This window comes from Salmo trutta, chromosome 16 (assembly GCF_901001165.1).
Source record: "Salmo trutta chromosome 16, fSalTru1.1, whole genome shotgun sequence".
NCBI lineage: Eukaryota > Metazoa > Chordata > Actinopteri > Salmoniformes > Salmonidae > Salmo > Salmo trutta.
The window spans coordinates 50,424,289-50,496,377 of record NC_042972.1 but is presented as its reverse complement, the minus strand read 5'-3'; the positions used below and the strand labels follow the sequence as shown (position 1 = coordinate 50,496,377).

Below are 72,089 nucleotides of genomic sequence, written 5' to 3'. Positions count from 1 at the left end.
GGACAGAGTAGCAGGACTTTATTTATTTATTTTATTTTTATTTCACCTTTATTTAACCAGGTAGCCCTGTTGAGAACAAGTTCTCATTTACAGCTGCGACCTGGCCAAGATAAAGCAAAGCAGTGCGACAAAAACAACAACAGAGTTACACAAAAACAGACGTACAGTCAATAACACAATAGAAAAATCTATGTACAGTGTGTGCTAATGTAGAATATTAGGGAGGTAAGGCAATAAATAGGCCATAGAGGCGAAATAATTACAATTTAGCATTAATACTGGAGTGATAGCTGTGCAGATGATGATGTGCAAGTAGAGATACTGGGGTGCAAAAGAGCAAAAATAAATAACAATATGGGGATGAGGTAGTTGGGTGTGCTATTTACAGATTGGCTGTGTACAGGTCCAGTGATCGGTAAGCTGTTCTGACAGCTGATGCTAAAGTTAGAGATAGAGATGTAAGTCTCCAGCTTCAGTGATTTTTGCAATTCGTTCCAGTCATTGGCAGCAGAGAACTGGAAGGAAAGGCAGCCAAAGCAGGTGTTGGCTTTGGGGATAAGTGAGCTATGGTGACCAGTGAGCTGAGATAAGGCGGGGCTTTACCTAGCAAAGACTTGTAGATGACCTGGAGCCAGTGGGTTTGGCGACGAGTATGAAGCGAGGGCCAGCCAACAAGTGCATGCAGGTCACAGTGGTGGGTAGTATATGGGGCTTTGGTGACAAAATGGATGGCACTGTGATAGACTGCATCCATTTTGTTGAGTAGAGTGTTGGAGGCTATTTTGTAAATGACATCGCAAAAGTCGAAGATCGGTAGGATAGTCAGTTTTACGAGGGTATGTTTGGCAGCATGAGTGAAGGAGGCTTTGTTGCGAAATAGGAAGCCGATTCTAGATTTCATTTTGGATTGGAGATGCTTAATGTGAGTCTGGAAGGAGAGTTTACAGTCTAACCAGACACCTAGGTATTTGGATTTGTCCACATATTCTAAGTCAGAACCATCCAGAGTGGTGATGCTAGTCGGGCGGGCGTGTGCAGGCAGCAATCGGTTGAAGAGCATGCATTTAGTTTTACTAGCATTTAAAAGCAGTTGCAGGCCACGGAAGGAGTGTTGTATGGCATTGAAGCTCGTTTGGAGGTTTGTTAGCACAGTGTCCAAAGAAGGGTCAGATGTATACAGAATGGTGTCGTCTGCATAGAGGTGGATCAGAGAATCACCAGCAGCAAGAGCGACCTCTTTGATATATATATAGAGAAAAGAGTCAGCCCGAGAATTGAACCCTGTGACACCCCTATAGAGACTGCCAGAGGTCCGGACAACAGGCCCTTCGATTTGACACACTAAACTCTATCTGAGAAGTAGTTGGTGAACCAGGCGAGGCAGTCCTTTGAGAGACCAAGGCTATTGAGTCTGCCGATAAGAATGCGATGATTGACAGAGTCGAAAGCCTTGGCCAGGTCGATGAAGACGGCTGCACAGTACTGTCTTTTATTGATGGTGGTTATGATATCGTTCAGGATCTTGAGCGTGGCTGAGGTGCACCCATGACCAGCTCAGAAACCAGATTGCATAGTGGAGAAGGTATGGTGGGATTCGAAATGGTCGTTGATCTGTTTGTTAACTTGGCTTTTGAAGATTTTTAGAAAGGCAGGGCAGGATGGATATAGGTCTATAACAGTTTGGGTCTAGAGTGTCTCCCCCTTTGAAGAGGGGGATGACCGCGACAGCTTTCCAATCTTTGGGGATCATAGACGATACGAAAGAAAGGTTGACAGGCTAGTAATAGGACTGACGAGAAGTCGAACTGGAGACAGGGACCAGAGTCAGAGCGGGCAGAACTGTAGCGGAGAGGAAAACAGCGTCATGCAAGGGAAACCAGGCACAACAGGAAAAAACGGCTAGAAACATGGACTGACTGGGCAGAGATTATGATCTGGCAGTGTGGAAGTGGCAGGACTGAGTATTTGTAGAGGTCTTGATTATGGAACAGGTTGCAGCTGGTGGGAATCTGCTCTGACTCCAGCACACCTGTCTCCGCCCACACAATCACACACACAGAGAGAGAGGGAGAGGGAGAGAGCACTGGGGGAGTGGCGGCAGGTCAAGGAGACACAGGATGAGCACTGGAGGGCGTGGCATTAGCAGATGTGACACAGCACATCCCAACCATCTCAATTGGGTTGAGGTCGGGTGATTGTGGAGGCCAGGTCATCTGATGCAGCACTCCATCACTCTCCTTCATGGTCAAATAGCTCTTACACAGCCTGGAGGTGTGTTGGGTCATTGTCCTGTTGAAAAACAAATGATGTCCCACTAAGCGCAAACCAGATGGGATGGCGTATCGCTGCAGAATGCTGTGGTAGCCGACAAAGACCAGGGAGGTTTTCCAATGTCTCGCAAAGAAGGGCACCTATTGGTGGATGGGTGAAAAAAGCAGACATTGAATATCCTTTTGAGCATGGTGAAGCTGTTAATTACACTTTGGATGGTGTATCAATACACCCAGTCACTACACAAATAGAGGCATTCTTCTTAACTCTGTTGACGGAGAGGAAGGAAACCGCTCAGGGATTTCACCATTCATCAGTAAAATGGCTGGGATAGGAGAAAACTGAGGATGAATCAACAACATTGTAGTTAAATCAAATCAAATCAAATCAAATGTATTTATATAGCCCTTCTTACATCAGCTGATATATCAAAGTGCTGTACAGAAACCCAGCCTAAAACCCCAAACAGCAAGCAATGCAGGTGTAGAAGCACAGTGGCTAGGAAAAACTCCCTAGAAAGGCCAAAACCTAGGAAGAAACCTAGAGAGGAACCAGGCTATGAGGGGTGGCCAGTCCTCTTCTGGCTGTGCCGGGTGGAGATTATAACAGCACATGGCCTAGATGTTCAAATGTTCATAAATGACCAGCATGGTCAAATAATAATAATCATAGTAGTTGTCGAGGGTGCAACAAGTCAGTAACACAAGAGTAAGTGTCAGTTGGCTTTTTCATAGCCGATCTTTGAGAGTATCTCTACCGCTCCTGCTGTCTCTAGAGAGTTGAAAACAGCAGGTCTGGGACAGGTAGAACGTCCGGTGAATAGGTCAGGGTTCCAGCAGGTCTGGGACAGCAGGTCTGGGACAGGTCTGGGACAGGTTACTCCACAATACTAATCTAACTGACAGAGTGAAAAGAAGGAAGTTTGTACGGAATACAAAACATGCACCCTGTTTGCAAAAAGTAATACTGCAAAACATGTGGCAAAGAAATTTACTTTTGGCCTTGAATACAAAGCATTATGTTTTTAGGGTAAATCCAACACCTCACTGAGTGTCAATCTACATATTTTCAAGCATGGTGGTTGCTGCATCATGTTATGGAGTTTTTTAGGATAAAAATAAATGCAAAAGAGCTAAGCACAGGCAAAATCTTAGAGGAAAACCTGGTTCAGTTTGATTTACAACAGACACTGGGAGACAAATCCTCCTTTCAGCAGGACAATAACCTAAAACGCAAGGCCAAATACACACTGAAGTTACTTACCAAGACGACATTGAATGTTCCCGAGTGGCCTAGTTACAATTTTGACTTTAAATCAGCTTGAAAATCGAAATCAGCTTAAAATCCTATAACAAGACTTGAAAATGGTTGCCTATCAATGATCAAAAAGTAACTTGACAGAGCTTGAAGAATTTGAAAAAGAATAATGGGGAAATATTGTACAATCCAGGTTTGCAAAGCACTTAGAGACTTAAACAGAAAAATTCACAGCTGTAATCGCTGCCAGAGGTGATTCAAAGATGTATTGACTCAGGGGTTGAATACTTATCTAATCAAAATATACAGTATTTGTGTTTTATTTTCCATTAATTAAAATAATGGCATTACAGAGTACTTTATGTAGATAGTTGATCAAATCCATTTTAATCCCACTTTGTAATACAACAAAATGTGGAAACAGTCAAGGGATGTGAATATATTTCAAATGATATTCCAAAGCTACCCACTGTCTAAAGCATTTTCTCAAGAGGTGCTATTTTCCCCTTCTCATAGGTCAAAGCTTCTCCATATGTGACTCACTACCTGGATTTGGTCTTATGCAGCACAATTTGAAATTGTGTTTTATACATTGGATAAAAGAAGAGACTCAGAACAAGAAAATGGTATATCATACACTGCCTTTTTGAGGAACACTGGGAAAGTAATTCTGCTTTGAATGTTGATAAACTTGTAAACTCACTTTTGAGAAATGGCCTTTGAATGTTTTGGTATCTAGTGAAGAGCTCTTTTTTGTCTACACCCATTCAGCATCGTTCACACCCATCTCCTTTCGCTCTCAGAGAGTTCACCGCGCACACTTGATACTCTGGCCGATGGTTTGTTTACCTCTGGATAACATGAAAAAATGCTAACCAGCTCTGCTGGCAACAAGGTTCAATGTTAGCTAGTTAACATTAGGCTCTAACTAGCAAAGCAAATGGTTCTGGGATACAAATAATAACGTCATACACGTAACGTTAGGAAGGGAGCCAGCCAGCTAACGTTAGATAGCTAACTAACAGTACACCTTAGCTTGAAATGAAACCACTTTCTGTCAAAATTAGAAACGTGTAATATATGAAAATGTAGCTAGCTAGACTATATTGCCTGTATACAACAACATGCATGATAGACGCATCCCCCTGTCATGGATGCCATGCCACGGTTGCCCTTAGTTTGAAGATGTGATCCAAAGACAGGTATTTTCTCCATCTCTTTAGCTATCATACTCTAATTCCACTGATTTCAAAACTCGATCCTCCAGAAAGTGGAGAGCAACACTTTTGCAGCTCCACTACACAATAGATTTTTTTAAAAGCCACGTTCGACAGGATTACCAACACAGACTGACCAGTTCAAATAGACAGAACCAATCCAAACTCCTCTCTCGGCATGTGCAGCCTACTCATTATCTCAGCCAATCATGGCTAGTGGGAAGGTTGCCCCTTTTTTCCGTGGCTTAACCAACAAGGCTCGTAATTTAACAATTGTTTTTGTATTTACAGATGGCATACAAGTTTTTGTTAAGGCACATGAAAGTTCACATGTCCCAGAAGGCATTTCTGACAAAAACACATTTTGATAAAAAATTTAAAGAAATGTTCAAATGGCTCCCCTGTGAAGTCGTGACTTGTGACATATGCCTAGTTTCCTAATAGTGGGGTTTGTTTTCATAAACTCAGCAAAAAAAACAAATGTCCTCTCATTGTCAACTGCGTCTATTTTCAGCAAACTTAACATGTGTAAATATTTGTATGAACATAACAAGATTAAACAACTGAGACATAAACTGAACAAGTTCCATAGATCTGTGACTAACAGAAATTGAATAATGTGTCTCTGAACAAAGGGGGTGGGTCAAAATCAAAAGTAACAGTCAGTATCTGGCGTGGCGATCAGCTGCATTAAATACTGCAGTGCATCTCCTCCTCATGGACTGCACCAGATTTGCCAGTTCTTGCTGTGAGATGTTACCCCACTCTTCCACCAAGGCATCTGCAAGTTCCCGGACATTTCTGGGGAGAATGGCCCTAGCCATCACCATCGGATCCAACAGATTCCCAGACGTGCTCAATGCGATTGATATCCGGGCTCTTCGCTGGCCATGGCAGAATACTGACATTCCTGTCTTGCAGGAAATCACACACAGAACGAGCAGTATGGCTGTGGCATTGTCATGCTGGAGGGTCATGTCAGGATGAGCCTGCAGGAAGGGTACCACATGAGGGAGGAGGATGTCTTCCCTGTAACGCACAGCGTTGAGATTGCCTGCAATGACAACAAGATCACTCTTGGCAATCTCTCAACCAGCTTCACCTGGAATGCTTTTCCAAAAGTCTTGAGGGAGTTCCCACATATGCTGAGCACTTGTTGGCTGCTTTTCCTTCACTCTGCAATCCAACATGTCACACGAAATGGAACGGGTGAACCCAAGAGCAGACTCAGATGAGGAGACTGGGATGAGGTAACCAACATATTTATTGAAACATGGGGGGAAGATTGAGTGCAGGCCAGGGGAAGCTCGGGCGGGTTGCCGGAAACCAGGTGCAGAGGCTGAGGCTGGAGCGAGAGGTGTTGGGAAAGGGTAAGCAGGTCCGGAGGGGAATCCAAGGGAGCGTAGAGTGGGGAATCCAGGACAGAGTAGCAGGACTTTATTTATTTATTTTATTTTTATTTCACCTTTATTTAACCAGGTAGCCCTGTTGAGAACAAGTTCTCATTTACAGCTGCGACCTGGCCAAGATAAAGCAAAGCAGTGCGACAAAAACAACAACAGAGTTACACAAAAACAGACGTACAGTCAATAACACAATAGAAAAATCTATGTACAGTGTGTGCTAATGTAGAATATTAGGGAGGTAAGGCAATAAATAGGCCATAGAGGCGAAATAATTACAATTTAGCATTAATACTGGAGTGATAGCTGTGCAGATGATGATGTGCAAGTAGAGATACTGGGGTGCAAAAGAGCAAAAATAAATAACAATATGGGGATGAGGTAGTTGGGTGTGCTATTTACAGATTGGCTGTGTACAGGTCCAGTGATCGGTAAGCTGTTCTGACAGCTGATGCTAAAGTTAGAGATAGAGATGTAAGTCTCCAGCTTCAGTGATTTTTGCAATTCGTTCCAGTCATTGGCAGCAGAGAACTGGAAGGAAAGGCAGCCAAAGCAGGTGTTGGCTTTGGGGATAAGTGAGCTATGGTGACCAGTGAGCTGAGATAAGGCGGGGCTTTACCTAGCAAAGACTTGTAGATGACCTGGAGCCAGTGGGTTTGGCGACGAGTATGAAGCGAGGGCCAGCCAACAAGTGCATACAGGTCACAGTGGTGGGTAGTATATGGGGCTTTGGTGACAAAATGGATGGCACTGTGATAGACTGCATCCATTTTGTTGAGTAGAGTGTTGGAGGCTATTTTGTAAATGACATCGCAAAAGTCGAAGATCGGTAGGATAGTCAGTTTTACGAGGGTATGTTTGGCAGCATGAGTGAAGGAGGCTTTGTTGCGAAATAGGAAGCCGATTCTAGATTTCATTTTGGATTGGAGATGCTTAATGTGAGTCTGGAAGGAGAGTTTACAGTCTAACCAGACACCTAGGTATTTGGATTTGTCCACATATTCTAAGTCAGAACCATCCAGAGTGGTGATGCTAGTCGGGCGGGCGTGTGCAGGCAGCAATCGGTTGAAGAGCATGCATTTAGTTTTACTAGCATTTAAAAGCAGTTGCAGGCCACGGAAGGAGTGTTGTATGGCATTGAAGCTCGTTTGGAGGTTTGTTAGCACAGTGTCCAAAGAAGGGTCAGATGTATACAGAATGGTGTCGTCTGCATAGAGGTGGATCAGAGAATCACCAGCAGCAAGAGCGACCTCTTTGATATATATAGAGAAAAGAGTCAGCCCGAGAATTGAACCCTGTGACACCCCTATAGAGACTGCCAGAGGTCCGGACAACAGGCCCTTCGATTTGACACACTAAACTCTATCTGAGAAGTAGTTGGTGAACCAGGCGAGGCAGTCCTTTGAGAGACCAAGGCTATTGAGTCTGCCGATAAGAATGCGATGATTGACAGAGTCGAAAGCCTTGGCCAGGTCGATGAAGACGGCTGCACAGTACTGTCTTTTATTGATGGTGGTTATGATATCGTTCAGGATCTTGAGCGTGGCTGAGGTGCACCCATGACCAGCTCAGAAACCAGATTGCATAGTGGAGAAGGTATGGTGGGATTCGAAATGGTCGTTGATCTGTTTGTTAACTTGGCTTTTGAAGATTTTTAGAAAGGCAGGGCAGGATGGATATAGGTCTATAACAGTTTGGGTCTAGAGTGTCTCCCCCTTTGAAGAGGGGGATGACCACGACAGCTTTCCAATCTTTGGGGATCATAGACGATACGAAAGAAAGGTTGACAGGCTAGTAATAGGACTGACGAGAAGTCGAACTGGAGACAGGGACCAGAGTCAGAGCGGGCAGAACTGTAGCGGAGAGGAAAACAGCGTCATGCAAGGGAAACCAGGCACAACAGGAAAAAACGGCTAGAAACATGGACTGACTGGGCAGAGATTATGATCTGGCAGTGTGGAAGTGGCAGGACTGAGTATTTGTAGAGGTCTTGATTATGGAACAGGTTGCAGCTGGTGGGAATCTGCTCTGACTCCAGCACACCTGTCTCCGCCCACACAATCACACACACAGAGAGAGAGGGAGAGGGAGAGAGCACTGGGGGAGTGGCGGCAGGTCAAGGAGACACAGGATGAGCACTGGAGGGCGTGGCATTAGCAGATGTGACACAGCACATCCCAACCATCTCAATTGGGTTGAGGTCGGGTGATTGTGGAGGCCAGGTCATCTGATGCAGCACTCCATCACTCTCCTTCATGGTCAAATAGCTCTTACACAGCCTGGAGGTGTGTTGGGTCATTGTCCTGTTGAAAAACAAATGATGTCCCACTAAGCGCAAACCAGATGGGATGGCGTATCGCTGCAGAATGCTGTGGTAGCCGACAAAGACCAGGGAGGTTTTCCAATGTCTCGCAAAGAAGGGCACCTATTGGTGGATGGGTGAAAAAAGCAGACATTGAATATCCTTTTGAGCATGGTGAAGCTGTTAATTACACTTTGGATGGTGTATCAATACACCCAGTCACTACACAAATAGAGGCATTCTTCTTAACTCTGTTGACGGAGAGGAAGGAAACCGCTCAGGGATTTCACCATTCATCAGTAAAATGGCTGGGATAGGAGAAAACTGAGGATGAATCAACAACATTGTAGTTAAATCAAATCAAATCAAATCAAATGTATTTATATAGCCCTTCTTACATCAGCTGATATATCAAAGTGCTGTACAGAAACCCAGCCTAAAACCCCAAACAGCAAGCAATGCAGGTGTAGAAGCACAGTGGCTAGGAAAAACTCCCTAGAAAGGCCAAAACCTAGGAAGAAACCTAGAGAGGAACCAGGCTATGAGGGGTGGCCAGTCCTCTTCTGGCTGTGCCGGGTGGAGATTATAACAGCACATGGCCTAGATGTTCAAATGTTCATAAATGACCAGCATGGTCAAATAATAATAATCATAGTAGTTGTCGAGGGTGCAACAAGTCAGTAACACAAGAGTAAGTGTCAGTTGGCTTTTTCATAGCCGATCTTTGAGAGTATCTCTACCGCTCCTGCTGTCTCTAGAGAGTTGAAAACAGCAGGTCTGGGACAGGTAGAACGTCCGGTGAATAGGTCAGGGTTCCAGCAGGTCTGGGACAGCAGGTCTGGGACAGGTCTGGGACAGGTTACTCCACAATACTAATCTAACTGACAGAGTGAAAAGAAGGAAGTTTGTACGGAATACAAAACATGCACCCTGTTTGCAAAAAGTAATACTGCAAAACATGTGGCAAAGAAATTTACTTTTGGCCTTGAATAGAAAGCATTATGTTTTTAGGGCAAATCCAACACCTCACTGAGTGTCAATCTACATATTTTCAAGCATGGTGGTTGCTGCATCATGTTATGGAGTTTTTTAGGATAAAAATAAATGCAAAAGAGCTAAGCACAGGCAAAATCTTAGAGGAAAACCTGGTTCAGTTTGATTTACAACAGACACTGGGAGACAAATCCTCCTTTCAGCAGGACAATAACCTAAAACGCAAGGCCAAATACACACTGAAGTTACTTACCAAGACGACATTGAATGTTCCCGAGTGGCCTAGTTACAATTTTGACTTTAAATCAGCTTGAAAATCGAAATCAGCTTAAAATCCTATAACAAGACTTGAAAATGGTTGCCTATCAATGATCAAAAAGTAACTTGACAGAGCTTGAAGAATTTGAAAAAGAATAATGGGGAAATATTGTACAATCCAGGTTTGCAAAGCACTTAGAGACTTAAACAGAAAAATTCACAGCTGTAATCGCTGCCAGAGGTGATTCAAAGATGTATTGACTCAGGGGTTGAATACTTATCTAATCAAAATATACAGTATTTGTGTTTTATTTTCCATTAATTAAAATAATGGCATTACAGAGTACTTTATGTAGATAGTTGATCAAATCCATTTTAATCCCACTTTGTAATACAACAAAATGTGGAAACAGTCAAGGGATGTGAATATATTTCAAATGATATTCCAAAGCTACCCACTGTCTAAAGCATTTTCTCAAGAGGTGCTATTTTCCCCTTCTCATAGGTCAAAGCTTCTCCATATGTGACTCACTACCTGGATTTGGTCTTATGCAGCACAATTTGAAATTGTGTTTTATACATTGGATAAAAGAAGAGACTCAGAACAAGAAAATGGTATATCATACACTGCCTTTTTGAGGAACACTGGGAAAGTAATTCTGCTTTGAATGTTGATAAACTTGTAAACTCACTTTTGAGAAATGGCCTTTGAATGTTTTGGTATCTAGTGAAGAGCTCTTTTTTGTCTACACCCATTCAGCATCGTTCACACCCATCTCCTTTCGCTCTCAGAGAGTTCACCGCGCACACTTGATACTCTGGCCGATGGTTTGTTTACCTCTGGATAACATGAAAAAATGCTAACCAGCTCTGCTGGCAACAAGGTTCAATGTTAGCTAGTTAACATTAGGCTCTAACTAGCAAAGCAAATGGTTCTGGGATACAAATAATAACGTCATACACGTAACGTTAGGAAGGGAGCCAGCCAGCTAACGTTAGATAGCTAACTAACAGTACACCTTAGCTTGAAATGAAACCACTTTCTGTCAAAATTAGAAACGTGTAATATATGAAAATGTAGCTAGCTAGACTATATTGCCTGTATACAACAACATGCATGATAGACGCATCCCCCTGTCATGGATGCCATGCCACGGTTGCCCTTAGTTTGAAGATGTGATCCAAAGACAGGTATTTTCTCCATCTCTTTAGCTATCATACTCTAATTCCACTGATTTCAAAACTCGATCCTCCAGAAAGTGGAGAGCAACACTTTTGCAGCTCCACTACACAATAGATTTTTTTAAAAGCCACGTTCGACAGGATTACCAACACAGACTGACCAGTTCAAATAGACAGAACCAATCCAAACTCCTCTCTCGGCATGTGCAGCCTACTCATTATCTCAGCCAATCATGGCTAGTGGGAAGGTTGCCCCTTTTTTCCGTGGCTTAACCAACAAGGCTCGTAATTTAACAATTGTTTTTGTATTTACAGATGGCATACAAGTTTTTGTTAAGGCACATGAAAGTTCACATGTCCCAGAAGGCATTTCTGACAAAAACACATTTTGATAAAAAATTTAAAGAAATGTTCAAATGGCTCCCCTGTGAAGTCGTGACTTGTGACATATGCCTAGTTTCCTAATAGTGGGGTTTGTTTTCATAAACTCAGCAAAAAAAACAAATGTCCTCTCATTGTCAACTGCGTCTATTTTCAGCAAACTTAACATGTGTAAATATTTGTATGAACATAACAAGATTAAACAACTGAGACATAAACTGAACAAGTTCCATAGATCTGTGACTAACAGAAATTGAATAATGTGTCTCTGAACAAAGGGGGTGGGTCAAAATCAAAAGTAACAGTCAGTATCTGGTGTGGCGATCAGCTGCATTAAATACTGCAGTGCATCTCCTCCTCATGGACTGCACCAGATTTGCCAGTTCTTGCTGTGAGATGTTACCCCACTCTTCCACCAAGGCATCTGCAAGTTCCCGGACATTTCTGGGGAGAATGGCCCTAGCCATCACCATCGGATCCAACAGATTCCCAGACGTGCTCAATGCGATTGATATCCGGGCTCTTCGCTGGCCATGGCAGAATACTGACATTCCTGTCTTGCAGGAAATCACACACAGAATGAGCAGTATGGCTGTGGCATTGTCATGCTGGAGGGTCATGTCAGGATGAGCCTGCAGGAAGGGTACCACATGAGGGAGGAGGATGTCTTCCCTGTAACGCACAGCGTTGAGATTGCCTGCAATGACAACAAGATCAGTCCGATGATGCTGTGACACACCGCCCCAGACCATGACGGAACCTCCACCTCCAAATCGGTCCCGCTCCAGAGTACAGGCCTCGGTGTAACGCTCATTCCTTCGAAGATAAACGCAAATCCTATCATCACCCCTGGTGAGAGAAAACCATGACTCGTAAGTGAAGAGCACTTTTTTCCAGTCCTGTCTGGTCCAGCGATGGTGGGTTTGTGCCCATAGGCGACGTGGTTGCCAGTGATGTCTGGTGAGGACCTGCCTTACAACAGGCCTACAAGTCCTCAGTCCAGCCTCTCTCAGCCTATTGCGGACAGTCTGAGCACTGATGGAGGGATTGTGCATTCCTAGTGTAACTCGGGGAGTTGTTGTTGCCATCCTGTACCTGTCCCGCAGGTGTGATGTTCGGATGTACCGATCCTGTGCAGGTGTTGTTACACGTGGTCTGCCACTGCGAGGACGATCAGCTGTCTGTTCTGTCTCCCTGTAGCGCTGTCTTAGGCGTCTCACAGTACAGACATTGCAATTTATTGCCCTGGCCACATCTGCAGTCCTCATGCCTCCTTGCAGCATGCCTAAGGCACGCTCACGCAGATGAGCAGGGACCCTGGGCATCTTTCTTTTGTTGTTTTTCAGAGTCAGTAGAAAGGCCTCTTTAGTGTCCTACGTTTTCATAACTGTGACCTTAATTGCCTACTGTCTGTAAGCTGTTAGTGTCTTAACGACCGTTCCACAGGTGCATGTTCATTAATTGTTTATGGTTAATTGATCAAGCATGGGAAACAGTGTTTACAATGAAGATCTGTGAAGTTATTTGGATTTTTACGAATTATCTTTGAAAGACAGGGTCCTGAAAAAGGGACATTTCATTTTTTGCTGAATTTATATTGTTGATATCTTCCATGGAGCTTAATTTGCATGTGTGTTTCTGTTATTTTGGGCTGTTCTTTAGAGCCAGTCCCTGATAGAGAGGACCATGTTTGGGTTTCTATTGTTGTTCTGAGGCTGCACGTAGTAAACATTCCAGCTCGACAGAACATGGGACAGTGTCCCAATCTGACATGCATTTGGTCATACATGGTGAAATTTCTGTGGAGCAAGGTGCGCTGCAGCACATTTCAATGAGTATCCTAAATGCCATTAGAAAGTGATGGTTGTTTTCAGTGATGGATGTCTCCATTGCTTGTTTTGTTTACATTTTGAGGGCTTGTGACATCATCACTGTTGATGATGCATCTGAATCAGTTCTAATTCAGATTTTTTTTATTGCCCATTTATACCCTTTGCAGGTAAATCAATTAAGAACACATTCTTATTTGCAATTATTTACATTGACGGCAAAGCACAGCAATATCGAAACAAACACACCCGATTCCACCTGTGCACCCTACTTTAAAGAGCAGAATTGGTTTCCTTAATAACATATTTTTTTGCTGACTCTCGCTCATTAGCACACTTACTGTATAAAGGAGATTGTAACCCCAGGACGATACTGTGCTGTACGGCGGTAGTTAGAGTCATTGGAATTGTCTCTGCTTTCATACTGTAAAAAGGTGGCAAAGTACCATATTACCTGAGGTGAAGCAATGGCATAGTGTGTTGTAGGGGAGCTAACGTACTGCTGTATCTCTTGTTCACAAGGTGTCCTGTCACTTCTCGACTTTTCTGTCTACTGTCCACTGTCTCACCATGTCTTGTTTCTGTTCTTTAACTAAACTCCTCTACTCTGCCTCCAGGAGTGGAGTGGCCCAAATAAAACCCTTTCCTGCAGTCAAAACACCAACTCATCCTCTAGTGGCCTCATGGGTGGAATGTTATTAATATTTCTCAGATATAAAAACTTATATTTTTTACTGCAGAAAATTTCAGTCTTCTGTGATGTATATGAAGTGTAATATTGGGATGCAAACTCAAAATCAAATACATTTCAACTCTATATCTGACATAGTACAGGTGTCTTCTTTTTAAGCCCATAACCATGTGTGTGAGGTGTATACCTTTGATTCAAAGTAGATGTAAGACTACCAAGAAACACTCTGTGCGACCCTGATTTAGCCCACTGAGTAAAAGGATGACGTCTCAGTCAGACCCCCAGTGCCACAAGCCCACCCATCAACGTCGAACCTAATCAAACACACACCGTTCATTTCACCTCCATGGAACTGGAACAGTTCCTACTTCCTGGAACTCAGCACTGCATCAATGTCAAAGGTTCTAAAATGGAACCGGGTGTGTGGGTTCATTCTTTCATGGAATGATGGGGGGAAGGGGTATGAATCTCTTGCCTCAGAGTTATCAAAGTACAACGGCCAGAGAAGGAATTAAACGCACTGTTGATAGCATGGATTCGTCGTCCAACCACTGCTTGGAGCTTGATCTGAAATGGACTCTCTGTACCCCATTCAAATTTAAAATGCAAGTTTCCTACAGGCCCCAGTCTCACTGGCCTCTGATGACGTACAATTTGCACTACATCATTCAGCATTATTCATTCATTTACTTTGCAAAGAGAATTGATAAGTGTGAGTTTCTTTAGATAAACTCAGGGAAGTCAAAGAAGTTTTAAAATAGAATCCTTGAGAAAAAGGTTACGTTGATGTAAGCTTTTATTTCCCACATCGTTTATCTGTTGTCAAATACACTTAGGGGCCATTTTATTAGGTACACCCCCCCATTCACGAAAATGGTTTGCTCCTACAGTGAGTCACGTGGCCGTGGCTTGCTATATAAAGCAGGCTGACGGGCATCGTGGCATTCACTTACTGTTCAATATAATGTTACAATGGGCACAATGAGTGACCGAAGCGACTTTGAGCGGGGTATGATCGCGGTGCCAGGCGCTCCGGTTCCAGTATATATGAAATGGCTGGCCTCCTAGGCTTTTCACCCACGACAGGGTCTAGGGTTTATTGAGAATGGTGCGACAAACAACAAGCATACAGTCAGTCGTAATCCTGTGGTCGAAAACAGCTCGTTGATGAGAGGTCGAAGGAGAATGGCATGAATCGTGCAAGCTAACAGGTGGGCCACAAATAGGCAAATAACAGTACAGTACATCAGTGGTGTGCAGCACGGCATCGCTAAACACACAAAGTGTCATTCTCACGGATGGGCTATTGCATCAGACGACCACACCGGGTTCCATTCTTATCAGCTAAAAACAAGAAGAAGCGACACCAGTTGGCACGCGATCACCAACACTGGCCAATTGAGGAGTGGAAAAACATTGCCTGATCTGACAAATCCAGGTTCCTGTCGCATCATGCTGATGGCAGAGTCAGGATTTGGCGTAAACACCATGAGTCCATGGCCCCATCCTGCCTGGTGTCAATGGTACAGGCTGGTGGCAGTGGTGTAATGGTGTGGGGAATGTCACAAATAATTCAGGCTGTTCTGGAGGCAGAGGGGGGGTCCGACCCAGTACTAGATGGGTGTACCTAATAAACTATAACAAAAGTTGTAGAGTGTAACGCCCTGGCCATAGAGAGGGGTTTTTGTTCTTTATTTTGGTTAGGCCAGGGTGTTACATTGGGTGGGCATTCTATGTTCTGTTTCTATGTTTTTGTATTTCTTTGTTTTGGGCCGTGTGTGGCTCCCAATCAGGCACAGCTGAAGTTCGTTGTTGTTGATTGGGAGTCACACATAAGTGCATGCTTTTCCGTTGGGGTTTTGTGGGTAATTGTTTCTGTCATTGTGTTTCACCTGACAGGACTTTTTGGCTGTCAGTTTCTTATTTTGTAGTTGTATAGTGTTCCGGTTAATAATTAAATATGATGAACACTAACTCCGCTGCGTTTTGGTCCACTCTCTCTTCAGACAGCCGTTACATAGAGTAATATTTGATGCACAAACTCAACTGTTACAGATATCAGGAATAATTTATTAGACAAGAAAGAAGTGCTGCTAACATTCTTTGTCTAATGATTCATGAACTGTTTGTCTTCCAGTGTCAGAGCGAGGGTGGACATACAGTATCAGTCAAAAGTTTGGACACCTACTCATTCAAGGGTTTTTCTTTATTTTTACTATTTTCTACAATGTTGAATAATAGTGAAGGCATCAAAACTATGAAATAACACATATGGAATCCTGTAGTAACCAAAAAAGTGTTGAACAAATCCGAATACATTTCATTTGATAGATTCTTCAAAGTAGCCACCCTTTGCCTTGACAACAGCTTTGCACACTCTTGGCATTGTCTAAGACAGCTTCAACTGAAATGCTTTTCTAACAGTCTTGAAGTAGTTCCCACATATGCTGAGTACTTGTTGGCTGCTTTTCCTTCACTTGGCAGTCTAACTCATCCCAAACCATCTTAATTAGGTTGAGGTCGGGTGATTGTGAAGGCCACGTCATCTGATGCAGCACTCCATCACTTTCCTTCTTGGTCATATGGCCCTTACACAGCCTGGTGGTGTCCTGTTGGTGTCCTGAGGTCATTGTCCTGTTGAAAAATAAAAGATAGTCCCACTAAGCGCAAACCAGATGGGATGGCATATCGCTGCATAATGCTGTGGTAGCCATGCTGGTTTAGTGTGACTTGAATTCTAAATAAATCACACAGTGTCACCAGCAAAGCACACCCACACGATCACACCTTCTCCTCCATGCTTCACTGTGGGAACCACATATGCGGAGATCATCCATTCACCAACTCTGCGTCTCACAAAGACACAGCAGCTGGAACCAAAAATCTCAAATTTGGACTCATCAGACCAAAGGGCATATTTCCACCGGTCTAATGTCGACTGCTGGTGTTTCTAGGCCCTAGCAAGTCTCTTCTTATTGGTATCCTTTAGTAGTGGTTTCTTTGCAGCAATTCGACCATAAAGACCTGATTCATGCAGTCTCCTCTGAACAGTTGATGTTGTTACTTGAACTCTGTGAAGCATTTATTTGGGCTGCAATTTCTGAGGCTGGTAACTCTAATGAACTTATCCTCTGCAGCAGAGGTAACTCTGGGTCTTCCTTTCCTGTGGTGGTCCTCATGAGAGCCAGTTTCATCATTTTGCGACTGCACTTGAAGAAACTTTCACAGTTCTTGACATTTTCCGGATTGACTGACCTTCATGAATTAAAGTAGTGATGGACTGTTGTTTCTCTTTGCTTATTTCAGTTGTTCTTGCCTTAATATGGACTTGGTCTTTTACAAATAGGTCTATCTTCTGTATACCACCCCTACCTTGTCACAACACAACTGATTGGCTCAAATGCATTAAGAAGGAAATGCCCATCCCACCTATGTCTGCTGGCCACCCTCTTCAGATTTCTATGCTCCATATATCTTTCAACTATGCTGTGATGTTTAACATACAATTTCAATATATGTAATCAAATAGAATCCACAGATTGCAAGTTGAAGACAAATACTTTTACTAAGAGTATTAGTATATTAGTAATTGACTGACCCGGTCTCTCCAGATCTGCTAACAGTACTATTTCTAGGGTCAATTTTAGATCCCTGTTATGCATTTTCAGCCAATCCTGAACTTGAGACCAGAAACAGGCTACCTGAGGGCGACTGTTTCATAGTTTTAAAGTCTTCACTACTATTCTACAATGTGGAAAATAGTCAAATAAAGAAAACCCTTGAATGTGTAGGTGTGTCCAAACGTTGACTGGTACTGTACGTGCATAGGATGCGTGATTACAAAGTTAGTTGTCACTGTTGTTGTCATTGCAGTACATGCTAGATTAGCAGTATTCTATGTAGTTCTCATTCCTGTTATTATTATGTTTATTCTGTTGTTGTCTGCAATGATTATTCACTGTTTACTTCTTCCTATCTCCTATATACACTGAGTGTACAAAGCATGACAGAGACTGACCAGCCGAATCCAGGTGAAATCTAGGATCCCTTGTTGATGACAATTGTTAAATCCACGTCAATCAGTGTAGATGAAGGGGAGGAGACAGGTTAAAGGAGGATTTTTAAGCCTTGAGACAATTGAGACATGGATTGTGTATGTGTGCCATTCAGAGGGTGAATAGGCAAGACAAAATATTTAAGTGCCTTTGAACGGGGTCTGGTAGTAGGTGCCAGGCGCACCGGTTAGAGTGTGTCAAGAACAGCAACACTACTGGGTTTTTCAAGCTCAACAGTTTCCCGTATCAACAATGGTCAACCACCCAAAGGACATCCAGCCAACTTGTTACAACTGTGGGAAGCATTGGAGTCAACAAGGCCAGCATCCCTGTCGAACGCTTTTGACACCTTGTAGAGCATGCCCCAACAAGTTGAAGTTGTTCTGAGTGCGAAAGGGGGTGCAACTCAATATTAGGCAGTAGTGTAAGGTTCTTAAGTAAAAATATTTTAAAGTACTATTTAAGTAGTTTTTGGGGTATCTGTACTTTACTTTACTATTTATATTTTTGCCAACTTTTACTTTTACTTCACTACATTCCTAAAGAAAATAAAATACTTTTTACTCCATACATTTTCCCTGACACCCAAAAGTACATGTTACATTTTAACCGGGAAATGGTCTAAATCACACACTTATCATGTCACGCCCTGATCTGTTTCACCAGTCCAAGTGCTTGTCTTCACCCCACTCCAGGTGTCACCCATCTTCCCTATTATCCCCTGTGTATTTATACCTGTGTTTTCTGTCTGTTTGTTGTTCGTTCAAGCTAACTAGCGTTTTTCCTGTCCGCTCCTATCGTTTCCCAGCCCCTCTTTCCTCGTCCTCCTGGTTTTTGACTTTTGCCTATCCTGAGCCTGACCTTTCTGCCTGTCCCTGACCCTGAGTTGCCTGCCGTCCTGTACCTTTGCCTTACCCTGGATTTTCAACCCTTGCCGGCCTTGACCTGTCTTTGCCTGCCCCTTTTGCCACAATAAACTTTGTTACTTCGACAGTCTGCATCTGGGTCTTACCTTGATCCCTGATATATCAAGAGAACATCCCTATGCATCCCTATCTGAAGGACTCACTAAAAACAAATTCTTCATTTGTAAATTATGTCTGAGTGGTGGAGTGTGCCCCTGGCTATCCATCAATAAAAAAAAAAAAAAAAATTGTGCCGTTTGCTTAATATAAGGAATTTGAATTATATTTTAGCAATTCCATTTACTTTTGATACGTAAGTATTTTTTTAAACCAAATATCTTCAGACTTTTAATCAAGTAGTACTTTACTGGGTGACTTTCACTTTTACCTAAGTCATTTTCTATTCAGGTATCTTTACTTTTACTCAAGTATGACAATTGAGTACTGTTTCCACCACTGATATTAGGAAGGTGTTCCTAATGTTTTGTACACTCAGTGTATAATATATATTATTTAAATACAGTTTTTACTTGTGTGTTGCTGTGCAATAGCTGACTATTTGTATAATATTCTTACTGACATTATTCTTACTGTACTATTGCCATGCTGGTCATTAATCTCTTGTTACTACATGGTTATTAGGTCATTATTAGATACAGTCCTTGTAGTTCTATCCCATATTCCATTCTATCATACTCCGCGTATATCTATTTAGGCCAGTGTATTTATCTCATGTATAGCATATTCATTATCTCTGTTTCTGTCCATTACAGAACCACCCCCATGTATATCTTCATCTTCTCCTGTGGGTGAATAAAGTTTCCTGTGTGTGTGTGTGTGTGTGTGTGTGTGTGTGTGTGTGTGTGTGTGTGTGTGTGTGTCTGTGTGTGTGTGTGTGTGTGTTAACTCTTCAGCTGCCTTACTCCCCTTAAACAGGGGTGGTGTCAGTGGGTCACAGGTCAGTAAATACAGCTTCACCTGACCCAGACATAGCCCTGGGTCCCGTTTGGGCTGTCCAGGATTCCCCTGCCCATGGTACACCACCTGATCCACCACTAATCCTGGATCTGCTGCTGCTGGACTCAACCCACCGCCGTGACTGTGGGGGACACACCAGACCTCACCGCCCAGGGACACTACCTATTCCTGCTCCTAGGGTTCGAGCTGATCCACCATCTGCCCTGGACTCACCAGTATTACCTCCTGATCTGGCCCTGATCTTGGGTCTACCGTTGGGGCCTGCTCCGGGTCCTGCCCTGGGCCCTCTTCTGGTCCCTGCACTGGGGGACTTGAATTCCTCAGTTGGTGAATCGCCGCCACCATGCCTGCTATCCTTTGCTGGGGCACGGCTCCCCTCAGTTGGAGAGCTTATGCTGCCAGGCCTTTTCACCTCTGCTGGGGCACAGCCCGCCTCTGTGGGGGAACCACCGCCACGCCTACTCTGAATATTTCTACTCAGGCCATTATATTTATCTCATATATAGCATATTCATTATCTCTGTTTCTGTCCATTACAGAACCATCCCTAAGCCAAGGCTTTCGACTCTGTCAATCACCACATTCTTATCGGCAGACTCGATAGCCTTGATTTCTGAAATGATTGCCTCGCCTGATTTACCAACTACTTCTCTGATAGAGTTCAGTGTGTCAAATCGGAGGGCCTGTTGTCCGGACCTCTGGCAGTCTCTATGGGTGTGCCACAGGGTTCAATTCTCGGGCCGACTCTCTTCTCTGTATACATCAATGATGTCGCTCTTGCTGCTGGTGATTCTCTGATCCACCTCTATGCAGACAACACCATTCTGTATACTTCTGGCCCCTCTTTGGACACTTTGTTAACTAACCTCCAGACGTGCTTCAATGCCATACAAAAAACTGACCATCCTACCGATCCTCGACTTCGGTGATGTCATCTATAAAATAGCCTCCAACACTCTACTCAACAAACTGGATGCAGTCTATCACAGTGCCATCCGTTTTGTCACCAAAGCCCCATACACTACCCACCATTGCGACCTGTACGCTCTCGTTGGTTGGCCCTAGCTTCATACTCGTCGCCAAACCCACTGGCTACAGGTTATCTACAAGTCTCTGCTAGTTAAAGCCCCACCTTATCTCAGCTCACTGGTCACCATAGCAACACCCACTCGTAGCATGCGCTCCAGCAGGTATATCTCACTGGTCACCCCCAGCCAATTCCTCCTTTGGCCGCCTTTCCTTCCAGTTCTCTGCTGCCAATGACTGGAACGAACTGCAAAAATCTCTGAAGCTGGAGACTCATATCTCCCTCACTAGGTTTAAGCACCAGATGTCAGAGCAGCTCACAGATCACTGCACCTGTACATAGCCCATCTGTAAACAGCCCATCTATCTACCTACCTCATCCCCATACTGTATTTATTTGCACCCCAGTAGCTCTACTTGCACATTCATCTTCTGCACATCTACCATTCCAGTGTTTAATTGCTATATTGTAATTACTTCGCCACCATGGCCTATTTATTGCCTTAACTTACCTCATTTGCACTCACTGTATATAAACCTTTTGTTTTCTTTTGTTGTGCTGTATTATTGACTGTTTGTTTTGTTTATTCCATGTGTAACTCTGTGTTGTTGTATGTGTCGAATTGCTACGCTTCATCTTGGCCAGGTCGCAGTTGCAAATGAGAACTTGTTCTCAACTAGCCTACCTAGTTAAATAAAGGTGACATTAAAAAATGTACATATCCATGTTCATCTTCTCCTGTGTGTGAATGAAGTTCCCTGTGTGTATTAACTCTTGGGCTGCCTTACTCCCCTCTAAACTGGGGCGGTGTCAGTGGGTCACAGGTCAGCAAATAAGTAGAGCAGGGTTGCTCTCTTTCAAATGTCATAATGGATGGGGTCATTTATGCTGTTCTCCAAATAGTATTTTAGAGTTTTATTAATTCTATAGAAATGCAGCAAATTTGCTTTAACTTTCTTAAAATGTCTTGGGACCTCACTAAAACTCAGACCCTGGCTACGGCCCTGAGGGGACTATCTGTGAGTAAGGTCCTGTCAATATACAGTGCATTCGGAAAGTATTCAGCCACCTTACATTTACATTTACATTTATGTCATTTAGCAGACGCTCTTATCCAGAGCGACTTACAAATTGGTGCATTCACCTTATGATATCCAGTGGAACAACCACTTTACAATAGTACATCTATATCTTTTTTTTGGGGGGGGGGGTTAGAAGGATTACTTTATCCTATCCCAGGTATTCCTTAAAGAGGTGGGGTTTCAGGTGTCTCCGGAAGGTGGTGATTGACTCCGCTGTCCTGGCGTCGTGAGGGAGCTTGTTCCACCATTGGGGTGCCAGAGCAGCGAACAGTTTGGACTGGGCTGAGCGGGAACTGTGCTTCTGCAGAGGTAGGGAGGCGAGCAGGCCAGAGGTGGATGAACGCAGTGCCCTTCTTTGGGTGTAGGGCCTGATCAGAGCCTGAAGGTACGGAGGTACCGTTCCCCTCACAGCTCCGTAGGCAAGCACCATGGTCTTGTAGCAGATGCGAGCTTCAATTGGAAGCCAGTGGAGTGTGCGGAGGAGCGGGGTGACGTGAGAGAACTTGGGAAGGTTGAACACCAGACGGGCTGCGGCGTTCTGGATGAGTTGTAGGGGTTTAATGGCACAGGCAGGGAGCCCCGCCAGCAGCGAGTAGGAGTAATCCAGATGGGAGATGACAAGTGCCTGGATTAGGACCTACGCCGCTTCCTGTGAGAGGCAGGGTCGTACTCTGCGAATATTGTAGAGCATGAACCTACAGGATCGGGTCACCGCCTTGATGTTAGCGGAGAACGACAGGGTGTTGTCCAGGGTCACGCCAAGGCTCTTAGCACTCTGGGAGGAGGACACAATGGAGTTGTCAACCGTGATGGTGAGACCTTGAGTTTTTCCACAAATTGTTACGTTACAGCCTTTTTCTAAAATTAATTCAAATGTTTTTTTTTTCATCAATTTACACACAATACCACATAATGTGTCACGGTTGTCGTAGGAATGAGCGGACCAAAGTGCAGCTTGTGTGTCATTCCACATTTTATTTATACAGTGAAACTATGCAATACATAAATAAACTGAATGACAAAAACAACAAACCGTGACGCAGAGGTGAAACATACACTATGCAAAATAATTCTCCCACAAACCCAGGTGGGACAAACACCAACTTAAATATGACCTCCAATTAGAGACAACGATGACCAGCTGCCTCTAATTGGAGATCATCCCAAACACAGGCCAACATAGAAATACAAAACTAGAACAACCCAACATAGAAATACAAAACTAGAACATAACAACATAGAAAAACTAAACTAGAAAAAAAACCTGTCACGCCCTGACCTACTCTACCATAGAAAATAACAGCTTACTATTGTCAGGACGTGACATAATGACAAAGCAAAAACATGTTTTTGGAAAATTTTGCACAGAAACATTTTTAATACACCTGAAATATCACATTTACATTCAGACCCTTAACTCACTACTTTGTTGAAGCGATTGCAGCCTCGAGTCGCTACTTTCACGTCTCTCCAGAGATGTTCGATTGGGTTCAAGTCAGGGTTCTGGCTGGGCCACTCAAAGACATTCAGAGACCTGTCACAAAGCCACTCCTGCGTTGTCTTATCTGTGTGCTTAGGTTCGTTGTTCTGTTGGAGGTCCTTAGGGTCGTTGTTCTGTCTGAGGTCCTGAGCACTGGAGCAGGTTTTCATCAAGGATCTCTCTGTACTTTGCTCCGTTCATCTTTCTTCGATCCTGACTAGTCTCCCAGTCCCTGCCGCTGAAAAACATCCCCACAGCATGATGCTGCAACCACCAAGATTCACCGTAGGAATGGTGTCACGTTTTTCCAGACGTGATGCTTGGCATTCAGGCCACAGAGTTCAATCTTGGTTTCATCAGACCAGAGAATCTTGTTTAGGTGGCTTTTGGAAAACTCCAAGTTGGGCTGTCATGTGCCTTTTACTGAGGAGTGGCTTCCGCCTGGCCACTCTACCATAAAGGCATGATTGGTGGAGTACTGAAGAGATGGTTTTCCTTCTGGAAGGTTCTCCCATCTCCAAAGAGGAACTCTGGAGCACTGTCAGAGTGACCACTGCGTTCTTGATCACCTCCCTGGCCGATGCCCTTCTCCCCCCGATCTTTCAGTTTGGCCGGGTGGCCACCTCTAGGAAGAATCTTGGTGGTCCAAACTTCTTCCATTTAAGAAAGATGGAGGCCACTGTGTTCTTCGTGCCCTTCCCAAGATCTGTGCCTCGACACAGTCCTGTCTGGGAGCTCTACGGACAATTCCTTTGACCTCATGGCTTGGTTTTTGCTCTGACATGCATTGTCAACTGTGGGACCTTATTTAGACAGGTGTGTGCCATTCCAAATCATGTCCAATCAATTGAATTTACCACAGGGGGACTTCAAGTTGTAGAAACATCTCAAGGATGATCAATGTAAACAGGGTGCTCCTGAGCTCTATTTTGAATCCCATAGCAAATGGTCTGAATACTTATGTAAATAAGGTATTTCTGTTTTGGTTTTTTTGCAACGTGTCTAAAAACCTGTTTTCGCTTTTTCATTAAGGGTATTGTGTGTAGGCAGAGGCTAAAGACTGCTTAATCTAAATTCATCTATGGTGGCCTGGATATACTATGGCATTGCTAAAGTAGGTAATTGTTTAGAAGGAAACAACTTTGCCATCATTATCATTTTGTCAATGTACTTTAGACCGATAATGTTGTCATTAGCTAACAAAGGTAATCAAAAACAGCTTGCCTCCCTTTGAAATGTAATTGTATTTCCAAGCCACTGTAATGCACTTTTGATGAATTCAGTGCTCATTGACAATGCACTGAGTAGAATGCTCGATCAGTCATGCTTCTCAGATAGGGTCTTGCTTGTTCTTGATATGAGTATAGCCATAGCTAACAACTATTGTGATCCCCTCGACATTAGCTAATTTCAGTGCATCACTCATATAGCTTGCTAGCTAGCAAGCTAGCTAGTTGGCTGTGCTATAAATTATATAATCATGCTAGCTAATTGTTTCAATTCACCTCTCAGATGTGAAATTACAAGACAAAAGGACACTTACCTAAGGCTGTTCCTCTATGACCTCTTGGTTGTGAAGGTAAGGTAGCTAGCTAATCTCGTTCCCAGAGACTTCCATCAAAATGCGCTGTGTGCAATAGCCTGGGGATGAGGTTACCAGCTAGCTAACTTTTTGCTAGGGAACACAAAATAATTTGCTTTTTTCCTTTTCTACGTGTCCCTTCAGGGGTTCCATAACATAGGCTACCATTAGCCTTGATAAATGAATGCTTTCGAGGGGATCACCTTTGTCAAGTGTCACCGCTTTTCAAGGTGTTGCATTATAGGGATAAAAATAGTCAGACTTGCGCCAACATGTGATCAAAGGTCATGAAGTTTTGACTTCAGTCAACTACAAGTTTCTGCAGTTGCTCTTCACCAACTTCATCCTGCAGCCATCAACCTGCATTGTTGGAGGCTCTATTGTCAACCAATCATTTGGGTGTTTCTGTTTGACCCACACGAACGTGACCAAAGACATGACTTGAAACAGGAACCAACTTTGCCACGATTCTTACAGTGGATAAAAACTAATGTGATATTTAAGAAGGCTCTCTCTCACTAATTGATTATATAATGTACACAAATATGATCTCAGTTTGTGAGTGTGCGATATTGGGGTTGGGGACATGTTTATTTTGACATTATAAAGAAAAACGTTTATAAACAATGGCAACACCGCCAAGTTGATCTGATCCTTGCTGTTGGAAAACCACATTAGTATCCGACTTTCGGCTGTTGCAGATCCACCTCCCCCGACTTCACACCTTGACTTTCATCTAGTCAGTTGTGATCGTCAGGGGTCCCATTGTGACATAGCTACACGGCTCTGAGACCACCATCAGACATACAGCCCAAACGCGCATCTCCCCACTATGCCCAACCAACGCGGCTCCGCTACCCGTCCTCTATTCATTTCAATGTGTTGACAGAAAATGTGAAAAGTCTGAAAGCCAACAGACCAATTTTCTACCACGCTGCTGTGCATACAGGTACACGTTTTGGACTATGATAAACACTTTAGCCTTACCCACTCAAACGCGCTCAATATATTTGCACACTCATATGCGCATACTCCACACCTTCCTTGCCTGGATGTTGTTGATGGTATTTAGAGCAGCCTACTATCGATGCACATCCTTCCTCCTCTGTGTTGCTCTCTTTAAGAAGCTTTGACGGAGCAGATGAGCGAGGATCTATCTCTTTTATCTCACAGGGAATAAGTCTCCACTGCTAACCAACCCAGGAAAACCAAGCTCTTATCACGTTCTTTCTGCATCAAAGCACGCGTAGGCTAAAGCAAGAAAGAACTGGGGAAAAAACGGACACAATTTTTACAGAGCTAATTTCAGGTGAGTGAGCAGCATGCAATTTGCAAATTGGACTTAAAATCCCACACATTTTCTGGGGGCCTTCTGTTTTGGAAAAGATATAAGACAGGGTATCACTAAATGCAATGGTTGAAAATGTACCCAATTGTTATACTTGAGTAAAAGTAAAGATACCTTAATAGAAAATGACTTAAGTAAGAGTGTAAATCATCCAGTAAAAAGTAAAGTAGGAATTCTTTAGGAATGTAGTGAAGTAAAAGTTGTCAAAAATATAAATAGTAAAGTACAGTTACCCCCAAAAATGACTTAAGTAGTACTTGAAAGTATTTTTACTTAAGTACTTTACACCACTGACCATATGTGAATACCTTTCTTAATGGACATTCTTCACGTTGCAGGTTTCGGAAACTGTGGGCCTGTTGTACCCCCTTCGAAGGTTAACTGGCTTTACATTACAAAAATTGTTAATTTCAGAAAGTATTGTAACAATTCCATTTACTGTAAACACCTGATGGCAAACGTTTTTCATATGGCTTTGCCCAAAATTGTCTGAGATGTTTCCAATCATTGTATAACATAATAAAATAGAATTTTAAAATAAGTCAGGAAGTGGTGGGAAATGTACTTAATTTCATTAAAATATCGTAAAATTTGATTGCAGATTAACTATTGAAAAATACATGTGATGCTAAATCCATTAACAATGTATGACAATTGGAAATTACATTGTTTATCATGTTACCATGTTACTTGCATTGTGCACGCTTTCCTTCCCCGAGTCATAGTAGGATGGCAGCTACTACAACCCTCTCACCTTATCTTGTGGTGCAGCTAATTACGTTGTTCCACTCTCAAGTGATTTTACTGTCTAAAAAGAGTCAAATTGCGTTTGTTATAGCGATACCTCCCTTTTGGGTATCAGGCAGCACCCTCAGACCCAGGAGGATTAGTCTGGTAAGTGATATGGGTCTCAGGGTAGATTTACATGAGTAAAATATGTATATTAGTCTGGGTCTTAGCCCAGCGATCATGCCCTGCTCCCTCTGTGTGAAGCTGGGCACGGCATGCATTCTTTAGGGCTGATAATGGGCCCTGATATGCCTGACAGGCTGTGAAAGCTAATGGTCTTGGCAGAGCCTTTCTTGCAGTAACACTTGCACTTGTCTTTTCTAACTAGCACTGAGTTTGCTGATTGCTTGCTGACTGTGGCTTGGATGGAACCATTGCTTATCACTAACCCTGTTTAAAAGAGTTTCTAGTGTTGTTGCGGCTGTATGGAAAGACTGAAGTGCAGAAGCACCTGGCATGTAGGAGAATGGTATTTTTATCCAGGTTTACAGACTTCATAACACTCTGGCCTGTCAGTGGAGGATATTTCATGTTTATGTAGCATGTTTTGCGTTGGTTTCCATGACACCTGTGTCGGGGTCGTGGTGTGTTTTTATTTTGCATCCAACCGACATTATGAAACATTAAATTCTTAATTGAAGCCTGGAGAGCTTCATGTATCAGACACGAGAAGAGAGGAGAGAGGCTGTTGTTGTTTTCTGATAAAAATCCAATGTAAAAGCTGTATCTCTGAAAGTTAACGTACTGCCAAAATCTGCGGTAGCAGCCTATAGCAGTCACAGGTGTGAATTACCACCGCTCTATTTAATGATGTCGAAACCCTACCTCCACAATTACCCAATTGAAAGCAGTGTATGCGTTGTAGTTTTGTGGCACGGGTAGTTAGGCACCCGCCTTTGATTCGCAAGTTCCAAGGATGGACTCTCGCATCAGCTGTTCACTCTCTTTACATATGTCAGCTATATTTTCAACCGCAAAACATCTACATTTTACATTACACATTCTCTCTCTGCCCAACTAAGTGGAGCCCTGTGTTTGTAAATCATCTTGGGATAACACAATGTCCTAAATTAGGATTAAGGAAAGAAGTCATTTAGGATGCTGTTGGTGGTCCTGCAAGGACACCTGCCTCTCTACTTGGCTCTACTTGAATTGATGGCTGTCAAAGGGTGTAAATATTGTCTGAAACAGAGGACACCGACTGGACAAATGACCTTTGTGTTGGCTCACATTCAAATTGACCGTATAGAATGACTGGATGTGGGTTGGCATGTCCTTCTTTGTGACATATGATGGGCAACAGACCTTGTTCTGAGAGAGGTGGAGCCACATCAGGTAAAATTAAGGAATGCTTTACCTCAGGTTAAGCGCTCTTGGGGATGCAGATCTTTTCAAGAGGGACAGAAATCACAAAATACAGAATAATTGTTAAATATGTACAGTCTGGACATGTCTTTACAGTCATATAAGCCATTGCTTTTATTTATGAAAGTATTACCAGTGTCACGTCCTGACCAGTAAAGGGGTTATTTGTTATTGTAGTTTGGTCAGGACGTGGTAGGGGGTGTTTGTTTTATGTGTTTCGGGGTTTTTTGGTTAATGTTCTATGTTAGTATATTTCTATGTTCATTCTAGTTTTTCTATTTCTATGTTTAGTTTTTGGGTTGACCTTCAATTGGAGGCAGCTGTTCCTCGTTGCCTCTAATTGAAGGTCCTATTTAGTAGGGGTGTTTTTCCATGGGTTTTTGTGGGTAGTTGTTCCGTGTGTAGCTGTGTGCCTCACAGGACTGTTTTTCGTTGTTGTTTTGTATTAAGTGTTTATTTTGGTTTTCTTCATAATAAAGAAGATGTGTATTCACATTCCCGCTGCGCTTTGGTCCACTCAGTACGACGAACGTGACAACCAGAAAGAAACTGATTTGTATATCCCCGTATATCTGGCCTCCTTCTACATATTTTTTCTGTTGCATCTCCCATGAGATGGCAGATTAAGTGAATAATTACTTCAGCAGAAAAGCTGCTCTTGATGGGGTCAAAGGTGAAGGAAATAGCCCAGCAAATCAGACCATACTAGCTATGTCTCCATTAACTTGTCCAGTGATTTTTTGTTGTTGTTGTCAACATGTAGAAAGTTCACATTGAAAATGGATGTGACAATTGCCTGCTATGGTACGCTTCTATTGAATTGTCTTGTGTCGATAAAAACTGCTGGCCATATTGATGTCACAACCCCCCCCCCCCCCAAAAAAAAGAAACAGTGTTGTTTTTGTTGCTTGACTGCACTGTTTGTTGTCCATAGCTTATGCCTGCCCATACCATAACCCCACCGCCACCATGGGGCACTCTGTTGACACATCGTTGACATCAGCAAACCGATCGCCCACAAGATACCACACACGCTGTCTGCCATCAGCCTGGTAGAGGAGTTGAAACCGGGATTCATCCATAAAGAGCACACTTCTCCAGCATGCCAGTGTCCATCGAAGGTGAGCATTGGCCCACTGAAGTCGGTTACGACGCCAAACTGCAGTTAGGTCAAGACCCTGGTGAGGATGACGTGCACGCAGATGAGCTTCCCTGAGACGGTTTCTGACAGTTTGTGCAAAAATTCTTTGGTTATACATGCCCACAGTTTCATCAACTGTCCGGGTGGCTGGTCTCAGATGATACTGCAGGTGAAGAACCCAGATATGGATGTCCTGGGCTGGCGTGGTTACACATGGTCTTCGGTTGTGAGGCTGGTTGAACGGAATTCTCTATAACAACATTGGAGGCGGCTTATGGTAGAGAAATGAACATACATTTATCTGACAACAGCTCTGGTGGACATTCCTGCAGTCAGCATTCCAATTATATGCTCCCTCAAAACTTGAGACATCTGTGGCATTGTGTTGTGTGACAAAACTGCACATTTTAAAGTTACGTTTTTTATTGTCCCCAGCACAAGGTGCATCAGTGTAATGATCATGCTGTTTAATCAGCTTATTGATATGCCACACCTGTCAGGTGGATGGATTATCTTGGCTAAGGAGAAATGCTCACCAACAGGGATGTAAACAAATTTGTTAAAACATTTGAGAGAATAAGCTTTCTGTGCATATGGAAAATGTCTGGGATCTTTTATTTCAGCTTATGAAACATGGGACCAACACTTTACATGTTGTATTTATATTTTTGTTCAGTGTAAATAGTTTGTGATTACTGGCTAGTGGCTACTGTGATATTTACGGTCAATTTGAGCTGCGGACCAAGAATGTAGCATTGCCAGCCACAACGAAGGTTAAAGAAAGGATGTAGCCTAATGTGAATTGCAAAGTAGAAATCTCTTTCACCCCTCCACTCTGGCTTAACAAATAGACAGTCCTCTGAGGAAAACCAAGAGAGGGAGGGAAAGTATGGTTTCATTAGGGTTTAGTCAGTCTACTAATGCAGCATCTACATACAGCATGCCGCTGCACAGACTCAAGCAGAGAAAATGAAAGGAAGCAATCCATTTGTAAGGGAAAGGGAAATTCACATCTCCCCACTGAGTATAATGAAACCACTGCAAAGGTCAGTAAGAACCATATTCCCATGGGTGACAATTAATAAAGCCATGGAAATCATAATGTATTATTTAAGTAATGTTGCCAAACGCCTGTAATAACAACTTCTTCTGGGAAGCACATTTTGGGTTATTAGTGTGTGTGTGTGTGTGTGTGTGTGTGTGTGTGCCTGCGTGTGTGTGTGTGTGTGCCTGCGTGTGTGCCTGCGTGTGTGTGTGCGTGCCTGCGTGTGTGTGTGTGTGAAAATAATATTTACTTAGAAGAGATGTCAGTACATTCAAATGTCAGTACATTGCTTTACCTGAGGGGAAAATCCGGAAAAACAAGGGATCCGCGTAAAGCAATGGGATTAGTTTATAGAAGTCCCATTCACACAGTGAAGAGGCCGGAGAGCACTCAAATACCATTTTGAGAAAATAGGTCATTCGCCAATCAAAGAACACAAGAGTAAAGCCCATTTTTTTACAAGCAATAAAATGTGAGTAAGCACTGCTGTCAAAGAAAATCCTCACATCCTACTGAAAGTGTTGCAGAGATCCGAGTAGATCCGAGTACATGACTGCATCTACAAAAAGCTCAACTTGAAGGAGAACTTTAAATTAGAGCATGAATTAATATTTCACTCCCGCTTGATCCATCATGTAATTTTGCTAGATATGGTATGTCAATCTTCAACTAGTCATTGATTGGATGACTACAGAGAGATGTGACAGATGATTACAGAACCCTATCCGTTTGCCTTCCATAGAACCTAGTCTGATAAGGTTAAACCACACTAACTAATTAGTGTCCTTGTTGTATATATTTTACGGGTATTGCGTGTTTACAGTAATGTGAAAAACAGTCAACAAGAAAAAAGTGTAAATGAGTGAAGAAAAAGTGGTCACGTCATGCTTCACGTGCACGCAGATGAAAACCCCTTTTCTACTGGGTTGTAGGCCGACGGGTACTGTTCTCATTACAAACACAGTCTATTTGAAAGTACTAAGATCATTCCATGAAGGATCTTCTATATTGATTTTTTGATGCAAGACGAAACATCCGTTTGTTTTGCGTCAATAAACCCAGTGAGGTGAGCATGACCCTAGCCAGCCACTAAATTTAGCTCTGTTCCTGCACAACACAGTGTGGATGGGGAATGCGTCTATACCCCCCCCCCATCCCCTCGCATGTGATGCTGCTGGGTGCGTTCTAAAGGCACAGCACTGTACCATGACGCTTATGTAGGACTTGGTATCCAAGGCAACAAACAACAGAACATAATGGTCAGATTAGGCAGTGAAGCGTGAAGAAGAAGAATAGGAAAAAATATGTCCAACTCATAACCAAATAAGTCAGAAGCTGGAACACAAGGTGAAGAGGGACCTACGTCTTTCCTCTTCAATCCTATCAACAGCCAGATAAAACAGGTAAGAAGAGCCGAGCTATCTCAGCTGTTCTCACCAGTGATTTCATGTAGTTTTCCGATTCCCTTGCAGTTCTGTTGTGGAATCTGTTGTCCTAGGTGCTGATGGTAACGATCAGTATGGCTGGGAATTGGACCTCACGATATGATATTATCACGATACTTAGGTAATTTTTGCGATTCCCACGATTCTATATGTATTGCGATTTAATACTGGGATTTTATTGCGATTTGATGTTCCAAACATATTACTCACCATATGTCTGCTGCAGAGGGACAAGAGAGAGCCATGAGAAAATTAGTTTTGATCAGTCATGGAAATAAAATATCTGGAAACAAATTGTCTCCTTATTTAAAAAGAAGATGGAGAAAAATATGTAAAGGAAAAATACTGGAGTTTTGGTGCAGGTACAGCCAACTACAGGGAAAATAAGATTGCAATATATATAATCAAAAAGAATATCCCGATATGTAACTGTATCAATTTTTCCCCCGTCACTAAAATTCAGGGGTGAAAGTAGATTTAATTTCTTACCGGTATGGGACTCCCTATGTGTCACATAGATAAAAACAATTATAGCGTATAGATGTAATCATCGAATTACATATAGAATCCCTATTCATTTCATATGATCTCTGTGTGCCTAGTAGACCTAGTAAAGATTTGTCATAGGACTTCTGACATGTGTTATCTTTTAATGTGGCATAAACACAACCAGTCGTGATGTTTTCATCTGATTGTCAATCATTTCAAAAAAAGCGCTCCTGTAGGCTACCTGCGCACGTTCGTCCGCTCATCAAATAATTCCAGCATCCAAACAGTGCACTGTGCACCCACAATTTGATGAATAGAAAGAGACATCTGTTACAAAACCTAAAAGTGTATTGTAATGATACTTGTAGCCTGAATTGATGATTCCACTGCTGTCCGCACGCATCTCGGTATCAGCCACTCATCTCCACCTTGTCAAAATGTAATTGTTCTCATAGAACCACACTGCAATTTGGAGCGTACTTATACCATCCAGGTTCAAGTCAATTCGCTCATTTTTTATGCGGCTGAAATGCGGTAAAGTTAAATAATGGTGTAATAGCCAACGGTTTTCTTGGCATTTTGTGTTATTGTGATAGGCTCACGTTTTGCCGGTACAGCGTAACGCCACTATTTATTTTTCCAGGATGCTGTACCAGACCGTACTGGCTTACTTTCACCTCTGGCAACGATATATGTTTGTGTTTTATCTGTTTTACACAAAATCTAGTCTGTATTGAGGTTGATTTAATCAAATTCCTCTAAGCGGGGATAATACACAGTGATGGTCTTACCGTTCCAAAAGGCAACATCTGTTTCCTAGCTTGAGGTTGTGCATGACCATCTCCCCCCTGTCACTAGTGCTTCATAAGCCTTAACCTTCGTGGGCCCCAGACTCGTGCCAGGGATCAGGCATCAGGGCCATGCCTGCGTCAGACGGCAGGTACCCTAGTGGTTAGAGCGTTGGACCAGTAACCAAAAGGTTGCAAGATTGAATCCCCGAGCTGACAAGGTGAAAATCTGTTGTTCTGCCCCTAAACAAGGCAGTTAACCCACTGTTCCTAGGCCGTCATTGAAAATAAGAATTTGTTCTTAACTGACTTGCCTAGTTAAATAAAGGTTAAAAAAAGACTGAGGAGAATAATTTTCCTGGTTATTGTATGGTACTTACAGTATTATGAGAGAGTATGAAATGAGCTACTGAAACAGCTAGTCAAGGATCACCCAACTGTACAGTTCATGACACCTTATTACTCCATCACGATATCTGCGGTAAAGATTTGAAGTCTCTGTAGCTCCCAAGCCATTACTCTCAGATAAAGACTGGCTGTGTCCAAATACCCATACCAGCGAACTACATACTTAAACTGCGTACTATGTACTCATCGTCACATATTATTTAGCACGAACCGTTTAGTAAAAAGTATGCAGTATGCTACGGCCACAACGCAGTAGCAGCTCTTGACTGGCTGAGTAGGTGGGGCGGGGCCGAGTGCAGGTGGATATTTCCAAATTCAACAGACAAACATCGCATTAACCAGCCTGATAATAGTTCATTTCCAATTTGATGGATTTCTCTAAACTCTGAATTGAATATGAATGGAGTTATAGGCCTACATAGGCTGTTTATAGCCAGACTACCACATTCTACCTGTACTGTAGGCCATGGAATCTACCTATCCTATTTCAAAAGTACTAAAGAAAGAAACAGATTATTTAGTTTCATTTCAACATATTTAGTGAAACCAAAGTTCTGTAACATATATAAATTAAAATAGCCAGAAGTGTTCAAATGTTCAAATCAAAAGGCTACATACAAATCAGAAACGCTGGACAGCAACATAATACACTAAAGCACTGATCATTGGGAACAAGATCAGAATGACTGCTAATGCTTGATCCATAGATTAAATAGGTATCCTAGCCTACAAAAGTAAAACAATCCATGTGTTAAAATCAAAAAGCCTGATTAACATGACATCAATAAAGCAGCCACATTTCGTGTCCCCGGTGCCGACACAATTAGAAATCAAAAGATGGTTTAGTATTTAGTTTAAAAGCTCTGACAAAGGGCAAGAGAACAAGAAACACTTGTCAATGAGAACTTTTTTTTAAGACTTCTGCTGCGATGCAATAGGCCTACTAGTGATAATTTTAAGTAGAACAAAAACAATTTAGCCTACATTTGAATAACACCGCAGAAGCTTTGCTTTTAGGTATCTTCCCAATTCAGTAGCCACGTTTTGTTGTTTGGCTACCTGAAGAGAACTAGGTCCTATCACTCACAGCCCACCCCTTCCAATCTACTAGAGGAAGAGCCAAAATGAGTATAACATCCTGGCATTTAACCCATACTTGATTTTTCTAAAATGTGAATACTATAAAACATTGTATTTTCGCATACTGAGAATGTGTCATGCCGCAATTGCGTTGTTTCCCGCTATTCCTTGCGCATCCCCATATCTAATTGACCAGCTGTTGTCAAAGCCGAAATTAGTGACACATCAAGGCATTTAAAGTATACTCAAAAGAATTTGAATCAGAGTAAGGAGATTGCATGTAAACCCATGCTAAAAAAAACATGGACTACTATACAGCATGTGTATTGCAAGTTATGTTCATTATTTGATGATACATCTCAATATACTGGAGCAGGCTCAAGGGTGTGGGGTTTCCACGTCACCAAGTTCAGTAACAAAACTTGCACCAGTAGCACAAATAGAACGCAAATGGGAAGTTTATTAGGGGTTTTTGTACACTGGGGAAAAAGGGGGAATTCGCCAATTACTTCACAGTCCACAAGCTGTTCTCTTTGTCCGTTCTGTTTTCTTGGGGTAATCCTTACTCGGGTCCTCAGCCAATCAGGTCCGGTACACATGGCGGGTAGTCCGACAGTCCAGGTCACAACGGGTAATCTCACACATATTGCTCTTGCTTCTCACTCTCTAGGTTCGCTCCTCTGCTGCCCCTTTCTGCAGGGTGCTCCCTCCTTTATCCCCAAGCATTCCTGGTTTAACGAGCTACAGCCTCGCCGGGGAAGGAAGTCCATATAAGGCTCGGGGGTGGAGCCAGCGACCTGCAAGATATTTCCCCCCAATAACCACTCCCCTCACCTCTCCCTGCCATCTGCCACAATACATATACATTTAGCGTTTGTTTATGGTGTAGTTTACTGATTGTTGCACCCTGAATTATAGTCCTAAACAGACCCTGAACCAGACAGTTGATATTACTGTAACGCAGATTCTTTGAAGAACTATAGGTTTCCATCCAATTGGTGACAGATTTTCATGCGAATATTCTAAAGTCTTCATAAAAACAACATGGGCATTTTCCCACCAGAGATATATTTCCATCAAATTGACTTGTTGCGGATAAAAAGCTGTGTGTGATGACGTAGTTCACATAAAAATAACTCGCATACAGCCCCGAATTGATTATCCCTTTTATACCATGGCTATAATTTAACATAACTGCCACTTGAAATGTGTTAATTTGCCAGTAGAAATTAGTTCAACATTCACTGAAGTAGCTAGCAAGTTTACTAGAAAGCTTCAGTAGTTACCTTGGTAACCAAACAAACAGACTTGCTAGTTTAGCTAACCGAATCATCAGTCCTAGCTTGCTATTATGAAAATCGAATTCAACAACGTCAATAAGGTTTTCAATTTGTGTTTTGCTTTCAAAAGAAGCTCGAACATAGAACTATAGTCATTGTTATTCTACTGTGCTGATATACCGTGCATTATAGGGAACTAATGCACACGCTAGAATGCCCTTCAAGCCAATCAGAAACGAGTATTCGACAATGCCATAGTCCAATTGTATTTGTCAAATGGCAGCCAAGCATCAACCATCATGTCACCAGAATAAGACCATTAATATTTATTGAAAAGGAGAATCAAACTCATCACAGTGCACTTTCGCCACCCTGTGAAGTTCATCATAACTTATTTCATGTGTAGCCTAATAAACAGCATGCTTTCCCAAGTCGTAGTGGGAGGACCACAAAACAAATCCTACTTCGTTATTTTCTCTATTATTTGCTCATAAAGATGTTTCCACCGCCATTTCTCACATAATACATTTTACAGACACAAAAAGATCCAACCTTGTATAGCGTATTTTGTTTTGTCGTCATTTGGAAAGTTTACAGACAAATTTGCTGTTTCCATCAGGCCTGTCGTGACATTTTTTATCCAACATGTACTTTACTCGCATAAAAAGGTTGGATGGAAACCTGGTAAGTGTGTAACAGTGTTGTGACGAGGCTTTTTGCATATTCATGATTAGCACAGAGGCTCAGACAATACAGCGAAGAATGACGAATGTTTATGCATTATGCTAAGCAGTATTTCTATTAGCTATATCAGTATCACCACTGATTGATGCTGTGTCTCGCACTTGTTATGTTTGCTGAAACTGAATTAGATGAATGCTTCGCTTAGAAAACAAAATAATAGAATAAAAAATGAACAAGGGTTATTGTTACTGTCCTCTTATTCAGACATGAAACCATTTTTAAAAGTGACCCCTGAGCCAACACTTCACTATTGGAACAAGAGCTGCGTAGCAAAACCATAATGGGATTGTAGAACAAGGGGGAATGTCATTATGAAGCAGTTATATAAGCTAATTTGGTGTGTGTGTGTGTGGGTGTGTGTGTGTGTGTGTGTGTGTGTGTGTGTGTGTGTGTGTGTGTGTGTGTGTGTGTGTGTGTGTGTGTGTGTCTCTCTATAAGAGTACGCTTTTGTTACACCCCCAGCGCCCCCCCCCTGCCGGCGCTCCCCACAGTTTAGGGACCACTGGGTTAGAGACAGCCAGGCAGGCAGCCTTTGTGAGGATCGTTCCCCTAGGATCCATGCTTGAGAAGGGGTCTAAGCATGTGGAGAGTGGCAGGCTGTACTTTGGACTTGAAACTACTAACAAATCTCTGTTTTAACATACAGTACCAGGGAGTGATGCTGAGCTCTGCAGCTTTCAGACGGAAGAGAAAGGAGGTGTGCATACTGTATACAGGCTGTATACTGTAGGCTGTTTATGCACATAACATGTTTAGCTACGAAATACATATGTTTCAAATGTATATCTGCATTATTCCATATTGTTCATATGTGAGCGTGTGTCTTTGGCTATATTCTCTTACACCTGACTGTCTCTTCCCTTGATTTCTAGAAGTCTTCAAAAATGGCTCCTCAGATAGTGGATTGTGAACATGAACATTCTCCTTTCCCCCTTATGTTCCCCCTATAGTATCCTATAAAGTGTTAATAATGCAGTTAATGAAATATTCATTCGGTTAGGCGCTACACATATCGATAGATAATCCTACACTGGAAGGGGAGTGATAAAATCCAACCTTTTTATGCAAGTAAAGTACATGTCGGATGAAAAATGTCATGACAGGCCTGATGGATACAGCTCATTTGTCGGTAAACTTTCCAAATCAAAAGATAGGATCTTTGTGTCTGTAAAAAATAATTATGCGAGCAATGACAGTGGAAACATCTTTATGCGCAAATATTGATACAATAACCATCATATCGAAGTAAACTTGGAGTCACGCGATGATATGTTGTGTGGCCCTCCCACTATGACTCGAGAAAGCACGCAGTTTATTAGGCTACAGATGAAATAAGTTATGATGAACATTCCAGGGTGGTGAAAGTGCACGGTGATGAGCTTGATGCTCCTTTCCAATAAATATCGAGGGTCTTATTCTGGTGACATGCTTAGCTGCCGTTTGACAAATAGAAATAATCTTGCTCTTTTTGTTCATAATAATCTCATCATGTAAACTATACCCACACTGTATCTGCGAGATGTTGGCTAGAACGCACATGTCAAGATCAGAGTGGGCACATTCACTATATAACGCAACATTTTTTGTGGCAAAACCATCAGTAGAGTTCAATGCGATGAAAACCCATTTAACCTTTTTATTATGTGTATGGGAATTTAACCGCAAAAGTTATTTTTATGTGCACTACGTCATCACACACTGCCTTTTATCCGCAATAATGGGAAAACATCTGTGGTGGGAAAATGCAAATATTGGAATATTCATATGAAAATCTGTTGCCTATTGGATGGAAACGGAGCTACTGATACATACTACATAGGCTACAGTTTAAGGCTAGGCTACATTTGCATTCTCCATATGCCAGTGCCAATACATCCAATGTAGCCTACAGTTGACAATACTGGCCTCATGCCCTCATCATTCATACGACAGAGCAAACAGAAACACATTTGCAGAGGCTTATTTTAGGGTATGTATGGAAGGTCAAAACAAAAATGAATGTATTCACACACAAGCAGCTTATGAAAATGTGCTGGCAAACCTGCTGGCACCGCTCTTTCATTATCTCTTTACAACCACGTAGAATATCGAATATGAAGGCTAGGATCAATGTGCTGCTAGGTGACAGCAGATTACAGGTCTCGTGTGGCTCAGTTGGTAAAGCATGGTGCTTGCAATGCCAGGGTTGTAGGTTCGATTCCAATGGGGGAAGAAGTATGCACCTGTAAGTCGCTCTGCATAAGAGTGTCTGCTAAATGACTAAGATATTAAACAGTCAGAAACATACCCCTGCATGTGTTGCTACTAATGGATTTCCAGAGAGTACAAAGCTAATATGTCTATAACAAACATTTGGGGAGTGATGTTGTTGATCTAATCTCAAACTGAGAAAGGTCTTGACTAACTTAAAGACCTAGAGTGTCCCCCATGTCAGAACTGACTCACTGTCAAATTTACAGGTAAAATCAAGACAGATATGAAAACCCTTGTATGTCATTGTCCCTTTGTTTTTGACTTCTGAACTCTTTTGTTGTACATTTTACAGTAGATACATTTACTCCAGGTACTGTAGAAGCAGTGTTATGTAGAAGTCTGTGGCAACTGTGATGGAAGTCTAACTGTAAGGTACAGTTAGACTGATGTGTGTGAGGTTATCAGGAAGGCGGGGTAAGGTAAGGGCGAATGCCTGTATGGATATTACTACACATCATTGAAACTGATAATCTTGAGGGGAGAAAATACAACAGGCGGTATTCACTGTAAGGAAAGCTGTCAAATGTCACAGCAATATGCGACAGCCTATATTTCATGTATAGCCTAGCTGAGGCTTCCCAACCCCTAAAGGTCAATTAGCTTGACGGAGCATGAAAGAATTTAACGAAGGGACAGGCCAATGTAGCATGTCCATTCTTCTGTCGTGGAATGGGTTTGTGTCTCTTGTGGAGTGGGTCCGGATTAGCATACACAATGGACTAGTACCACTATACTTATCTAAATATTAATGATATTAGTAAAGTTGCAGAACATATGACAACACAGAACAAATGGCCCGTGTACTAAAGATTAAGATCGAATCCAACTACGCCGGCTCTGATGCTCATCAGATTTGGCAGGGCTTGCAAACTATCCTGTATTTAAATGCGAAACCCAGCTGCGAGATGCCCAATGACGCGAGCCTACCAGACGAGCTAAATGCCTTCTATGCTCTCAACACTATGCAAGCAACACTGAACCATGCATGAGAGCACCAGCTTTTCCGGACAGTCAATGTGAGTAAGACCAGGACTACCAGGACACAGACGGATTACCAGGACGCGTACTAGGAGCATTTGCTGACTCAATTGTCTTGACTGATATTTTCAACCTCTCCCTGATCCAGTCTGTAATACCTTCATGTTTCAAGCAGACCACCATAGTCCCTGTGCCCAAGAACGCCAGGTAACCTGTCTAAATGACTATTGCCCCGTAACACAAAACATGAAATGCTTTGACATCAACACCATCATCCCAGACACCCTGGACCTACACCAATTCGCATACCACCCCAACAGATCCACAGGTGATGTAATCTCTATTGCACTCCATACTGTCCTCTCAGAACTGGACAAGAGGAAGACCTGTGTGAGAATGCTGTTTATTGACCACAGCTCAGCGTGGTCAATGAGTCCTCCAAGCTCATCACTAAACTAAGGACCCTGGGACTGAACACATTTACATTTACATTTAAGTCATTTAGCAGACGCTCTTATCCAGAGCGACTTACAAATTGGTGCATTCACCTTATGATATCCAGTGGAACAACCACTTTACAATAGTACATCTATATCTTTTTTGGGGGGGGGAGGGTAGGGGGGGCTAGAAGGATTACTTAATCCTATCCCAGGTATTCCTTAAAGAGGTGGGGTTTCAGGTGTCTCCGGAAGGTGGTGATTGACTCCGCTGTCCTGGCGTCGTGAGGGAGCTTGTTCCACCATAGGGGTGCCAGAGCAGCGAACAGTTTTGACTGGGCTGAGCGGGAACTGTGCTTCCTCAGAGGTAGGGGGTCCAGCAGGCCAGTGGTGGATGAACGCAGTGCCCTTGTTTGGGTGTGCCTTGTTAAAAGTTAATTTGTGGAATTTCGTTCCTTCTTAATTTATTTTAGCCAATCAGTTGTGTTGTGACAAGGTAGGGGTGGTATACATAAGATAGCCCTATTTGGTAAAAGACCAAGTCCATATGATGGCAAGAACAGCTCAAATAAGCAAAGATAAAGACCTGAAATTCAGTCAATCCATAAAGTGCAGTCGCAAAAACCATCTGGTTTGCGCTTAGTGGGACTATTATTTGTTTTTCAACAAGACAATGACCCAACACGCCTCCAGGATGTGTAAGGGCTATTTTGCCAAAAAGGAGAGTGATGGAGTGCTGCATCAGATGACCTGGCCATTACAATCACCCGACCTCAACCCAATTGAGATGGTTTGGGATGAGTTGGACCGCAGAGTGAAGGAAAAGCAGCCAACAATCAATCAATCAATCAAATGTATTCATAAAGCCCTTCTTACATCAGCTGATGTCACAAAGTGCTGTACACAAACCCAGCCAAAAACCCCAAACAGCAAGCAATGCAGGTGTAGAAGCACGGTGGCTAGGAAAAACACCCTAGAAAGGACAGAACCTAGGAAGAAACCTAGAGAGGAACCAGGCTATGAGGGGTGGCCAGTCCTCTTCTGGCTGTGCCGGGTGGAGATTATAACAGAACCTGGCTAAGATGTTCAAATGTTCATAGATGACCAGCAGGGTCAAATAATAATAATCACAGTGGTTGTAGAGGGTGCAACAGGTGTTCGCTTTTCACAGCCGATCATTCAGAGTATCTCTACCGCTCCTGCTGTCTCTAGCAGTTGAAAACAGCAGGTCTGGGACAAGGTAGTACAGTCAGGGTTCCATAGAGGTCAGGGTTCCATAGCCGCAGGCAGAACAGTTGAACCAGGAGCAGCAGCATGATCAGGTGGACTGGGGACAGCAAGGAGTCATCAGTCCAGGTGGTCCTGGGGCATGGTCCTAGGGCTCAGGTTCTCAGAGAGAGAGAGAGAGAGAGAGAGAGAGAGAGAGAGAGAGAGAGAGAGACAGAGAGAGATAACTTAAATTCACACAGGACACCGGAGCCCCCTGACACCGGAGCCCCCTGACACATAACTATAGCAGCATAAATACTGGAGGCTGAGACAGGAGGGGTTGGGAGACACTGTGGCCCCGTCCGACGATACCCCCGGACAGGTCCTAACATACGGGATATGACCCCACCTACTTTGCCAAAGCATAGCCCCCACACCACTAGAGGGATATCTTCAACCACCAACTTACTATCCTGAGACAAGCCCGAGTATAGCCCACAAAGATCTCACCCACGGCACGGACCCAAGGGGGGGCGCCAACCCAGACGGGAAGATCGCGTCAGTGTCTCAACCCACTCAAGTGGCGCACCCCTCCTAGGGACGGCATGGAAGAGCACCAGTAAGCCATTGACTCAGCCCCTGTAATAGGGTTTGAGGCAGAGAATCCCAGTGGAAATAGGGGAACCGGCCAGGCAGACAGGCACTTCGGGTCGTTGCTCCAGTGCCTTTCCATTCACCTTCACACTCCTGGGCCAGACTACACTCAATCATAGGACCTACTGAAGAGATGAGTCTTCAATAAAGACTTAAAGGTTGAGACCAAGTCTGGATAGGCAGACCACATGGATAGGCAGACCATTCCATAAAAATTTAACTATATTGGAGAAAGCCCTGCCTCCAGCTGTTTGCTTAGAAATTCTGGGGACAGTAAGGAGGCCTGCGTCTTGTGACCGTAGCGTACGTGTATTTATGTACGGCAGGACCAAATCGGAAAGATAGTTAGGAGCAAGCCCATGTAATGCTTTGTAGGTTAGCAGTAAAACCTTTTAATCAGCCCTATCCTTAACAGGAAGCCAGTGTAGAGAGGCTAGCACTGGAGTAATATGATCACATTTTTTGGTTCTAGTCAGGATTCTAGCAGCTGTGTTTAGCACTAACTGAAGTTTATTCAGTGATTTATCTGGGTAGCCGGAAAGTAGAGCATTGCAGTAGTCTAACCTAGAAGTGACAAAAGCATGGATACATTTTTCTGCATAATTTTTGGACAGAAAGTTTCAGATTTTTGCAATGTTACATAGATGGAAAAAAGCTGTCCTTGAAACAGTCTTGATATGTTCGTTGAAAGAGAGATCAGGGTCCAGAGGAACACAGAGGTCCTTCTCAGTTGTATTCGAGACGACTGTACAACCATCAAGATTAATTGTCAGATTCAACAGAAGATCTCTTTGTTTCTTGGGACCTAGAACTAGCTGTTTTGTCCGAGTTTAAAAGTAGAACATTTGCCGCCATCCACTTCCTTATGTCTGAAACACAGGCTTCCAGGGAGGGCAGTTTTGGGGCTTCACCATGTTTCATCGAAATGTACAGCTGTGTGTCGTCCGCATAGCAGTGAAAGTTAACATTATGTTTCCGGATGACATCACCAAGAGGTAAAATATATAGGGAAAACAATAGTGGTCCTAAAACGGAGCCAATCTCTCCAAAAGAATGCGGTGATCGATGGTATCAAAAGCAGCACTAAGGTCTAGAAGCACGAGGACAGATGCAGAGCCTCGGTCTGAGTGCATTAAAAGGTAATTTACCACCTTCACAAGTGCAGTGTGTGCTATGATGGGGTCTAAAACCAGACTGAAGCGTTTCGTATACTTTGTTTGACTTCAGGAAGACTGAGTTGCTGCTTTTTCAAAAATGTTTGAGATGAATGGGAGAATCGATATACAGTAGGCCGATAGTTTTTTAAATATATTCTGAGTCAAGGTTTGGCTTTTTCAAGAGAGGCTTTATTACTGCCACTTTTAGTGAATTTGGTACGCATCCGGTGGATGGAGAGCCGTTTATTATGTTCAACATAGGAGGGTCAAGCATAGGAAGCAGCTCTTTCAGTAGTTTATTTGGAATAGGGTCCAATATGCAGTTTGAAGGTTTAGAGGCCATGAATATTTTCATCAATGTGTCAAGAGATATAGTATTCAAAAACTTGAGTGTCTCCCTTGATCCTAGGTCCTGGCAGAGTTGTGCAGACTCAGGAAAACTGAGCTTTGGAGGAATACGCAGATTTAAAGAGGAGTGTAATTTGCTTTCTAATGATCATGATCTTTTTGTCAAAGAAGTTAATGAATTTATCACTGATGAAGTGAAAGCCATCCTCTCTTGGGGAATGCTGTTTTTAGTTAGCTTTGTGACAGTATCAAAAATAATTTTGTGATTGTTGTTATTTTCCTCAGTTAAGTTTGAAAAATAGGATGATCGAGCAGCATTGAGAGCTCTTCGATACTGCACAGTACTGTCTTTCTAAGCTAGTCGGAAGACTAGCGCCATTTCCGTTCCAATTTTCTGGACGCTTGCTTCAGAGCTCGGGTGTTGTCTGTATACCAGGGAGCTAGTTTCTTATGACAAATGTTTTTTGTTTTTAGGGGTGTGACTGCATCTAGGTTATTACGCAAGGTTAAATTAAGTTCCTCTGTTAGGTGGTTAACTGATTGTTGTTCTCTGACGTCCTTGGGTAGGCAGAGGGAGTCTGGAAGGGCATCTAGGAGTCTTTGGGTTGTCCGAGAATTTATAGCACGGCTTTTGATAATCCTTGGTTGGGGTCTGAGCAGATTATTTGTTGCGATTGCAAACGTAATAAAATGGTGGTCCGATAGTCCAGGATTATGAGGAAAAACATTAAGATCCACAACATTTATTCCACGGGACAAAACTAGGTCCAGAGTATGACTGTGGCAGTGAGTAGGTCCGGAGACGTGTTGGACAAAACCCACTGAGTCGATGATGGCTCCGAAAGCCTTTTGGAGTGGGTCTGTGGACTTTTCCATGTGAATATTAAAGTCACCAAAAATTAGAATATTATCTGCCATGACTTCAAGGTCCGATAGGAATTCAGGGAACTCAGTGAGGAACGCTGTATATGGCCCAGGAGGCCTGTAAACAGTAGCTATAAAAAGTGATTGAGTAGGCTGCATAGATTTCATGACTAGAAGCTCAAAAGACGAAAACGTCTTATTTTTGTAAATTGAAATTTGCCATCGTAAATGTTAGCAACACCTCCGCCTTTGCGGGATGAGCGGGGGATATGGTCACTAGTGTAACCAGGAGGTGAGGCCTCATTTAACACAGTAAATTCATCAGGCTTAAGCCATGTTTCAGTCAGGCCAATCACATCAAAATTATTATCAGTGATTAGTTCATTGACTATAACTGCCTTGGAAGTGAGGGATCTAACATTAAGTAGCCCTATTTTGAGATGTGAGATATCACAATCTCTTTCAATAATGACAGGAATGGAGGAGGTCTTTATTACAGTGAGATTGCTAAGGCGAACATCGCCATGTTTAGTTTTGCCCAACCTAGATCGAGGCACAGATACGGTCTCAATGGGGATAGCTGAGCTGACTACACTGACTGTGCTAGTGGCAGACTCCACTAAGCTGGCAGGCTGGCTAACAGCCTGTTGCCTGGCCTGCACCCTGCTGCCTGGCTTGCACCCTATCTCATTGTGGAGCTGGGGGAGTTAGAGCCCTGTCTATGTTTGTAGATAAAATGCGAGCACCCCTCCAGCTAGGATGGAGTCCGTCACTCCTCAGCAGGTCAGGCTTGGTCCTGTTTGTGGGTGAGTCCCAGAAAGAGGGCCAATTATCTACAAATTATATCTTTTGGGAGGGGCAGAAAACAGTTTTCAACCAGTGATTGAGTTGTGAGACTCTACTGTAGAGCTCATCACTCCCCCTAACTGGGAGGGGGCCAGAGACAATTACTCGATGCGACACAGCTTTCTGGCTGATTTACACACTGGAGCTATTTTGCGCATGGTGACCTCTGACTGTTTCATCCTAACATCGTTGGTGCCGACGTGGATAACAATATCCCTATACTCTCTACACCAGTTTAGCCTTAGCCAGCACCATCTTCAGATTAGCCTTAACGTCGGTAGCCCTGCCCCCTGGTAAACATTGTATGATCCCTGGATGATTCGTTTTTTAGTCTAATTCTGCAGGTAATGGAGTCGCCAATGACTAGGGTTTTCAATTTGTCAGAGCTAATGGTGGGAGGCTTCGGCGTCTCAGACCCGGTAACGGGAGTAGAGACCAGAGAAGGCTCGGCATCTGACTCCGACCCGTTGCTTAATGGGGAGAACCGGTTGAAAGTTTCTGTCGGCTGAATGAGCAACACCGGTTGAGCAATCCAACAGCATTTCCCTCCAGAAGCCATGAGAAAATTGTCCGGCTGCGGGGACTGTGCGAGGCGATTTATACTACTATCTGTACTTATTGGTGGCACAGATGCAGTTTCATCCTTTCCTACACTTGCCCAACGATTGCGTCTGAAGCTGGGCTTGCAGCACAGCTATCCTCGCCATAAGGCGATCGTTCTCCTGTATTTTGAGTACAGCAACTGCAATTAGATGGCATAATGTTAATGTTACTACTTAGCTTCGGATGGTGGAGGTCCTGATGAACCACATCCAGATAAAACGTCTGGGGTGAAAAAGTTGAATGAAAAAAGTCGAAAGAGGGGAAAAAAATGTAAATATAAAACGGTAATTAAAAAGTAAAAACCGTAAAGTTGGCAGGTAGCAAAGTAAGGTTAGCAACAAACCGCACAGCAGCACATAAACAAGTCTACAAGTTGTGACCAGAAATGACGTCAAATCAGTCCTTGCAAAAACCCAACAAGTGCTCAGCATATGTTGGAACTCCTTCAAGACTGTTGGGAAAGCATTCCAGGTGAAGCTGGTTGAGAGAATAAGCATGTGCAAAGCTGTCATCAAGGCAAAGGGTGGCTACTTTGAAGACTCTAAAATCTAAAATATATTATGATTTGTTTAAAACTTTTTTGGTTACTACATGATTTCATATGTGTTATTTCAGAGTTTTGATGTCTTCACTATTAAAAATAAAGAAAAACCCTTGAAGGTGTCCAAACTTTTGACTGGTACTGTACGTATCTACCTCAATTAGCTTGTACCCTTGCACATCGACTTGGTACTGGTACCCCGTGTATATAGCCAAGTTATTGTTACTTATTGTGTATTTATTATTATTTAGATGTTTTATGTGTTATTACTTTTGTATTATTTCTCTATTTAATTTCTCTGCATTTTTGGGAAGGGCCCGTAAGTAAGCACTTCACTGTTTACGAAGCATGTGACGAATAACATTTGATATGATTTGATGTATGTTTATCAGTTGCAGTAATAGAGTTGCTTGAGGGGAGGCTGATTATATCAGCGCCACTGTGCTATTCAGCCAGCGAGTCAGGCAATGCGTATCTCTGGAGACCTGATCCTGGAGTTATATAGTAATGAGTCCCACTGTGGCCCGCACTACACTCAACCTTCTCTTCTCCTCTCCTCTCCTCTGAGTCTTCATCTCAGAGACTCTCTCCTTCCCGTGCCGATGATTGATTCACAACCTGAAACAGAACTATTCACTCTTCTTCTCCTCTCTAGCTGCACAGGGTTCATTATTTCCCTCTCCTGGCTCATTACTACCAGTCTACGTGTCGGCTGGAGATATTGCCCACTCCGCACCGAACCAATGCAGGAAGGACTGCTGCTGCTGCTGTAAACAGCACTGTTGAAACACTTGGAAAAGGGAATTTAATCAACGCTTTGAAAGTTTTTGCGATGAAGAAGACAAAAATAACACCCTCCTCTGCCAGAGTGTAGACTGAGTAGCTAATGGCTTTTGTGTGATTATTAGAAGAAGAAAAAATTCTGGATGCAATCATTCTGGCTCTGAAATTATACTTCAGTCTGCTCTCCTGGCCCAAAGAGCTATTCTGGGAGATGGAGTGTGTTCTTTACATGGTCTAGTCAGTGGAAAACAGCAAAGAAGTTGCCCTTTAATTCAGTGGTGCAGGGCTTTCAAAACAAATGGCCACTGGATTGGTGCAAATAATCATGATTCTGCCAGGTAGGCATAGGCTACTTTGTAGTTACCGTTTAGTTGCCTTTCCACCTATATGAAAATGGTTAGGCTATCATTAGCATCACTAACCGTTACACACAGTTGTAGATACATAGGGCCTACAGGCATTGCACACAGCAACTGAAAACTACTTGCCCGAATGAAATAAATACTGGCAGGAAAGCAAATGATGTGTGCATAATTTCAATAGCAGGTGATTTTAATTACGGGCTGAGCAAGTAGCCTAAGGACTTTTTCAAGCACTATTTTTTGTGAGAAAAGAAATTTCCCCCAAAATGTATGCGAAAAATGTGGCCTATTAATTACCATTTGAAGAATAATTCATTATTTAATAGGCCTGCATTGACACTGACATTATTTTTATTTTCAAAAATATGTCAGAATAATGTGGGCATTGCTTGACTAAATAGACAGCATTATCTTTTACCAGATCTAATGTGTTATATTATCTAACATTTATTTCACATTTCCACACACTTCAAAGTGTTTCCTTTCAATATCCATATCCTTGGTTCAGGTCCTGAGCTACAGGCAGTTAGATTTGGGTATGTCATTTTAGGTGAAAATTGATGATGACTTAATTCCAAATATTCAAACAAGACTTTGAAATGTTTAAATACCTGCTTTGCATATCTGTTCTTGCCTTAGCATTTACTGGGAGATATCATAACTTGCAACATCTTTACTAACACTAACCCTGTCAGTCTTCACTCCACACAACAACCAGCTGCTTGAGAGCTGCATGCTCTCTCTGCCCGACAGATAATATATAGGCTATATGTGTACAGCATGCGTGTGATAAATAATCGACATAAGAAACAAACAGCTTCGGGAATGCATCCGTTTTTGAATCAATTACAGTGCCTTCAGAAAGTATTCAAACTTTGTTTAGTTACAACCTGAATTTAAAACGGGTTAAATTTAGATTTTTTTGGTCACTAGCCTACACACAATACCACATCTTTTCAAAGTGTAATTATGTTTTTATACATTTTGTGGTAAACCGTGGGGTGTTGGGTTGAGCGTGCAGAGATTGATACAGAGACAGTGAGGTTTTAATCCGCAAAAACAACTTTACTAGGACAGAAAATAAACATAACAAAGAAAATCATTTAGGTTTGGCACGGTCCTTCTCTCCTTTTGCTTGGTGTCGGTCTTGCCCCGTTCTCTCTCGCGAGGTGCCACAGTGCTCCTTATATTTTGCCTCCACGCCTGGTTGGCACTTTCCCCTAATTACCTCCACTTGGAGCTGTCCGTGTCGGGGTGCCCAGCTCCCGTATTCTCAGCAGAGGATACGGGACCTCCCCGCGTCGCCTCACATACCTCCCCTCTATTACCATCCCCCGGGGTAGACCTCCTGGGATACCCCTCCCCCCCTTAGCCCTGACTGGGAGGGAGGCATGCTCAGGGCTAGGTTTGCATCCCTCCTGGAGAGGGCGACTGCATTGCCGTGCTGGGCCCCCGACCTGTGGATGACAGAGCATCGCTGTAAGGACAGGAACCAGCGGGTGACACGGTCATTCGTGTCCTTACCTCTTGCCATCCACACAAGGGGGGCATGGTCAATGATCAGGGTGAACTTCCTCCCGAGGAGGTAATACTTGAGTGTGTCCAGTGCACACTTCACGGCGAGGCACTCCTTCTCGACAATCAAGTATTTCTTCTCCCTCGGGAGGAGCTTCCTGCTGACATAGATGATTGGGTGCTCCTTGCCTTCCTGCTCTTGGGACAAAACGGCCTCTACCCCTGTGTCAGACGTGTCTCTCTGGTCTAGGAGGTGCTGACGTATCTGACGTATCTCGCCATCCCCAAGCGATCGATCAGTTCGTCCACCCGGGGCATGGGGTAGGCATCAAACTTACTGACCTCTTTCAGGCCCCGGAAGTCATTACAGAAGCGGACAGTTCCGTCCGGTTTCGGAACCAGCACTATGGGACTAGACCCCTCACTGTGTGTCGTGTCCAGTACCCCCATTTCTAGCATTGTCGTCACTTCCCACTGGACCGCCACCCTCCGGGCTTCTGGTAGGGCCGTTTGCGCACCTCGGAGCTGTTTGCGGCACCTCGGAGAACACAGCCGTATTCCGCTGGACCAACTCTCTGACCTCTTGTCTTGGCTGGGGCTGAGGTCTTCCCCATTGCAACTTAGACCGAGGGGGGGCCCTGCTGTGGCCGGGTCCAAGTTACGCACAGCGCCTCACGTGCGTGCCACGCGAGTAAAGTTGACATGATAAAGCTGGAGGGGTTTTCTCCGGCCGGTTGGCGGACCTTATAGTTGACATCTCCTACCCACTCAACAATGTCGTAGGGCCCATGCCACGTAGCCAGGAATTTACTCTCTGTTGTAGGGATGAGCACCAACTCTTGTGATTGGGCCCCCCGGTTGTGGGCTTCGGGGTGCCCAGCTCCCGTATTTCCAGTAGAGGGAACCAACGTCGCCTCACGCACCTCCCCTCTATTACCATCCCCCGGGTAGACCTCCTGGGATACGACAGTTGTTTACAAATTAATGAAAAATAAAAAGCTGAAATGTCCTGAGTCAGTAAGTATTCAACCCCTTTATTATGGCAAGCCTAAATAAGTCAGGAGTGCTGAACAAGTAAAATTATAAGTTGCATGGACTCACTCTGTGTGCAATAATAGTGTTTAACATTATTTTTTAATGACTACCTCATCTCTGTACCCCACACGCAATTATCTGTTAAGGTCCCTCAGTCAAGCAGTAAGTTTCAAACACAGATTCAACCACAAAGACCAGGGAGGTTTTCCAATGCCTCGCAAAGAATGGCACTTATAGAAAAAAAAAGCAGACATTGAATATCTCTTTGAGCATGGTGAAGTTATTAATTACACATTGGATGGTGTATAAAAACACCCAGTCACTACAAAGATAAAGGCGTCCTTCCTAACTCAGTTGCCAGAGAGGAAGGGAACCACTTAGAGGTTTCACCATTAGGCCAATGTTGACTTTAAAACAGTTACAGAGTTTAATGGCTGTGATAGGAGAAAACTGAGGATGGATCAACAGCATTGTAGTTACTCCACAATATTAACCTAACTGACAGAGTGAAAAGAAGGAAGCTTGTACAGAATACAAATATTGCAAAACATGCATCCTGTTTGCAACAACACGCACTAAAGTAATACTGCAAATAATGTAGCAAAGCAATTAACCTTTTGCCCTGAATACAAAGTATTATGTTTGGGGCAAATCCAATACTACACATTACTGAGTACCACTAAGCACAGGCAAAATCCTACAGGAAAACCTGTTTTAGTCTGCTTTCCGCCAGAAACTGGGAGATTAATTCACCTTTCAGCAGGACAATAACCTAAAACCTAATGCCAAATCTACACTGGCGTTGCTTACCAAGAAGAGTGAAAATGTTCCTGAGTACTCAAACAGGAAACTGATTACCTAAAAAAATAATAAGTTAAGAAACTTAAAGAGCTGAAGTAAGCACTACTACCTTCATATGAGTAATACAAATGCAGCTTTTTTTGTAAGGTATACTTAAATTTAACGCCCCCACTAAGCCACGCCTCCAATCATATCCCAGTGTTCCTTGCCTTTTCAATTGAATTGTAGAGTTACCACCCATGACTGTATTTCTTAGTGACAGCGACATGGTGAGTTCTTGGGCAAATGTAAAAAATTATAATAAAACTATTACATATATTATAAGGCCTTATACTGTGGCCTGAAACTCAGTTTACAGGCCACACCAGGCCTGCAAGTAGGGTTGCAAAATTCCACAAACTTCCCCCAGAGATTGTTTAGAGCACTTCCAACCAGGATTTCTGGAAAACCTGAGAAATGTACCAGAATGTTGCAACCCTAACTGTAAATCACATTATACTGGCTTGTAAAAGTATGTGTAATTCCTATTGGAATCTAGCCAGCACTAGGCTATCCAACAGTTGAAATGTGTATTAATCCGCAACTTGCATTCGTAGTGACTGCCAGGGTTAAGCACCGTGGAGTAAACTACCTAAGCCTGTTAAACTGGAACAACCATTTCAGTAACGGGTGCAAAAACTTAAATGATTGGCTTAGTTTATACTGAAAAAAAATCTAAACACATCTAAACATGCAACAATTTCATAGATTTTTGTGAGTTACAGTTCATATAAGGAAATCAGTCAATTGAAATAAATAAATTAAACCCTAATCCATGGATTTCACATGACTGGGAATACAGATATGTATCTGTTAGTCACAGATACTTTTTTTTTAAAAAGGTAGTGGTGTGGATCAGAAAACCATTCAGTGTCTGGTGTGATCACCATTTGCCTCATGCAGTGCGACACATCTCCTTTGCATAAAGTTGATCCGGATGTTTATTATGGCCAGTGGAATGCTGTTCCACTCCTTTTCAATGGCTGTGTGATGTTGCTGGATATTGGCGGGAACTAAATGACGCTGTTGTACACGTCAATCCCGAGCATCCCAAACATGCTCAATGGGTAACATGTCTGGTGAGTATGCAGGCCATGGAAGAATTGGGACATTTTCAGCTTCCAGGAATTGTATACAGATCCTTGTGACATGGGGCCGTGCATTATCATGCTAAAACATGAGGTGATGGTGGCGGATGAATGGTACGACAATGGGCCTCGGTATCTCGTCATGGTATCTCTGTGCATTCAAATTGCCCTTGATAAAATGCAATTGTGTTCGTTGTCCGTAGCTTATGCCTTCCCATAGCAGACCACCACCACCATGGGTCACTCTGTTCAAAACGTTGACATCAGCAAACCTCTCGCGCACATGATGCCATACACGCTGTCTGCCACCTGCCCGGTACAGTTCAAACTGGGAATCATCCGTGAAGAGCACACTTCTCCAGCGTGCCAGTGGCCATCGAAGGGGAGCATTTGCCCACTGAAGTTGGTTACGACTCCGAACTGCAGTCAGGTCAAGACCCTGGTGAGGACGACGAGCACGCAGATGAGCTTCCCTGAGACGGTTTCTGACAGTTTGTGCAGGAATTCTTCAGTTGTACAAATGCACAGTTTCATCAGCTGTCCGGGTGGCTGGTCTCAGACAATCCCGCAGGTGAAGAAGCTGGATATGGAGGTCCTGGGCTGTCATGGTTACACATGGTCTGCGGTTGTTAGGCTGGCTGGACGTACTGCCAAATTCTCTAAAACAACGTTAGAGGTGGCTTATGGGAGAGGAACATTCAATTCTATGGCAACAGCTCTGGTGGACATTCCTGCATTCACCATGCCAAATGCACACTCTGTCAAAACTTGAGACATATGTGGCGTTGTGTTGTGTGACAAAACTGCACATTTTAGAGTGGCCTTTTACTGTCCCCAGCACAAGGTAAACCTGTATAATGATCATCTTGTTAAATCAGCTGCTTGATATGCCACACCTGTCAGGTGGATGGATTATCTTGGATATGTAGAAATGCTCACTAACAGAGATGTAAACACATTTGTTCATAAAAGTTGAGAGAAATCTTTTATTTTTGCTCATGAACCATGGGACCAACACTTCACATTTTCGTTTATGTTTTTATTCACTACTGTATATATGGCAAGACTGGAAATGGTTGTCTAGCAATGATCAACAACCAATTTGACAGAGCTTGAAGAGTTTTGAAAATAATAATGGGCAAATGTTGCACAATCCAGGTATGGAAAACTCTTAGTGACTTACCTAGAAAGACTCACAGCTGTAATCTCTGCCAAAGGTGCTTTTACAAAGTATTGAGAAAGGCTGTGAATACTTATGTAAATTACATATTTCAGTTTTTCATTTTAAATACATTTCCAAAAATGTCTAAAAACATGTTTTCACTTTGTAGTTATGGAATATTGTGAGTAGATGGGTGTGAAATTATTTTTTTTTTATGAATTTGGAATTCAGGCTGTAACACAACAAAATATACAATAAGTCAAGGGGTATGAATACTTTCCTAGATAAAAAATAGCATTATTACAAAAGAAATTCACTGGCCCAAGCGGGCCACTGACCGGGATGATCGACTGGCCAGGAGGCTTTCTAAAACCTCCCCTGTATGTGGAGCCCTGACACACACAAAAAAGGTCATTTCAGTGTCATTGTTGCCTATTCAGAAAGTTGGTTTATCTTTGGTCAATTGCACATTACTGTTTGAATAAATCAGGATGATAAGAAAAAGCAAATTTTGAACCAAGGTTAAAAAAAATTGCTGGCACCCTTGCGACCAGTTAAGAATGTGTCTCACTGCGAAGTCAAACGGTCGCAAATGCGACTGTTTTGGTCGCGATATCGAACCTTGTCGGTGAAACATAGCGTACGACTATAAAACATGTAGCTTTCTGAGCAAGTATTTGAGGAAGCAATAACTAAAACTTGCAATATTCACAGGATAGTGTTTTACCACAAAGTCGACAGACACCACATACCAATTTTTTGATGTCAAGTTTGTCGGAGATTCCTTTATTGCTAAATAATGCAGGCTAGTATCTGGCTAGCAGCTAGCTAGCAGCTAGCAATGGCACATTTGCTACAGTAGCTTGCGCTCTGAAGTTGTTCTATCAGGAATATTAACAAGGTGACACTCCGTCTTCACCCCTCCTCCACATTTACTGGATTGGTTGAACAGTGCAGAAGAGAACCGACCCCAACAGCTTCTCGTCATATGGGGCATTTCGTTTCAGGTGTTTCTTTAACACCTACTACATGAAGTTAGTCCTGCTGTGACCTTTACCTTCTACTAGCCATTAGTAAAGGAAGGCTTACAACGAGCATAGCAGATGCCTCATACGTCATGAATGATTGGTGTTGTCAAAAGAAAATAAGTGAACCTTAATGTACAACGGGATTGTTTCCCAATAAATTTACTCACCTAGAAATGTGCATTTCTTACATAAAATGTAGTTTTACCTAACTATTTGTTACTCCTAATACTACTACAAGATTAGAACTGTTTTGAAATCATGTGCAACTACACTACCTAATAATACAGGAATGGTAATGGCTCATTTACAAAGGCCAAATGCCTTATTCCCTGTATCATATATTTTTGTTGTTTCCTCATATATTCATGATCCTTCCATAAGGACGTGTTATTTTCCTCTACCACAGAGTGAAACCTCGCATTGATTTTCCACCAGAGATGAGGAATCCATTTTTCTTCTCATAATAGGGACATGATTGATGGCTCCACTGAGATGGCACCTCGGTCAAATTCACTCTCCTCCTCCTCCTCCCACTGTATTTCACTCTGCTTCCTCTGCTGCCAAATCAACAGGATTGTTCAGCAGCCAGAAACCCATCCAGAGAGGATCATATTCGTATTGCATGTATTCAGGGAACTGTATGCTTTGTTCAGGAAGAACAATAGCTACCGCTGCTCCTGGTGGTATTAATAGCCCCAAGGCTGAATACTGAGTATGTAATGCTGCTGTGGACCAGATTCATGGAAACCTATTCAGTTCTATAAAGTAACTTTGTAAATGGTGATTTCCCTTTGTTACTCAATCAAAGACAATCAATTCAGTTTGCTTCTGAGGATCACACTGGCTAATAAGTAAATTAGTTAGAAAAGAACAAAGAATGCTATCCTGAATTCATGAAAATATGAGCGATGTGCCGGAAATTAAATCTATGTTTCACACTGAAACATTTGGCAGCTTTTCTTTTATTACATGCACCCCCCCCCCCCCCCCCCTCCCCCCCCCGTCACCGGTCTTCGAGCCATCATTGATCCATTTTTCATTTTCCATTGGTTTTGTCTTGTCTTCCTACACACCTGGTTCCAATCCCATTAATTACATGTTGTGTATTTAACCCTCTGTTTCCCCTCATGTCCTTGTTGGAGATTGTTTGTGGTTATGTGTTTCGTGTATTTTGTATAGGTGTGCGACGGGTTAGTTTACCCATGTTTATTTTTATGTACGTTGGTTTCTTGGAGTTTGTTTTATATAAATTAAACTAATCCAGTTACACCAAGTTGGTTTCTCCTGCGCCTGACTTCCCTGCCACCTACACACACACGACAATAACATTCAGAGTACTCTCACAGAGATACAGAGAGCAGACAAAGGTTGCAGCCGCAATGCCAGTACGGGGCTGGCTGGCTCACTGTTGAGTAAAAAAAAATACGCCTTCCAGACTACTGGAGACTTAAGTCTTTGTACAGTAGAGTTATGTGATGGATGAATATGAATTAATCAGGTCATTTTCAAGGTCCCAGGGCATACAATGTTCTCTAAAGAGTTTAATCGAAGTCATTATCATGTTGAGTTCAAAGTGCATTATGAACTCAATGACCGGCATATTCGATAAACACATTTTGAAAATGATAAGTGCATGCTGGCTAATGTGTGCATTGATTGAAAGAATACATTTTTTGGTCTGCACCTTAGTTGTTAGCAATGACAGGCTACTTCTAGACTGGATACCTCTAACACAATGCCAGGCCTGGTCTTATGTAACCTCACTCAGATATAGTATAGTTACACTTATGTTCAGCAAAGTGGACTGCTACAGTAGGTAGATGAGGGATTTAATATCCAGCAGGAACCTATTACAATTGTGCCATTTAAAACTAACAGTGACACGCTTCCTTATGGGCCCTTCACAACAATGCAGAGAGGAAAATGTAGAAATAACAGAAAAATAATAACACAAGGAATAAATACACAATGAGTAACGATAACTTGGCTATATGCACAGGGTACCAGTACAGAGTCGATGTGCAGGGGTATGATGTAATTGAGGTAGATGTGTACCTACAGGTAGGGATAAAGTGACCAGGCAAAGGGATAGATAATAAACTTTAGCAGCAGCGTATGTCCTGGTGCTCTTATTCAGTTGTTTAGTAATGAGATGGAACTCGTACCTATGACCGCAGCACAACCACGCTAAAGAAGTTGTTTAACATGCCTTCTCATGTACAATTGCTTTAATGTGTATTGTAGCAACAATATGCTCTGTCTTGTTAACAGGTGGTGCTGGTGTGATTTCCCTGTGAAGGGCAGGAGCTGCCATGCCATTTGGCTGTTTGACACTCGGGGAGAATAAGGATTACAACAATCCCTCAGAGGTGACCGATAAATATGACCTTGGACAAATTGTCAAATCGTGAGTATTCCTTCACAATGTTTAAACGACCGTTACATTCTGTATTCTGGGACTGTGACTTAATAGGAACACATATACCTCTTCCTTTCAGTATAGATTTGGCCATTTTAAAATGTTTCTTTCGTTTGTTCTTGTGTGTGGTCCTGATTAAGGGAGGAGTTCTGTGAGATCTTCAGAGCGAAGGACAAGAACACACTCAAAATGTTCACCTGTAAAAAGTTTTTGAAAAAGGACGGGAGGAAAGTGAGGAAAGCTGCCAAGAATGAGATTCTAATCTTGAATATGTGAGTGAAATTCATTTTTGGCTTATTCATTAATGCAAAGATTTATCCGTGGCATCTGAAATGCCACAGGAAAGCACGAATCATTCTGTTACAATGATCTATAGTTTTACAATTCACATGTATGCAATTGAAATGGAGAAAAAAAACGCAGTAGAGATAGTTAACAGAAATAAGTTAATAATGGTTACTAATTACTAACGTTCTTGTTTCTATAACATCCCCATAATGTTTCCATAACATCACCATAACATTCCCGTAACACCAGTCCTGTTCAGCTTGAATTATCCATCTGCCTTTAACAAATAATTACAATGAAGCAATATCTCTTGAGCAGTCCAGTCTTGAATTTGAAGTAGGATCTGTAATGAAAGAGCCACAGACCCATCAGTATTTTAAAAACAAATATTAAAATGCAATTGAAACTATTGGGATTACATTAATTAAAACATGAATTAACTTAAAACTATGAATAAAATATGTCAATCAAGATTCCTTTACATACCTAATTAAATGTCTTATTAGCATGTCAGTGGAGTACTTTGGGGTGGCAGGTAGCCAAGTGGTTAGAGCGTTGGACTAGTTAACCGGAAGGTTGCAAGATCAAATCCCCAAGCTGACAAGGTAAAAATTGTTCTGCCCCTGAACAAGGCAGTTAACCCACTGTTCCTAGGACGTCATTGAAAATAAGAATTTATTCTTAATTGACTTGCCTAGTTAAATAAAGGTAAAAATAAACTTTGGTAGTGAGACCAATCTCTAGTTTGAATTCTTTAACTGGAGTTGGAAATGGTCTACTCTCCATACATAACAAAACATAATCATTAATCCACTCCTACAATATCACAAATTATGTCTGTTTTTAATGCCTATTTGTACATTTTTGTCTATGGGGAGAGTGGGCCAAGTTGAGCCATGTTTTACATTCAGCAGCCCTCTGTCAAGGGAAATATAGTATTCTTTCGAACAAAGATATCTACATACAGTATATTTCAGGGTGTTGTGTATCCCCCCAAAAATCAGAATTCATGTAAACATTGCAGTTTTGAAAACATAGCTTGTCCCAAAAAAGTGGTCTCTTGACACAATTTACCCCGGGTATGGATTAAGTTAACAGCCTTCAAATGTATGTACCGAATGAAATGTTACCACTACCTTTTTAAAACCATGTCTATCTTTATTTCCCAATAACAATTGCTTTTCTGTCTTTCAACCATTTTAAGCATCTTTTAACAGAGGCTTAACACCTAACACGTTGTACTTTTTTAAAACACTTTTGACATAGGCCACGCCCTGTTGTTACCTCATATCCCAGTGATAATGCCTTTCATTACGCCTAGGAAGAAAACACTTTAATATGCTCAACTTGCCTTTGGCTCAACTTACCCCAAGGCAAACATTTTGACTATACTGACCCACACAGCTACAATGATTCACTTTCATGCTAGGTTTAGAACCTCATATTGAAGCTCATAGAGACCACAACTGATGTTTAGAACAATCTTAAAACGATCTACTTTGGTTTAGATACTAGCGTCATGAAACTTATACCACAATAAATTAAAGGTCTTCACGGATCCACCTGTACCCGAATACCCGAGACCCAATCCGGGACCCGAGCAGGACCGGATCCAGAATTCTAAATAATGTCACGGGTCTGGGTCAGATCTGAAATAATTGTCACGGGTCTCAGGTATGTGTAATTTTAGCTGACTTGTCCGGAAGGACCTGTACATATCCAAACCCGAATGCTGCAGTAGAGAGAGAGAGAAATTGTATAATTTATTCTGCTGATCTTTTCACGAGAGTGGTACATGTAGCTTGTCGTTCTCCAATCATAAGTCATCAAAGTGTCATAGATCCTCCTTATGTGGCTAAATTTAGGAGATACATGACCAAAAGTATATTGACACCTGCTCGTTGAACGTCTCATTCCAAATCATGGGCATTAATATGGGGTTGTTCCCCCCTTTGCTGCTATAACAGCCTCCACTCTTCTGGGAAGGCTTTCCACTAGAGGTTGGAACGTGGCTGCAAGGACTTGCTTCCATTCAGCCACAAGAGCATTAGTGAGGTCGGGCACTGATGTTGGGTGATTAGGCCTGGCTCACAGTCAGCGTTCCAATTCATCCCAAAGGTGTTCGATGGAGTTGAGGACTGCGCTCTGTGCAGGCCAGTCAAGTTCTTCCACACTGATCTCGACAAACCATTTCTGTATGGACCTCGCTTTGTGCACGGGGGCATTGTCATGCTGAAACAGGAAAGGGCCTTCGCCAAACTGCTGCCACAAAGATGGAAGCACAGAATCGTCTAGAATGTCATTGTATGCTGCAGCGTTAAGATTTGCCTTCACAGGAACTAAGGGGGCTACCCTATAACCATAACCATAAAAAACAGCCCCTGACCATTATTCCTCCTCCACCAAACTTTACAGTTGGTACTATGCATTTGGGCAGGTAGCATTCTCCTGGCATCCGTCAAACCCAGATTCGTCCGTCGGACTGTCAGATGGTGAAGCGTGATTCATCACTCCAGAGAACGTGTTTCCACTGCTCCAAGTCAAATGGCAGATAGGTTTCCACCCCTCCAGCCGACGCTTGGCATTGCGGGTGGTGATCTTAGGCTTGTGTGCGGCTGGTCGACCATGTAAATCCATTTCATGAAGCTCCCGAAGAACGTTGTTTCCGGAGGCAGTTTGGAACTCGGTAATGAGTGTTGCAAATGAGGACAGACGATTTTTACGCACTACGCACTTCAGCACTCAGCGGTCCCGTTCTGTTATCTTTTGTGGCCTACCAATTCGTGGCTGAGCCCGTGGTTGCTCCTACAGGTTTTCACTTCACAATAACAACACTAACCATTGTCCGGGGCAGCTCTAGCAGTGCAGAAATTTGACGGACTGACTTGTTAGAAAGGTGGCATCCTATGACGGTGCGATGTTGAAAGTCACTGAGCTCTTCAGTAAGACCATTCTATTGCCAATGTTTGTCTATGGAAATTGCATGGCAGTGTGCTCGATTTTATACATCTGTCATTAACAGTGTGGTTGAAATAGCCAAATCCAGTCATTTAAAGGGGTGTCCACATACTTTTGTACATATAATGTATCTAATCAATGGAAGATGGAATTACAATTACGGAATTAAAAGTTAAAGGATAAGCTACAATGACCAAGAGCCAACAGGTATGCTGCTACTTAATATTCTGAATGGAGTTGTTATTTTAACTGTAGGAAGAGAAAGTGCAGCCTCAATTAGCCTAGCTTGCTAGCTAGCTTATCTACACTGAACAAAAATATAAATGAAACATGCAAAGTGTTGGTCCCATGGTTCATGAGCTGAAATAAAATATACCAGAAATGTTCCATTCGCACAAAAAAACGTATTTCTCTCAAATGTTATGCGCACATTTGTTTACTTCCCTGCTAGTGAGAATTTATCCTTTGCCAAGATAATCCATCCACCTGACAAGTGCGGCATGTCAAGAAGCTGATTAAACAAGATGATCATTACACAGGTGCACCTTGTGCTGGGGACAATAAAAGGCCACTCTAAAATGTGCAGTTTTGTCACACAACACAATGCCACAGATGTCTCAAGTTTTGTGGGAGCCTGCATTTGACATGCTGACTGCAGGAATGTCCACCAAAGATGTTGCCAGATAATTGAATGTTCCTCTCCCATAAGCCACCTCCAACGTTGTTTTAGAGAATTTGGCAGTACGTCCAACCAGCCTCATAACCGCAGACCACATGCAATCATGCAATCAGACAGCCCAAGACCTCCGCATCCGGCTTCTTCACCTGCGGCACCGTCTGAGACAAGGCATCCGGACAGCTGATGAAACTATGGGTTTGCACAACTGAGGAACTGTCTCCGGGAATCTCATCTGCATGCTCGTCGTCCTTACCAGGGCCTTCACCTGACTGTAGCTTGGCGTCGTAACCAACTTCAGTGGGAAAATTCTCACCTTCGACGGCCGTTGGCATGCTGGAGAAGGGTGCTCTTCACGGATGAATCCCGGTTTCAACTCTACTGGGCAGATGTGTGGGCGAGTGGTTTGCTGATTTTGAACAAAATGCTTAATAGTGGTGGTGGGGTTATGGTATGGGCAGGCATAAGCTACGGACAACGAACACAGTTGCATGTCATTGATGGCAATTTTAATACACAGATATACTGTGATGAGATCCTGAGGCCCATTGTCGGGCCATTCATCCGCTGCCATCACCTCATGTTTCAGCATGATAATGCACGGCCCCATGTCGCCAGGATCTGTACACAATTCCTGGAAGCTAAAAATGTCCCAGTTCTTCCATGGACGGCATACTCACCTGACATGTCACCCATTGAACATGTTTGGGATGCTCGGGATCGACTTGAACGACAGCGTGTTCCAGTTCCCACCAATATCCAGCAACCTCGCACAGCCATTGAAGAGGACTGGGACAACATTCCAGATGCATATCTGTATTCCCAATCATGTGAAATCCTTAGATTAGGGCCCAATGATTTTATTTTATTAGACTGATTTCTTTATATGAACTGTAACTGAGTAAAATCTTTGAAATTGTTGCATGTTGCGTTTATATTTTTGTTCAGAGTATCTTCTCGGGTTTGATGTAGTCAAAACTGGTACTACGTAATCATATTGGATGATAAATAACCTAACTATGGCAGGTATTATTCTACTAAAGCGTGAGTCGGCTTGGTTGGTTGCTGTCTCTCATCTCTCTCTCCCTCCTCCCTGCTCCCCATGTCACTCGCTCACAGTAACACTCCCCCATCCCCTCGTCTGCTAGAGCAGCAGCTCTCTCTCCCTCCTGTACCTCACGCTTTATCAGCTCCTGTTGATAAAGTAGCTTAAAAATGTGACTTTCCTGCTGCTTCCTTCACACGGACCAGGTCTATAGGGAACAGGTCTAATTGTCCTCAGGTCCGTTCGGAACAGGTCTCTATAATAAAAATATATTTTTATGCATATCGGGTCCGGGTGGGAAAGGTCAGGTCCATTTTGGAACGGGTCCAACTTCACAATAAAAGTATTTGTGCTTGTTGAAAATGTGTTTTTTGGACCTAACTTGCTTACCCCTTCTTCCATGTGCTTTCTTCCTTTGCAGACTCCATGAAATGATTACCTCTTTTTAAATATTTGGTCAAATTATACATTTTGTGTCTGGTTTCCTAGAAACAAGGGCGGCTCAACTTACCCCTTTGGCTCAATTTGCCCCACTCTCCCCTACTGATTTTATTTAGTGCATGAGTAGGCATTTCATAATTTGAATTTCACTTAAATTGGAAATGATCCAATTCTCTAATGGTTATTAAATCATTAAACCACTGATACAAATGATCAAATGTAATATCTTTTGATGATTGCTAGTTAATCTTATAATTGCTTGATATATAATATTGTCTGTCTTTCTCTGTTTCCTTCTGTGTCTCCCTTTTTAACAGGGTCAAACATCATAACATCCTCCAGCTGGTTGATGTCTTTGAAACTAGAAAGGAGTACTTCCTCTTCCTGGAGCTGTGAGTGATATTGGATATTATTGAATGACGTTGGTTATTTTTTTATTTTTTTGTACTCATTCCCTTGAGGTCATTGTGGTTCCCTCCCACTGTTACCACCATTTTAAGGAGTGTACAAAAGAGATAGCCTACATCCTGCAGACTTTTAAATGCATGCTTCCCTTTCTGAACCCCTGTGTGAAATGTCTATTTTCCATATTCTGCAGGAGAATCTCATTTTAGTCATCTCATCTGAGAGTTGATTTGACTTCTTGAGTGTTGCAAGAGACCTACAGAACATTTGAATGATACAGAGAAAACCACTGTCATATGTTGTACGTTCTCTGTAGAGCTACAGGCAGAGAGGTCTTTGACTGGATCTTAGACCAAGGCTACTACTCAGAGAAGGACACCAGCAACGTTGTCAGACAGGTGTTGGAAGCCGTGGCCTATTTGCACTCCCAGAGAATTGTCCACAGGAACCTCAAGGTATACTGCACACTCAGCACACTGCTCCCATCTGGTGTTGCATAGTGGCTATTACACCACAGGCCATTTACTTGGGTGCCAGCATAGAAATTAAGCTACTTTGCCCTCTGCCTGAAATAAATATATTGAATGGCACCCTGAATAATTCTTTAACCTGACAATTATGTATATTTTGTGAGGATTTCTACATAACAAAAATGAATTATGATGTATTCAAATGTACACTTTGTTTTGTCTCACAGCTGGAGAACTTGGTGTACTTCAACCGCCTGAAGCACTCCAAAATAGTGATCAGTGACTTCCACCTGGCCAAGCTGGAGAATGGACTCATCAAGGACCCCTGTGGAACCCCAGAGTACCTTGGTGAGGGGGTAGGGAGGAGGGCAGATCATAGACTTATGGGGGCAGATGGGTTTGGCATGAGTGTTTGGCCAACTTTAGAGCTGGAGACCATCTTGCTACCTCTGGGCATTCCATTTTTCTATTAATAAAATATTGGATGCTGTGTATCTTCCTGCAGCTCCTGAGGTGGTGGGACGTCAGAGGTACGGAAGGCCAGTGGATTGCTGGGCCATCGGGGTCATCATGTATATTCTGTGAGTGTTCTTTATCACTTAAGTTCACTAAAGTTTACAGTGTCTTGCCCATACAGTATTAATGTCATTGCCCATCTCAGGTGACTATCAACAGTCTTGTTTTCCCTTCCTCTAGCCTGTCAGGAAACCCCCCTTTCTACGATGAAACGGAAGATGAAGACTATGATAATCACGACAAAAACCTTTTCCGCAAGATTCTGTCGGGAGACTATGAGTTTGACTCACCGTACTGGGATGATATATCTGACTCAGGTATAAAGAGTCATGTAATCTCAAATCAAAATGCAGTACTATGTATCACATTTAGAAACCAGTAAACCAGATAGATGGAAAAAGTAAGGTTTTTAGGCGTGTCCACTTTATTCCACCAGAGAGCAGTGTACTGTATTGTTCTTGTCGATTTCTTTCACAGCGAAAAGCCTGGTGTCATGTCTGATGGAAGTGGAGCAGGATCAAAGACTGACTGCACAGGAGGCCATCAACCATGAATGGTATGGATCCAAGATTGAAATACATACCAATTTCTGTCTTCTCAAGTGTTTTGGTGGGTTTTCTGTTTACCTGTCCCTTGTTTCAGGATTTCTGGGAATGCAGCCTCCAACAAGAACATCAGGGATGGAGTGTGTGGGCAAATTGAAAAGAACTTTGCCAAAGCCAAGTGGAAGGTACTCTTCCTTTCTGTCAAACTAACTTAAAAAACAAATACAACCATTTCTGAACTGGGCTACACCGTAGTATGCAAAATGCATGAATGTTGTGCATATGAAGTTCTATTCATTCAGTGGACAGTTTGTTCAGTTAGATGATGGTGTTCTAAAAACATCCTTCTATGGTCTTGCTCTTTCACAGAAAGCTGTAAGGGTCACAACCCTGATGAAGAGGCTTCGAGCTCCAGAACAGAGTGACTCCGGTGCCTCCAGCCCAGTTCCAGGGGCCACCGCTGGACCTGTCACCCCTAGCAACACTCCAGTACCCCCAGCTGAGGGTTCTGAGGGCACCCCTGCCAGCACAGAGGCCTCACTCACCCTCCAGGTTCCCAATTCACAGAATGCACCCACCATCATCACTCCTGGTTCCCCCTCCCAGCTCCAGCCCAGCCCAGCTCCTGAGGAGCCAGAGGCTGAGCCCCTGGAACGGTGTAACGGGGACTCAGCAGCACCACTCCAAACACCCCCACAAACACAGGAGGATCAGAATGGCTAGACAAAGCAGGACCAGTGTCACCCCACCACACACACCCTGTAAATAAGGCGCTGGCATGATGATCCAGAATCTGCTTAACGTCCCGCCCCACTCACCCTCTTGCAGCATTAGTGCAGCAGCATCTCACACAGTCTGTTTAATCTTGAGCCTTTGCTCTGCACCCTGTGATTGGTTGAGTGATCTGTCTATCTTTTGCATTGTTTCCTCTTACTCTTTTCCCCTCTAGTTTTGTTGATACTCATCTTGAAAAAAAAGAGTGTGAGGAATACATACCTCTAACATTTGTTTTGAGCAGGTCTAGTAAATTTCTGTCTCACACTTTCTCTTCACTTAATTACTTTTTATTTGATAGAATTCTCAATTCTATAAATGTATCTGTTTGAATCTGAATTACACCTTTAGGGAAATTCTTAGACACCTACATGTTTGTAATGGCCAGCCTCTTTGGTTCCTTAAAGGTCAACTTAGAGAGCAATCTCAAAATCTGTTTTCTGCTATACCGTACCCAATGTTACTGAGAAATGGTCTAATAACTGCTTATATTCTCTCTGTATACTCCAGTTTTTTGGAAAGAAGAAGGAAACCTGGTGAGAAAATCTGTATGCTTGATTATTGATCCCAATAAAATAGTGTATAGGCCTTTATGAACATTTTGCGAATAGTAGCTCATGTTGTATGTAAGTTTAAGATAGTGTCAAGCCTGTTAAAGTGTGTGTTATTTATGTTTTAAGCATCTTTTAGCTGAGCTGAAGTGCTGCCAAAGTATTATGTACATCTATGAACTGAGCAATATTTGTATTGCTGTATAAAACTGTGACACTTTTCAGAATTTTATTTAATTGTGACTGATCAGTATGATTTATTTTTCATATGCCATGACCAGCCAATTCCATCTGATTGCATTTCAAATGACACATTCTTCATTGATTCAAAAATGTGTTCCTATGTAGGTATGGGACAGTATAAAATATTTGAAACAGATCATAACTTTTTCACATTATTGTTTTTTTCCATTTAATTTTGCCCATGAATACCTGTAAAACTGAAAAAATGTTTTCTTAATTCACTTTGTCTGATTCATATCATGGGAGCCACCACAAAACAAAGTGTAACAAATCAAAGCAATGATTTAATCAATCCTCACACATTTAAAAGTATTCTATATGGTTAATGTATGGTGAATTATTTAACAGTATGCTTTTATTATGCATTTATTTAGCTAATGTACTTTTTCTTGTATTTTGAGTCATGTCCCATTTGTAGTCTGTATTTCTTGACTGTAATCTAAAATAAAATCTATTGTGATTCACAAGTTATAATATATATTGTTGATGCACAATGTACTGTATAGGTGCTGCATCTGTGCTGAAAAGGTGAGTTGGAAGACAATGTGTAAGTTTATGGTCTAGTAGCTATCAAAGGGGAAATAAACGTATCATCCTAATTTCCAGAAAATACATTCTCTGTCATCACATCCTGCGTTAGGGGAGGCTGAAATTACACACACAAAAAACGCATTTTATTGTCTATGTAGCTACCGTAGCAAGAAAGCAAGTAATGTGATTATACTTGTGTTCCGATACTTATTTGTGCTGTTGGTTTGTGTTACTTATATTTATTTGTGGTGTTGGCTTGTGTTACTTGTGTATTATTAAAAGTTGCAGGTTGAGGTTTGTAACAAAAGGTGGCTCACACTGCTTTTCCAACTTGCACAGAGCTCGAGACCAACTGAGCATATGTCGCTCGATCACCACTACCAAACAAGTTTATTAAAAGTTCTAAAAAGTAGTTTATCTAGCGGAAAGTTTTTTGAGTAAAGTCGATTTAAGCCGTTTTCCAGCGCAGTATTTTTTTATGTGCATCAATTATACCATGTTAACCCATTACAGTCTATGCCCTGTCTAAGCCGGGGGGGGGTGGGTTCTATTAATAAGCTATATGGAATTGTTTTAAGAAGGTCATACCAAGGATTATTTTTTGCTATTTGATTTTGAATTTTAAGACCCCTTGAAGTATGAAAAAAATATATAAAACAATTATTTCATGAACATTTTTATTTGGCCTTGCTTCTATTATCCCATACAAATGCATTGAATAACAGATTCACTACATGGAACAGATAGCCCCCCCCCCCCCCCAAAAAAAAAGAAAGAAAAGGAAGTGTGTCCTATTTCTGAGAGATAAGAAAGGTGTATTTACTTCAATACATTTTTTCCACTGATACCTGGGGACCTTCAGAAGAGTCTTGTGAGGCCTGTGGCCCTCAAAACAACTGACAGAAATAATTCAGACCCCTTCATTTTTTCCACATTTGGGACTTCTTGGGTATGACGCTACAAGCTTGGCACACCTGTATTTGGGGAGTTTCTCCCATTCTTCTCTGTAGATCCACTCAAGCTCTGTCAGGTTGGATGGGGAGCGTCGCTACACAGCTATTTTCAGGTCTCTCCAGAGACATTCAATCGGGTTCAAGTCTGGGTCACTCAAAGATATTCAGAGACTTGTCCCAAAGCCACTACTGCGTTGTCTTGGCTGTGTGCTTAGGGTCGTTGTTCTGTTGGAAGGTGAACCTTTGCCCCAGTCTGAGGTCCTGAGTGCTCCGTTTATCTTTCCGTCGATCCTTGCTAGTCTCCCAGTCCCTGCCGCTGAAAAACATCCCCACAGCATGATGCTGCACCACCATGTTTCACCAAGGTTTCCTCCAGGAGTGATGTTTTTGGCATTCAGGCCAAAGAGTTCAATCTTGGTTTCATCAGACCAGAGAATCTTGGATTCTGGAGCTCTGTCAAAGTAACCATCATGTTCTTGGTCACCTCTCTGACCAAGGCCCTTCTCCACCGATTGCTCAGTTTGGCCGGGCGGCCAGCTCTAGGAAGAGTCTTGGTGGTTCCAAACTTCTCCCATTTAAAAATGGAGGCCACTGTGTTCTTGGGGACCTTCAATGCTGCAGACATGTTTTGGTACCCTTCCCCAGATCTGTGCCTATACACAATCCTGTCTCGGAGCTCTACGGACAATTTCTTCAACCTCATGGCTTGGTTTACATCCACTCTAGTAGGTTTTAACAGAGAGGAAGAAGCAAAGCGAGAGGCTCCACTCCTGTCAAAATCTGCCCACGCGAGAATATAGCAATAAACGGACCAAGTGGGGAGCTGTCGCTGTCTGTTCATACTTTAGTCACACTCGATATCTCAGACACACACCACTGGCCCGATTTTGACGAAACTTAGGTGAATGATGTGTCCCGTGTGGCTCAGTTGGTTGAGCATAGTGTTTGCAATGCCAGGGTTGTGGGTTCGATTCCCACGGGGGACCAGTACGGAAAAAAATGTATGAAATGTTTGAAATGTGTGCATTCACTAATGTAAGTCGCTCTGGATAAGAGCGTCTGCTAAATGACTAAAATGTAAATGTAATGTGTCTTGCCATAGAGATCTGGCATTTACAACATTACACTGATTGGCACAAGAGGTGCACTATAGTAATCAACTGAAATTCCGAACAAGCATATCTCCTGTCTTGTTTGAGCTAGTCATGATGTAAATGCATCTCCTCATTGTGCAACATGTTTCCCATAAATACTTATAAGCTTGTCGACATTACATTTTCTGCAAATTAGAGTTTTTGTATCCCACCAAATGTTGAACAAGCATATCTCCTGTCCCTTTTGAGCTACCGTTATGACATTTTGTACATACAGTACCAGACAAAAGTTACTCATTCAAGGGTTTCTCTTTATTTTTACTATCTTCTACATTGCAGAATAATACTGGAGACATCAAAACTGTGAAATAACACATATTGGATCATGTAGTAAGTGTTAAACAAATCAAAATATATTTTATGTTTGAGATTCTTCAAAGTAGCCACCCTTTGCCTTGATGACAGCTTTGCACACTCTTGGCATTCTCTCAACCAGCTTCATGAGGTAGTCACCTGAAATGCATTTCAATTAACAGGTGTGCCTTGTTAAAAGTTAATTTGTGGAATTTCTTTCTTTATGCGTTTGAGCCAATCAGCTGTGTTGTGACAAGGTAGCCCTATTTGGTAAAAAGACCAAGTCCATATTATGGCAAGAACAGCTCAAATAAGCAAAGAGAAATGACAGTCCATCATTACTTTAAGACATGAAGGTTAGTCAATCCGGAACATTTCAAGAACTTTGAAAGTTTCTTCAAGTGCAGCCTCAAAAACCATCAAGCTCTATAATGAAACTGGCTCTCATGAGGACCGCCACAGGAAAGGAAGACCCAGAGTTACCTCTGTTGCAGAGGATAAGTTAATTAGAGTTAACTGCCTCAGAATTGCAGCCCAAATAAATGTTTCACAGAGTTCAAGTAACAGACACGTCAACATCAACTGTTCAGAGGAGACTGGAAATTGCCCTCGCTGGAAGCCTGTGTTACAGAAATAAGGAAGTGGATGGCTGCAAACTTTCTACTTTTAAACTCGGACAAAACAGAGAAGCTTGTTCTATGTCCCAAGAAACAAAGAGATCTTCTGTTGAATCTGACAATTAATCTTGATGGTTGTACAGTCGTCTCAAATAAAACTGTGAAGGACCTCAGCGTTACTCTGGACCCTGATCTCTCTTTTGACGAACATATCAAGACTGTTTCAAGGACAGCTTTTTTCCATCTATGTAACATTGCAAAAATCAGACATTTTCTGTCCAAAATGAATGCAGAAAAATTAATCCATGCTTTTGTCACTTCTAGGTTAGACTACTGCAATGCTCTACTTTCCGGCTACCCGGATAAAGCACTAAATAAACTTCAGTTAGTGCTAAATACGGCTGCAAGAATCCTGACTAGAACCAAAAAATGTGATCATATTACTCCAGTGCTAGCCTTCCTACACTGGCTTCCTGTTAAGGCAAGGGCTGATTTCAAGGTTTTACTGCTAACCTACAAAGCATTACATGGGCTTGCTCCTACCTATCTTTCCGATTTGGTCCTGCCATACATACCTACACATACGCTATGGTCACAAGACGCAGGCCTCCTAATTGTCCCTAGAATTTCTAAGCAAACAGCTGGAGGCAGGGCTTTCTCCTATAGAGCTCCAATTTTATGGAATGGTCTGCCTACCCATGTGAGAGACGCAGACTCGGTCTCAACCTTTAAGTTTTTTTTGAAGACTCGTCTCTTCAGTAGGTCCTATGATTGAGTGTAGTCTGGCCCAGGAGTGTGAAGGTGAACGGAAAGGCACTGGAGCAACGAACCGCCCTTGCTGTCTCTGCCTAGCCGGTTCCCCTCTCTCCACTGGGAGTCTCTGCCTCTAACCCTATTACAGGGGCTGAGTCACTGGCTTACTGGTGCTCTTCCTTGCCGTCCCTAGGAGGGGTGCGTCACTTGAGTGTGTTGAGTCACTGACGTTGTCTTCCTGTCTGGGTTGGCGCGCCTCCATGGGTTGTGCCGTGGCGGAGATCTTTGTGGGCTATACTCGGCCTTGTCTCAGGATGGTAAGTTGGTGGTTGAAGATATCCCTCTAGTGGTGTGGGGGCTGTGCTTTGGCAAAGTGGGTGGGGTTATATCCTGCCTGTTTGGCCCTGTCCGGGGGTATCATCGGATGGGGCCACAGTGTCTCCTGACCCCTCCTGTCTCAGCCTCCAGTATTTATGCTGCAATAGTTTATGTGTCGGGAGGCTAGGGTCAGTCTGTTATATCTGGAGTATTTCTCCTGTCTTATCCGGTGTCCTGTGTGAATTTAAGTATGCTCTCTCTAATTCTCTCTTTCTTTCTTTCTTTCTTTCTTTCTCTCTCTCGGTGGACCTGAGCCCTAGGACCATGCCTCAGGACTACCTGGCATGATGACTCCTTGTTGTCCCCAGTCCACCTGGCCGTGCTGCTGCTCCAGTTTCAACTGTTCTGCCTGTGGCTATGGAACCCTGACCTGTTCACTATGATTACGATTATTTGACCATGCTGGTCATTTATGAACATTTGAACATCTTGGCCATGTTCTGTTATAATCTTCACCCGGCACAGCCAGAAGAGGATTAGCCACCCCTCATAGCCTGGTTCCTCTCTAGGTTTCTTCCTAGGTTTTGGCCTTTCGAGGGGGTTTTTCCTAGCCACCGTGCTTCTACACCTGCATTGCTTGCTGTTTGGGGTTTTAGGCTGGGTTTCTGTACAGCACTTTGATATATCAGCTGATGTAAGAAGGGCTATATAAATACATTTGATTTGATTTGACTGTGTGAATCAGGCCTTCATGGTCGAATTGCTGCAAAGAAACCACTACTAAAGGACACCAATAATAAGAAGAGACTTGCTTGGGCCAAAAAACATGAGCAATGGACATTAGACCGGTGGAAATCTGTCCTTTGGTCTGATGAGACCAAATTTGAGATTTTTGGTTCCAACCGCCGTGTCTTTGTGAGATAAAGAGTAGGTAAACAGATGATCTCCGCATGTGTGGTTCCCACCATGAAGCATGGAGGAAGATGTGTTATGGTGTGGGGGTGCTTTGCTGGTGACACAGTCTGTGGTTTGTTTAGAATTCAAGGCACACTTTACCAGCATGTCTTCCACAGCATTCTGCAGCAATATGCCATCCCATCTGACTTGTGCTTAGTGGGACTATCCTTTGTTTTTCAAACAGGATAATGACCCGACACACCTCCAGGCTGTGTAAGGGCTATTTGACCAAGAAGGAGAATGATGGAGTGCTGCATCAGATGACCTGGCCTCCACAATCACCCGACCTCAACCCAATTGAGATGGTTTGGGATGAGTTGGAAAATCAGCCAATAAGTGCTCAGCATATATGTGTGAACTCCTTCAAGACTGTTGGAAAAGCATTCCAGGTGAAGCTGGTTGAGAGGATGCCAAGAGTGTGCAAAGCTGTCATCAAGGTAAAGGGTGGCTACTTTGAAGAATCTAAAATAGATTTTGATTTGATTAACACTTTTCTGGTTACTACATGATTCCATATGTGTTATTTCATAGTTTTGATGTCTTCACTATTATTCTACATTCTTGAACCTGTTACATATGGACTGCTACATATGGACAGTACCAAAACAAATGATTTAATGATTCTTCTCTTTGCAGCAAAATCTGCAGAGCTGGGATGGTTGT

The 72,089-nt window shown here is 42.7% G+C and overlaps 1 protein-coding gene across 2 annotated transcripts; it reads left to right on the top strand.

Annotated features, from left to right (window-relative positions):
* The first annotated feature begins 26,002 nt into the window (after positions 1–26,002).
* LOC115150971 (caM kinase-like vesicle-associated protein) lies at positions 26,003–66,448 on the top strand. Of its 2 annotated transcripts, none has more exons than XM_029694846.1 (11): positions 26,003–26,202; positions 56,790–56,925; positions 57,078–57,209; positions 62,663–62,737; positions 63,067–63,205; positions 63,448–63,568; positions 63,726–63,801; positions 63,917–64,053; positions 64,214–64,292; positions 64,379–64,466; positions 64,651–66,448. In XM_029694846.1, exons 2-11 carry the CDS (start codon positions 56,831–56,833, stop codon positions 65,002–65,004), a joined length of 1,296 nt encoding a protein of 431 aa, XP_029550706.1. In that variant the 5' UTR covers positions 26,003–26,202; positions 56,790–56,830; the 3' UTR covers positions 65,005–66,448. The 2 variants fall into 2 exon arrangements, with proteins under 2 accessions (XP_029550706.1, XP_029550705.1); XM_029694845.1 differs by lacking the exon at positions 26,003–26,202 and adding an exon at positions 31,765–31,984.
* The last annotated feature ends 5,641 nt before the right edge of the window (positions 66,449–72,089 follow it).

Coding starts and splice junctions, on each gene's coding strand:
- LOC115150971 (XM_029694846.1), top strand. CDS start 56,831: ATGCCATTTGGCTGTTTGACACTCGGGGAGAATAAGGATTACAACAAT. Junction 57,210..62,662: donor GAGATTCTAATCTTGAATAT/GTGAGTGAAATT, acceptor CCTTTTTAACAG/GGTCAAACATCATAACATCC. Junction 64,467..64,650: donor TTGCCAAAGCCAAGTGGAAG/GTACTCTTCCTT, acceptor GCTCTTTCACAG/AAAGCTGTAAGGGTCACAAC.